The sequence below is a fragment of the Schistocerca serialis genome, chromosome 8 (genome assembly GCF_023864345.2).
Source record: "Schistocerca serialis cubense isolate TAMUIC-IGC-003099 chromosome 8, iqSchSeri2.2, whole genome shotgun sequence".
Taxonomy (NCBI): Eukaryota; Metazoa; Arthropoda; class Insecta; order Orthoptera; family Acrididae; genus Schistocerca; species Schistocerca serialis.
Window position 1 is genome coordinate 491,327,181 of NC_064645.1, and position 72,089 is coordinate 491,399,269.

The following is a 72,089-nucleotide window of genomic DNA, read 5'->3' on the forward strand; positions in this document are numbered from 1 at the left end:
CGCTACCCCTAGACCACGGGTGATGCCCCTACCCCTACACCTCGGGTCTACGCTAAATTATACGAAAAAAGGAAGACATACTGTTAATAGTGGCGTAATATAGCTCACTGGAAAGTTCCTAATAAAAGAGCTCAATCATGCCTGAATACATTATCAAAGTCGCCCTCTTGTGTAACCAGTTTTAAAAACTATTTTGTGTTTCACAGCACACACACTGAAACGTGTCGAGACGTAATTATGAATGAAGATTGCTTCCTGAAGAACTGGGTTTCGGCGAGTGATATCATTCAGAGTTGTAATGTCTCTGTCTGTGTATGAATATGTTTTTAAACGCTTCTGATTTGAAAGTGATAACACAGGTAGAGTGTTATTTGGTGCTGAGGTCGCATAGGACAAGACATATGTTCATTGTCGCACGCTGTTAGAGAGTTTGTTTACTATTTTTACCATAGCAACTTAGAGTTTTCAAACATTTTTGCTATCTCCTCAAAATAGAAACGAAAGAAGATGATTTCGATTGTTTTAGTTGGTGCGTAGCTGTTCCACAAATAGTTTAAATGGCTCTGAGCGCTATGGGACTTATCTTCTGAGTTCATCAGTCCCCTAGAACTTAAAACTACTTAAACCTAACCTAAGGTCATCACACACATCCATGCCCGAGGCAGGATTCGAACCCGCGACCGGAGCAGTCGCCCGGTTTCAGACTGAAACGCCTGGAACCGCTCTGCCTATTACTAGATTAGTTCTCTCAAATGAACTAGCGTGAGTTCAGTGTCCTCATTAAACTACTCACGGCCGAAAATATTTGTAACTGATGTGACAAGGTTGCCCAACAGTCCATTTATTGTCTTTGACCCGCGCATCTCCCCAAATATTTTAATAAAACGCAAAAGAATTAGGTTTGTCCGTAGTAATAAACCGTACCTCAACACTCAGTCTGTTTTCGTCGTCAGAGACGTAAAATTTCGTCAGAAGTCATCCGTCTACTTCTACAACTGCTTGTGCTCCCGTAAGACCCCTGCGGTCCTTATGCAAGATATATGTTGATGGTAGTAGGATCGTTCTACAGATTGTCGCAAATGCCACTTTTCAAAACTTTCCTAATGTGTTTCACGAAAAGAATGCCTTTTCTTCCTCTAGGGATCCCTAGCTGGAGATTTCCGTAACAGTCGCTTGTTAATCGATCCTACTGGTAACAAATCTAGCAGCACACCTCTGCACTGCTTCCATAACTTCCTTTAATGCGACCTGGCAGGGATCTCAAACAGATTCCTATCACAAGAGCAGTACGCGCAGAAGGCTCACTTTACGATAATTCCCCAATAAACCGAAGCCACCATTTGCCTTCTCTATAGCTGAAAGTACATGTTCCTTCTATTTCTTGACACTTTGCAACGTTACACCAAGAAATTTAGTCAACATGACTGTGTCAAGCAGCACACAACTAATAATATACGTAAATATTATAATTCGCAGGAGAGAAGAGAAGAAATTATCCGAGTGGGATGGAAATCGGTAGATGTCATGTACATGTAATGAAGAAATGAAATGATTACAATTCCAGATAAACTGAATGTTTATTCAAGAGAAAGAGTTTTACAAATTGAGCTAGTTAGTTATGCGGTTGTCCTCCTCTGGGCCATATGCAAACAGTTATTCGGCTTGGCATTGATTGATAGGGTTTCTGGATGTCTTCCTGAGAGTTGTGCTAAATTCTGTCCGAGAGGTTAGTCGGAATGTAGCGACAGTTGCAGGACCTAGCCCAGAACCATTCTCAACTGCGAAGAGATCCAGCGACTTTTCTGGCTAACGTAGGGTTTTGGCAACCACGACAACAAGCAGGAGAAACTCCCGCCATGTGGGGTGGAGGAAGGGGAGCATTACATTGCGGAAATCTAAGGACAGGATGGCTTACCACGAAGGAAAAGAAAACGAGGCGTAGAATATCGTCGATGTACAGCTATGCTATAAGGGCGCCGCGGATGACAAATAAAGGGTTTCTGCAATGAAAAGAAATGCCACACAAGTCCATCAGTCCTGGTTGTTGGGCCGTATGGTGGGCGACAGTCAGGATGATATCCCATCACTGTCCAGGGCGTCTCTAGGCACGTTTTTCTGCCTGAAATGTCACTTACTGGGGTAGAACTGACTTCAGTGATGAGCCCCACATCGAACTGAGCTCTGTTTAGGAACAAAGACGTTTCTGGAGACGCCCCAGAGTGTGGTGGAAAACCAACCTGGCTGTTGGCTCCCATACGGCGCGACAACCAGGTGCGACGGTCTGAGATGCCATTTCATTTCACAGCACTACAACTTTGGTTGTCATATACGGCACCCTTGTAGCACAGATGTAAGTTGAAGAGGTTCTACACCCGTTTAGTTGCCCTTCGTGTCAAGGCTAACATTTCAGCAAAATAATGCGCGCCAGCAAACGGAGAGAGTTTCTACAGATTGTCTTCGTCCTGGCCAAACCATACCATGGCCTGCAGGGCCGCCGGATCTCTCTCCTGTTGCGAATGTAAGGAGGATTATGGACAGAGCCCACTCAACCAGCTGAGATTTTGCCGATATTATTCGCCAATTGGAGAGACTTTGACACGATCTCCCTCAGGAGACATCAAAAACCAATGTCAATCAATGCCAAATCAAATAACTGCTTCCGTAAGTGCCAGAGGAGGATTAACGTGTTATTGAGTTGCTCACTGTGTGAAGCTTTTTCTCTTGAATAAATCACTCAATTCATCGGAAACTGTAACCCCTTGCTTGGCAAGATATGTACGCCGCATCTAACGAATGTCGTCCCATTTGGATAACTGCTTCGTGATTTTTTTGTCTTTGATTGTGATGAATAACTATTGTAATTATTTTTCGTACGCATCTGCATTAGTTTACATTTTTCCAAATTTATTTACACCAACTAGAAATTCTATCCAAAGAAGTCCAGTAGCAACCTAGAGTCACTTAAAGAGGATTTTGACCCGTATATTACAGCCTCATCAGCAGTCAGTAATAGACTGCTGCTCACCCTGTCCGTCTGATCATTAATGTACCTTCGGTCCTGTCACGTCTCCCTGGGGCGCTCCTGACGATATCTTTATGTCCTATGTACAATAGACGTCGGAGATAATATATTTTGTTCTATTTGTGGATGCCCATCCTATTGTATGGACGACGGACTTCAGGTGATTATATGTATGAGAGGAAGTACCACCAAAGCTGCATCCTGAGAATGTCTTTATTCCATCATGCAACTATTTTCAGCGGCAGATTACCACCATCCTTAGGCCCTGTTTACCAAATAACAATAACACAATGCCAATATCTGAAATCGAAACAACTGTAAAACAGCTGTTAAACTGTCCAGTTCCAACAGATAAATTAGAATTTCCAGTGCCACCTTAAAACCTAGAGGAAGATTCCCCACTAACAGAATTTGAAATTCATGTGGCCATCAAAACACTCAAAAACAAAAAAAACAAGTGGTGAAGACTCCATTACAGCAGAATTATTGAAGTGGTGAGAACCAAAAATCACAAAGGAACTACAGCTGCTTTTTGAGAATATTTGGAAAACTGAAAAGATTTCAGTTGAATGAAACACAGCATTAATCCACCGACTACATAAAGATGGAGACAAACAAAATGTCAATAATTACAGAGGAGTTTCACTTCTCCCAGTAGCATAAAAAATTCTCCTCAACAGAGTGGTACATACTTTAGACAAACAACTGGGAGAACATCATGGTGGTTTTCGAAAGAGATGATCTGGTGCAGAACCAATTTTTACCTTAAAGTCAACAATTCGCCATAGACTGTTAACCAGCAAACCAATTATAGTGTCATTTATTGATTTCAAGAAAGCATTTGATGTTATAGACAGAGAAACAATAGATAAGGTCATTAGAGAACTTGGTGATAAATCAAAATTAGCAAATATAATACGTTAAACACTAACAGGTACAATATCTAAAGTCAAATTTATGGGAGAAGTATCTCAGCCATTTGAAATAAAAACTGGTGTTATAAAAGGTGACGGTTCATCGCCTTTACTGTTAATTGTGTTCTAGAAAAAATTGTAAGGGTCTTGAATTCGGAGTTAAAAATTCACAAGATTTAACTAATATGTCTGGGAAGGAAAGCAAATGGATTAAGGTAAACTGCTTGGTATTTGAGGATGATTTTGCAATACTTTCAGAAAACCAGACAGAAGCAGTTCTTCAGATAAACCTTCTTGACAAAATGGGGAACAGAAGTGGTCTCAAAATTTCAGCTGAAAATACAAAATTCATGACAAATATAAAAACTGCACCAAAATTCATAGAAACACAAATAGGTTGGAGAAACTATGCAACACCATGGACTAAAAGAATTTGCAATAGATGTAACAATTAACAGAATGGAAATAGCGTATGGTTTGACCAAAATTATTTACAACAAGAAATTTATATCTAGGAAAACAAAACTAAAACACAACAAGACACCCCTACGACGATAATGTGTACATGCATATGAACAGTTACCGATGAACTACAAGATCGACAAACGAGAGGTATTAGAAAGAACGATTATTAGAAAAATAATGGGTAAAATAAAAACTGCAGATAGAAAATAAGAAGTAATGAGGACGTCTACAAAAATATAGAGAAAATATACGAAAAAATAGCCAAACGAAGATTAACCTTTTTCGGACACCTCCACCGAATGGTTGGAAATACACTAACAAAAAAACTCCTATATTTCTGGAAGAAGAGATCGACAATAACATGGATTACAGAAGTAAGGAAAGATCTAGAAAGAAACATCAAAGAATCCGAAATAGCAGAAAGAAACAGTTTTAAAAATAAAATTCTAAATCTAGGAGGCTTTCAAAACAGAAGAAATAAGAAATCAGTAACACCATGGACATAAGAAAGGAAGAGACTTCATGGGGAGAAAATAAGGGAATACTGGGAAAATAGGAAACAACAACAAAGGAAAAAAATTACAGGGCATATGTCAATGCTTCTATTTTCCTTCTTTGCTCTAGACCAGAAATGTATAAGCATATAAAACATTATCACAGAACGAACTTGAACCACAGTCACAAAACACATAGTTGTCGTCACAGGTGAAAAGAATGGACACCCAAAAAGGCAGCTTTCACGCCTTTCAAAACAAATAATTAAAACAACACAATGTACCATGGTATAAATTTTACAAAGGATTCCAGGTATCAGACATGGTTCAACTAAAAATGTTCATCAATGTTTAAAGACTTATGCCAAAAGCGTATCCGTCATGTAAGAACCTAATGGTGGAAGTGATACCAATCTGGTACAAGCCAACCACAGACTCATTGCAAATGTACATGAACCACATAGTTTTGCGACAACCTTTCTCCAAGAACTGAAAAGGCCATCCACTCAAAACTCTTGATAACAATGTACCTTCAAATAATCAATTACACCAGGCCTCAAATATTATGTTCACTATTACACCCTTGTGTGGTAAACATAAACACCTAAGGGCAAGAAACAAACCTACAATACCCACTTCAAACAGTATATTCCTCCATAATAAAATCCTCCTAGAAATGAAAGTTGGAACAAGAAAACGTATTTAAATATCTATTCATACAACCTAACTGCTACAACTTCATTGTAAGACAATCTTATACTCTTTGATCTCTAATCGTACACAGTACATAAATATGTAGGCCAGTACCCCGTTGGATAAAGTGTAACAACAATAAAACTGTGGTACAATCCATTCTGAAACACCCATTACTTATTACGAAAACTGTAAACCACAATATATGAAATGTCACAATATATGCAATTTATATGGCGACAAGGGAAAGGAAGAAATGCAAACTGGATCTCGACCTCCTTAATACCAAATCACAAAGTATCACAGCATAAGAAGTAGAATATTAGAAGATAAACTCATAATAAAAATCTTCAGCCCAAGTAGACATGAACAACTAAATAGGAGTTCCAACCCCTTATTTTAGTATCAGAGCTGCATGCCATGATAATAACTGCGAACTCTAAATACTCCTCTGTGAACTCTGGAACGCATAATGTGTTACAGAATGAGTATTCTTAGTAATCATTATACAATGACTAGTAAAATTCAAATCGCAGCTGAACTCATTATCAAAATTACACCGTGATGATAAGACAAGAGCCAGCAAAATGCCACATGACAGGTCGATAAAACACCCATAAACGTGGATCATCGTTCGTCCGACAAATAAGAACCGAATATCGGTCAGAACCAATTACAGCTGTCAGTAATATGACATAAATCAAGAAATTATGACAAATCAATCCTTCTTCAACATCACCCGGTACTTGCAAATGTTACTAAAATGCCTGACTACATATGAGGATAACAAAACTCCAAAAGAAAAACGCATCTAGAAAATCGGGTAGCAGGCTATATTAGCACAATCAGCAATAACGGTGGATAACACATCACTGATCACATCCACTAAAAACACGTGGCCCTATATATCAATAAGACAGGTCCTATCAGTATAGTAGGCCTCTATGAGGCACAGAGGCCAGTATGAATAAATTAGGCAAACCAATACATGCATCCGCCAAATGAGTATGTGGAAAACTAGAAACCTCAGGGCTGAAACAATATATAAAAACTAACAGTCTAAAACCAATGGAAATGTCATATAGTCGAAAACGCAGAGAAAGCTCATTAAGCAAATAATAACCCCACGACTGACGCATAGTTGTCCACATATGACGAAAAATAAACACAATATCGACAAACATATAAATACCACACCAGAGGCATACTAAAATCGTAGATCTGGATCACAATAAAGAATCCAAAATCTTAATCATCTTATGTACAGTCATTAGACTAAGTAACATCGGCTCACAAGCAAACAATGCTCTAGAATAAATAAGACCACACTAACATACTCATAATGCAAATGAATCACATTGATGAATCACCAGGACAACAGTCTTTTCATTTCCAAAACTAAAGACAAGAAGACAACAACCATACGAAGAAAGTAGGGAGAAGAAGTGATGCCTCATTATACTAACTTATGTAGTTACAAAAGCACGTTATGGTCCTACGTAACTTCCTGCCATGGTTGTTTCATTCTTGTAATCGTTCCCGCGTGTTTCTCGCACATATTATATATTCTTCGCCTTTCTGTATAGGTGACTCCTACTTTTCTCAGAAGGTGAAGCATCAAGCACCATTTTACATTGTCGAACGATTTTCCAGGTCGACAAATCATACGAACGTGTCTTGCTTCCAATATCAGCTGCCACTCTGGTGCCTTTACCTTTACATTACCTTGTCAGTAGCTTGGTTACACGAGTTGTTAAGTTTACTATACAATAATACTCGCCCTTGTGGGCTCTTCCTATCTTCGCAATTGTATGGATGATGTTCTTCCGAAAGTCAGATGGTTCAAAATGGTTCAAATGGCTCTGAGCACTATGGGACTTAACATCTATGGTCAAAAGTCAGATGGTACATCGCGATTCCCACAAGTTCTTCACACCAACGTGAATAGTCAGTCTGTTGCCACGTACCCCAATGACTAGAAATTTCGGTGGAGTGTTATCTATCCGTTCTGTCTTATTTGATCTTAAGTCGTCGAAGGCTCTTTTAAGTTTTAATACTTGCCGCACTGTCTCTTCTGTATCGGCTTTTATTTATTTTTCTATCACGTCATCACACTGTCCACATACCCACTATCTCTTCTACATTTAACAGTGGAATTCTCGTTACACTCTTAATGTAACGCCCATTCTTGTAATTTTACCGAATGTTGTTTTGAATTTCCTGTAGGTTGACCCAATTCTTCAGAGAATGATTGCTTTTTCCATTTCTTCAAATTTTTCTTGCAACCATTTCGCCTTAGTTTCCCTGGATTTCCTATTTATTTCATTCCTGCTTGATTTGTATCCCTGTATTCCCGAATTTCCCTGAACATTTTTGCGCTTCGTTCTTTCTACATCTACATCTACATCCATACTCCGCAAGCCACCTGACGGTGTGTGGCGGAGGGTACCCTGAGTACCTCTATCGGTTCTCCCTTCTATTCGAGTGTCATATTGCTCGTGGAAAGAAGGATTGTCGTTATGCTTCTGTGTGGGCCCTAATCTCTCTGATTTTATCCTCATGGTCTCTCCACGAGATATACGTAGGAGGGAGCAATATACTGCTTGACTCTTCGGTGAAGGTATGTTCTCGAAACTTTAAAAAGCCCGCACCGAGCTACAGAGCGTCTCTCCCGCAGAGTCTTCCACTGGAGGTTATCTATCATCTCCGTAACGCTTTCGCGATTACTAAATGATCCTGTAACGAAGCGCGCTGCTCTCCGTTGGATCTTCTCTATCTCTTCTATTAACCCTATCTGGTATGGATCCCACACTGCTGAGCAGTATTCAAGCAGTGAGCGAACAAGCGTACTGTAACCTGCTTCCTTTGTTTTCGGATTGCATTTCCTTAGGATTCTTCCAACGAATCTCAGTCTGGCATCTGCTTTACCGACTATCAACTTTATATGATCATTCCATTTTAAATCACTCCTAATGCGTACTCCAGGATAATTTATGGAATTAACTGCTTCCAGTTGCTGACCTGCTATTTTGTAGCTAAAGTATAAGGGATCTTTCTTTCTATGTATTCGCAGCACATTACACTTGTCTACATTGAGATTCAATTGCCATTCCCTGCACCAGGCGTCAATTCGCTGCAGATTCTCCTGCATTTCTGTACAATTTTCCATTGTTACAACCTCTCGATACACCACAGCATCATCTGCAAAAAGCCTCAGTGAACTTCCGATGTCATCCACAAGGTCATTTATGTATATTGTGAATAGCAACGGTCCTATGACACTCCTCTGCGGCACACCTGAAATCACTCTTACTTCGGAAGACTTCTTTTCATTGAGAATGACATGCTGCGTTCTGTTATCTAGGAACTCTTCAATCCAATCACACAATTAGTCTGATAGTCCATATGCTCTTAGTTTGTTCATTAAACGACTGTGGGGAACTGTACCGAACGCCTTGCGGAAGTCAAGAAACACGGCATCTACCTGTGAACCCGAGTCTATGGCCCTCTGAGTCTCGTGGACGAATAGCGCGAGCTGGGTTTCACACGACCTTCTCTTTCGAAACCCATGCTGATTCCTACAGAGTAGATTTCTAGTCTCCAGAAAAGTCGTTATACTCGAACATAATACGTGTTCCAAAATTCTACAACTGATCGACGTTAGAGATATAGGTCTACAGTTCTGCACAACTGTTCGACGTCCCTTCTTGAAAACGTGGATTACCTGTGCCCGTTTCCAATCCTTTGGAGCGCTACGCTCTTCTAGAGACCTACGGTACACAGCTGCAAGAAGGGGGGCAAGTTCCTTCGCGTACTCTGTAAAATCGAACTGGTATCCCATCAGGTCCAGCGGCCTTTCCTCTTTTGAGCGATTTTAATTGTTTCTCTATCCCTCTGTCGTCTATTTCGATATCTACCATTTTGTCATCTGTACGACAATCTAGAGAAGGAACTACAGAGCAGTCTTCCTCTGTGAAACAGCTTTGGATAAAGACATTTAGTATTTCGGCCTTTAGTCTGTCATCCTCTGTTTCAGTACCATTTTGGTCACAGAGTGTCTGGACATTTTGTTTTGATCCACCTACTGTTTTGACATAAGACCAAAATTACTTACGATTTTCTGCCAAGTCAGTACATAGAACTTTACTTTCGAATTCATTGAACGCCTCTCGCATAGCCCACCTCACACTATATTTCGCTTCGCGTAATTTTTGTTTGTCTGCAAGGCTTTGGATACGTTTATGTTTGTTGTGAAGTTCCCTTTGCTTCTGCAGCTGTTTTCTAATTCGGTTGTTGTACCACGGTGGCTCTTTTCCACCTCTTACGATCTTGTTTGGCACATACTCATCTAACGCATATTGTACGATGGTTTTGAACTTTGTCCACTGATCCTCGACACTATCTGCACTTGAGACAAAACTTTTGTGTTGAGCCGTCAGGTACTCTGTAATCTGCTTTTTGTCACTTTTGCTAAACAGAAAAATCTTCCTACCTTTTTTAATATTTCTATTTACTGCTGAAATCATCGATGCCGTAACCGCTTTATGATCGCTGATTCCCTGTTCTGCGTTAACTGTTTCAAATAGTTCGGGTCTGTTTGTTACCAGAAGGTCTAATATGTTATCGCCACGAGTCGGTTCTCTGTTTAACTGCTCAAGGTAGTTTTCAGATAAAGCAATTAAAAAAATGTCACTGGATTCTTTGTCCCTGCCACCCGTTATGAACGTTTGAGTCTCCCAGTTCATATCCGGCAAATTAAAATCTCCACCCAGAACTATAACATGGTGGGGAAATCTACTCGAAATATTTTCGAAATTATCCTTCAGGTGATCAGCCAAATCATTTCACATGTCGGATCTCCGTCAATTTCCTTCGATACTATTGTACTTCTTATCGCTATAAGCACGCTTCCCCCTTCACTGTCCAGCCTGTCTCTGCGGTATACATTCCAATCCGAGTTTAGGATTTCATTACTGTTTACGTCTGGTTTCAGCCAACTTTCTGTCCCTAGTACTATATGGGCGTTGTGACCGTTTATTAATGAGAGCAGTTCTGGGACCTCTCTATAGACGCTCCTGCAGTTTACTATTAGCACATTAATATTGTTATTCCCTGTCGCATTTTGCCTACTCCTACCTTGCCGGGTCTCAGGAGGCGTCTCTTCGGGCCTAGGGAGGGAATTCTCTACGTAAAAAACCCCCATGTGCACTCCACACGTACTCCACTACCCTTGTAGCCGCTTTCGGCGTGTAGTGCACGCCTGACCTATTCAGCGGGACCCTACATTTCTCCACCCGATAGCGGAGGTCGAGAAATTTGCACCCCAGATCTCCGCAGAATCGTTTGAGCCTCTGGTTTAAGCCTTCCATTCGGCTCCAAACCAGAGGACCGCGATCGGTTCTGGGATCGATACTACAAATAGTTAGCTCTGATTCCACCCAGTGAGCGAGGCTTTCCGCTCTCACCAATTCCACCAACCGCCTGTACGAACTGAGGATGACCTCTGAACCGACACGGCAGGAGTCATTGGTGCCAACATGAGCAACAATTGGCAGTCGGGTGCTCCCAGTGCTCTCTATCGCCGCCGGCAGGGCCTCCTCCACATCTCGGATGAGACCCCCCGGAAAGCAGACAGAGTGAACACTGGCCTTCTTCCCCGACCATTCCGCTATTTCCCTAAGGGAAATAACCAATAAACCCCTCTCCCCGTGTGCCTGCTCGAACCTTGCTGAAGGAGCAGCCACATGTCCACTCACAGGCAGTGCGGACGATGCAACACGGCCAGCCTCCACATTTACCCTCCGCCTCGTGCGTCGCGAACGCCGCTGAACCCGCCATTCCCCTTGGGGAGAGGGTGGCCCAACCGCGCCCGGTACCCGCGAAGATGTCTCGACAGCAGAGACAGCGGGTGAAGCATGTAGCACCTGGGGTGTACCATGCGACGCACCAGACTCCCCACTGCCGCTACACTCCGAGGCAGCAGCCTGAAGACGGCTGACCGCGGCCATCAACACGCTCAGCTGTTCGCGAACAGTGGCCAGCTCCTCCTGCGTCCGTACACAGCAGTCACACATTCTATCCATCCTAAGGAATCAATTTACTGTAGAGAGTTAATCAACTTTTAACTTGACTGCTAATTCACTAAAGGCGGCTGATTTATGACTAAACTGTGATTGCTAGCCACTTCTTGTCGAAAACAATGAAAATAGCACTACCTGTCTCTGGACTGTATTCAAAACAAACACTAACACTACTGGCACTGTGACTGACTAAAGGGACTCTAGCCGGCCGGAGTGGCCGTGCGGTTCTAGGCGCTACAGTCTGGAGCCGGGCGAGCGCTACGGTCGCAGGTTCGAATCCTGCCTCGGGCTTGGATGTGTGTGATGTCCTTAGGTTAGTTAGGTTTAATTAGTTCTAAGTTCTAGGCACCTAATGACCTCAGAAGTTAAGTCGCATAGTGCTCAGAGCCATTTGAACCAAAGGGACTCTCTCTGACTGTATTCAAAACAAACACGAAATCTATGGAACAATATTACTAGCACTCGACAATTAAAGCTTCCTAAAAGCAAAAAAACACGGAAGAAGAAGTGACAAGTAAGAAAAATACAGTTAATACTTAAATTAAGATAGCTCGCTGCACAGCAGAAGTGAAGCAGGTGGCAGTTACGACGACACTGACACTACTGACACTATGGCTGACTAAAGGGACTCTCTGACTTATTGAAAACAAACAGGAAATCTATGAAATACGGTTAATACTTAAATTAATGTAGCTCGCTGCACAGCAGACGTGAAGCAGGCGGCAGTTACGACGACACTGTCGTAGATAAGGTAAATTATTTCTTGTGCTAAGTATATTTCCTCGCAGTTTTCTTCCATGTATCTATATTTTTCTTTCCAACATTTGTGACTTTCTTTTTCGGACTTGTCAATTCCTCTTCAGCTGAACTGCCTACTGAGCTATTCATTATCACAGTATCTACAGTCCCAGACAACTTCAAGCGTATCTCTTCATCCCTAATTATTTCCGTGTCCCACTTCCTCGCACATTGTTTCTTTCTGAGTAGTCTCTTAAACTTCAGACTATTGTGCATCATTACTAAATTGTGATCTGAGTCTTTATATGCGCTGGGTACACCTTACAATCCATTATGTAATTTCGGAATCTGTGTCTGACCATGATGTAATCCAACTGAAATCTTCCAATATCTATTGGCCTTTTCCAAGTACACCTCCTCTCTTGTGATTCTTGAATATAGTATTCACTGTTAGTAGCTGAAATATATTGCATAACTCAGTTAGTTTTTCTCCTGTCTCATTCCTAATACCAAGTCCATATTCTACACTTTGCTCTACAACCGATTCGAATCCTCCAGGACTACTAGGTTTTCATCTCTTCTTGTCTACTGAATCACCCGATCAGTATCCTCACACAATTTCTTTATCTCTTTATCTTCTGTTTTCGACGTCGGTATGTGTGTCTTAATTATTATTGTCGGTGTTGGTTTGTTCTCGATTCTGATAAGAACAATCCTATCACTGAAGTATTCACAGCAACTCTCTCTCTGCCCTACATTCCCATTAAAAATTACCTCTACTTCCGTTATACACTTTTCTGTTGCTGTTGATATTATCCTACACTCATGAGACCAGAAATACTTATCTTATCTCAATTTCACTTCTCTGACACCCACTGTATCTAGACTGAGACTTGGAATTTCCCTGTTCAGATATTTTGGCTTCCTATGACATTCAAATTTCTGACATTCCACTCTCCGACTTGTAGGATATTTTCCTTTCCATGGTTATTCAGTCTTTTTCCGATGATCACCTCTCCCATGGTAGCGCCCTCTAAGAGATCCGAATAGGGGACTAGTCCGGAATCATCATCTCACTATTTTAGTTACATACCACGTTTCCTGTCGATACACATTACGTGTCCTTAATGCAGTGATTTCAATGGTCTTCTAGATCCTCGTAGTGTTAATCATTACTGATTCCTCCGTTTTTAGGGACAGATTCCCACCTCAAGGGTAAGAGAGGGTCTGCATCTCTGTTCACTCCTCCGCCCCCTTTGACAATGGCGATAGCAGAATGAGGTTGGATTCTTACGCAGGAAGCCTTCGGCGGCAACCAATGCTGCTTATTTTTACTCAAAATGCCAGCAGTGGCAGGGTTCGGACCCCATACTGAAATCGTTTTGATTACTTGTTGAAGACATTACCCCCGGAACACGTTCAGTTATTTCGGCTAAGTCACAACGCTTACAAAAGTGTGTGTTGAGTGACCGTGACAGACGTTAATTTCAGAGAATTGTTACAAAAAATAGAAGTAAGAGGAGAAAAGCCGCAAGTCACAGCAAAACTGAATCTCGCACTCTCAAAACGTTTCGGTTCCAAAACAACTTGAAGGAGGCTCCAGAAGTTGAGAAACGCAGGATGAACTAGAATTCCATAACAACGCATCAGTGATGAAAATGCGCGTAACAGGAGAAAGTGGTGCTCAAGTCGCAAAACCGGGATTATGGATCAATAAAAGAATGTAATTTGGTCGAATGAGTATTGTTGTACACTGTTCCCGACTTCTGATAGAGTTAACGTCGTAAGTGTGACACATGGATGGGTTAGTGATGATTTACACAGCCACATCGTGATATTCTGTAGGACCTATGAGTATCTTGCAATGTCGATAATATGTGTAAACCTTTGTGGTCCACTTTGTAGAGTAGTGTATGTGGCCACAATTCAGTTTCATGTTACCGGAACTATGGACTATTTTGCAGGAAGAACAGTACGAGATTCGCTTTAAAACCATAAAAATCATGTATTTGTCCGTTACGAGATAACTAGAAATTGGTTTGAACGCCATCGACTTTTCTAAACCGTATTAGGCATTATAATGTGGTGTATTTTTGTGTTCCTATAGTTTTAACCAGCTCACGTAAATTTACAGTAGAAACGAACTCTAAGACAAGAAAAAACAATGCAGACGAAAGAACTATCCGAAGGAGACAAATCGGTAGATGTGATGTACATGTACAGACAAACAAATCACTACAATATTAGAGAAATTTGACAACTTATTTAGGAGAAAGAGCTTCACAAATTGACCAAGTCAATAATGCGTTGGTCACCTGTGGCTCTTATGCGAGCAGTTATGCAGCTTGTCATTGATTGAGAACTTTTCTGGATGTCCTTCTCATGGATATCGTGCCAAATTCTGACCAATTGCTGGTTGCATCGACAAAATCCCGCTTTGGTTTGCCCCAAATGCTCCAGACATTCTGAACTGGAGAGAGATCCGGCGAAGTTTCTGTCCAAGGTTGGGTTTGACAAGTACGAAGACAAGCTGCAGAAAATCTCACAGTGATCGAGCTGGCGTTATGTTGCTGAAATGTGAGTCCACCATGGGTTGTCATGAAGTGCAACAAAACGAGGCATAGAAGATCATCGACGTACCGTTACGTTGTAAGGGTGTCGTGGATTACAACCAAAGGCGTCCTGCTAAGAAAGGAAATGTTACACCGAACCATCAGTCTTGACTGTACAACCGTACAGCGGGATGAGTCAGATTGATACTCCATCGCTGTTCGGGGCGTCTCCAAACACATCTCGTCTTCACTGGCCATCGGGGCTCAGTCAAAACCGGGACTCATTGCTGAAGACAGCTCTACTCAAGTCAACGAGATTCCAAGCTGAAGACATGTCTGGGTATGTCTCGGACAGCAGAGGGATACCAGCATGACTGTCTGTCACATACTGCACGACAAACAGGAATGATGATTTGGTGTACCACTTATTTCCATAGTGGAATACCATTGAAAGTCATCTGCGGCACCCTTGCAGCACAGAGGTACGTTGAAGACATTCTACATCCCATTTGGTTGCTCTTCATGGCAAACCAACCTGGGTGAAGATTTCAGCGAGATAATGTCCGCCCGCACACAATGAGAGTTTCTACTGCTTGTCTTCATGTTTTTCCAAGCTCTACATTGACTAATGAAAAAACTGATCTCTTCTAAACTGTGGAAATTGGAAGCATTAATCAATTTTAATAAACATTTTTGGAGCAGTGATCAAAAATTTTTAAAAAATTTTCTCTCAAAAATTCAGTCTTAATCATACCACGTATGCTTCAAGAACGTAAGTGACCGGTTTCGGTTATATCACATGACCATCATCAGACCTGTAATTTAACTTAGAAAGTAATAGAAACCTTACTAGATTGAAAATACAATATGACAAAATGCTAATAAGGATAAAATACAACAAGACTTGTTATATCCATGGCAATGTTCGAAGATGGTAGGTGGAGCACTCTTCTCAGCTGCTGTGATGTCAACTGGTGCCAGCAAGTGATGGGCATGTGCTTAAATACGAATATGCTCCACCTACCTCTTCTCCCTCTACCTCACGTCAACCAATCAGTGTAAAATGAGTTCAGATAATCGTCAAAACGTAAAAAAAACAAAGTACAACAATAACATAATAATAGTTATGTATAAAATATCTCTTTACATCCATGGAACTACTTAAATATTGTATGAAATATCAATTAAAAGCTTTGAAAATAACTTTACAGACGATGTATACTCCGTGTGCCCTCTATGGGCTAAGGTGGTACTACCACAATGGTTTCAAAGTCAACGATGTTGTGATGGTCTTTGGCATTGTGGCAGCATATCGATATGTGAGTTGTGACTTGACTGCAAGTATACACCAATGCTAGATTCAGTCTGTCTGTCTTATATTATCATTATTTGGCACTGGAGATATATGCAATAATGGAATGATCAGCTGCAGAGTGGTATGATATTACACACATTTTTTAAAAATATTTATTAAAAATGGAGTTATAGTTCGTAATATTTCTTGTTGGAAGTTGAAGACAGTGATATAAATATTTATGTACTGTTCTAAGGTACATTTCTGCCACGAACAGAATTGGGTCCTATGATTTTCTGAACACTAGAGTACATACGTGTTCATAGAATTTCGTCAAAGAGATCATAAAAATGTTTTTCACGAAAATCCAACTGTTCATTGAGAAGCACAGACGGTTCAGCTCTGAAATGGGTATATATCTCGATATCCTCCAAAATATTTAATAATAAGCATTTATTAACGTAATGAAAGACTTGAAAATTCTGTTGTACCGTCCCTTTGGCATGCTTATTAAAAGTTATGTGATGGCCGAAGACTGATTTAGTTCGAGCGGTACCTCATGTATGTTCTTTGTATCGTGTAGTAAAGCTGCGCCCTGTTTGGTCAATATACATCTTTCTACAATCACCACATTGGATCTTGTAAACACCTGATCTAAGAAATCTATCGTTACCGTTACCTATAGTATGGTTCAAATGGTTCAAACGGCCCTGAGCACTATGGGACTTAAATGCTGTGGTCATCAGTCCCATAGAAATTAGAACTACTTAAACCTAACTAACCTAAGGACATCACACCCATCCATGCCCGAGGCAGGATTCGAACCTGCGACCGTGGCGGTCGCTTGGTTCCAGCCTTTAGCGCCTAGAAAACAGCTTGGCCACCCCGGCCGGCCACCTACAGTATGTCTTAATATATTTTGCAAGGTATTGTTAGTTTCAATTGCTATTGTTATTTCAAAGTTCTTAAATAAATTACTGATCCGATCTGATATGTTTCCCATGTACGTCCTTTTTGTGTATTTATGTTGTGTATTTATAATGTTAATATAAGACAGACAGACTGAATCTAGCGTAGGTGTATACTTGCAGTCAAGTCACAACTCACATATCAATATGATGCCACAATGCCAAAGACCTTCACAACATCTTTGACTTTGAAACCATTGTGGTAGCATCACCTTAGCCCAGAGAGGGCACACGGAGTATACATAGTCTGTAAAGTTATTTTTAAAGCTTTTAATTGATATTTCATACAATATTTAAGTAGTTCCATGGATGTAAAGAGATATTTTATACATAACTATTATTATGTTATTGTTGTACTTTGTTTTTTTTTACGTTTTGACGATTATGTGAACCCGTTTTACACTGATTGGTTGACGTGAGGTAGAGGGAGAAGAGTTAGGCGGATCATCTTTTTATTTTAGCATATGCCCTTCACTTGCAGGCACCAGTTGACATCACAGCAGCTGAGAAGAGTGCTCCACCTACCATCTTCGAAGGTTGCCATGGATATAACAAGTCTTATTGTATTTTATCCTTATAAGCATTTTGTCATATTTTATTGTCAATCTAGTAAGGATTCTATTACTTTCTAAATTAAATTACAGGTCTGATGAAGGTCATGTGATATGACCGAAACCGGTCAACAGTGTTCTTGAAGCATACGTGGTGTGATGAAGACTGAATTTTTGAAAGAAAAATTTTTGAATCATTTATGGTAGGGCCCTCCAACCAGCTCGGGAGCTTTACGATCTAATGCGCCAATTGGATATAGTTTGGACTTCCAACAACTCTTTTAATCAATGAATAGCCGAATAACTACTTGAATAATGGCCAATGGTGGACCAACAAGCTATTGACTTGCTGAGTTTGTGAAGCTCTTTCTTGAATAAATCATCCAATTGTAATTATTTGTTTGCCGTACATGTGCGTCACATCCACTGACTTCCGTTCTATTCGGACAAATAATTCGTGATGCGTCGTTTCTTTTTCTTTTTATCTGAGTGTACGATTGAAAGTTTTAGGAATTTTTGAACATGATTCGAGACTGTAGCAGTCAAACCGCTGTTGAGCCGGTGCATAGGACCATTCGATTTTGCATGAAAGTAACATAACTGTGATTTTTGTCGGACTCCCCCAGTTAGTTATGACGCCGAGATAGACAGCACCGGCAGTATAAGGCCGCACCGGACCCTCTACCTGCACTGAGAGCTGGCTCCTTGGGCGGCTTCCGTAGCGGCAGAGGCTGCAGAAAGCGGTCGTAACTCCGCCACTCCCGCGCCGTTGGTGACATAACTGAAAGCATAAAGCGCCACGTCCTCACTGTCTGCGGGTTTAGGTGCGGCTGTAAGATGCTGGGACAGAGACGCTGTTTGCCACCAGCAGAAAATGGAATTGCGGTCGATATGGTGAAATCTAGCGTTTGTAGACTTAGAGAAACTTTTTGACAGTGTTGGCTGGAATACTCTCTTTCAGATTCTGAAGGTGGCAGGAGTAAAATACAGGGAGCGAATGGCTATTTACAATTTGTACAGAAACCAAATGGCAGTTATAAGAGTCGAGGGACATGAAAGGGAAGCAGTGGTTGGGAAGGGAGTGAGACAGGGTTGTAGCCTCTCCCCGATGTTATCTGTATATTGAACAAGCAGTGAAGGAAACAAAAGAAAAGTTCGGAGTAGGTATTAAAATCCATGGAGAAGAAATAAAAACTTTGAGGTTCGCCGATGACATTGTCATTCTGTCAGAGACAGCAAGGGACTTGGAAGAGCAGTTGAACGGAATGGACAGTGTCTTGAAAGGAGGATATAAGACGGACATCAACAAAATCAGAACGAGCATAATGGAATGTAAACGAATTAAGTCGGGTGATGCTGAGGGAATTAGATTAGGAAATGAGCCACTTGAAGTAGTAATGGAGTTTTGCTATTTGGGGAGCAAAATAACTGATGATGGTCGAAGTAGACAGGATATAAAACGTAGACTGGCAGTGGCAAGAAAAGCGTTTCTGAAGAAGAAACATTTGTTAACATCGAGTATAGATTTAAATGTCAAGAAGTCGTTTCTGAAAGTATATGTATGGAGTGTAGCCATGTATGGAAGTGAAACAGGGACAATAAATAGTTTTGACAAGAAGAGAATAGAAGCTTTCGAAATGTGGAGCTACAGAAGAATGTTGAAGATTAGGTGGGTAGATCATGTAACTAATGAGGAGGTATTGAATAGGATTGGGGAGAAGAGATGTTTCTGGCACAACTTGACTAGAAGAAGGGATCGGTTGGTAGGACATGTCCTGAGGCATCAAGGGATCACAAATTTAGAATTGGAGGGCAGCGTAGAGGGTAAAAATCGTAGAGGGAGACCAAGAGATGAATACACTAAGCAGATTTAGAAGGATGTAGGCTGCAGTAGGTACTGGGAGATGAAGAAGCTTGCACAGGATAGAGTAGCATGGAGAGCTGCATCAAACCAGTCTCAGGACTGAAGAGCATAACAACAACAATGGCGAAATCACTCACAGTACTGAAACAACCAATTTTGTGAATTACCTTTCCACATGCGGTCTGTGTACTTACGAGGCGTCAGCTAAATTTTCGTAGGAATTTCGTCAGTTTCGATTCTGCAGTGTGTCAGTGGCGCTATTGCAGAAAAGTACTGCACAACACGTGTCATGTTCAAAGGCCGGTGCCAAAGAAAAGAGTAGCTTTATTTGCGTTGCATTGAAAGTTAATGTGGGCATTCGATAGATCAGGGCCAAACAGTCTACTTCAGTATTCGATATAACTATATGTTTTAACATGGAGAGTACAACACGAAGAATAGGCAGTAGTCTAGCCAGCGGTTGAGTAGCGCTTATGCAAGGCGGGTCAGGGATACAGACGAGTTAGGGAGAGATGACGGGTTCAAATGTTCAAATGTGTGTGAAATCTTATGGGACTTAACTGCTAAGGTCATCAGTCTATAAGCTTACACACTACTTAACCAAAATTATCCTAAGGACAATCACACTCACCCATGCCCGAGGGAGGACTCGAACCTCAGCAGGGACCAGCCGCAGTATACGACTGCAGCGCTTTACACCGCTCGGCTAATCCTGTCCGGCGAGAAGGCGAGTACATGGGAGTGGGGGGAGTACAAAAGGGTATTGGAGCTGGCGTTTTGTTTGTGTACCTAAGCATAGTGAGGTGCTGGAAGTATTATTGCGTTAGATCGTTTTGCGGAAATGCCTGGGTAACTAGTACTGTCCCAGGTCGTTCTAGAACTGTGGCTGCGTTACTTATTCAGTACGTGATGCGGTGAATAAGAACAAATGGCATCGAAGATTCAGTAATCATTTATTCGTCACGTACTCCTTACCCGACGCTCGCTGTACCTAGCGACAACCTACTGCTACCCACATACAGCAGTAGTACTCAGTCGATGTTGGAGTACCACCCACATATTTGTTTAAGTGTCCCTATTAACACGTAATGTTAAATCTAATATCACCCTACATTACTTAATGTGCGATCTAAAACATACACTTAGTTTCCTTTGACAATGATCGTCACTACAAAAACGTGAGGAACAGTTTGTGTGCAGTGACTACATCTACACGTTCCATAACATAAATATTGCAAATGTGTGTCAAAACACCACACATAATATGGCGGATGTATGTCTCTCTCTCTCTCTCTCTCTCTCTCTCTATATATATATATATATATATATATATATATATATATATATATATATATATATATATATATATTCTTCGGTGAACAACCAGGTGCCAGGAACACAAACTGAATGAGCGCTAAGTGTCTGTAAGCAGCACTTAGCAAACGGCGTAACCAAAGGGTACCCATTTCGAACATCATTACTGCTAAGTTGGTATCGACATTTTGGTAAGCTAGCGACGATATCTTGCCTTGGGCTGTCTGGAGTTTCCTTGGCATGCCGCGAGAGGGCGCAGATTTCGCTTGAGCCAGTATTAAGACAATGTGCAGGACACTGAGCAGGCAACAATCTGCTAGCAGTGGAGCACTTCAAGATTGCCCTGGACAGTGACGAGTACCAACACGGAAAAGCAGAAGGTTTTCCTGTTTGGATGTGTTGGGGGCAACATATAAAGTCGTCGATTTCTTCGTGACATTTTCACTGTTGGTTTGGAGCATCTCCATGCGGTGTATCCTGGTTTTAATTCTGCCCCCATGATGCTTCTCCAAGGTGTATATCTTGCGATATTGTTTTGGCAGCCATTATCAGCACACCACGGAAGTTAATGGTGAGCTACCGTCTGCAGGACATCATCTTAACGGGCCTCTGTTTTGCCAAAGGCGAATGACATATTACTCGTGTGAATATATGCTGATAGTGCTCGCGGGAGCACTGCTGCCCCATCATTTATTTTTCTGTTCCTACGCTAGTGACTGAGAAATTACGTTTCAAACACTGCGATATAAGGTCACAGATTTTTATTTAAGATTTCAAAGGTAGTGCCAGCAATAGTTCCTCTGTGTTCCTGTAATTTAAGTTTATGCGTAAATATTGTCCCTCTTGGTGGTATATTGCCCGAAAGTACATTGTGTGGAACCACCTTGGTTTCAGTGTGACGAAGGGGCATGTAGTTAATTGAGTGCTGCAACGCAGATTTGATAAGTTCTTTTACGATACTGTGGAAAGGGAGCAAAACTGGTACTTTCTCTTAAATTATATGTGCTATATGTGCTATTTTAAGACTTTATAATCTGTGTGTTAATACTATGGTTCCTACTCTTTCAGAGCTCTATAAACAGATTGTTTTATTGTATCTCTCTCCGGCGTTCATACTAGCTTGGACATGTGCCGAATGTAAATATATTCATAGTAGCTTCTGAACGAAGTTTTTCAGGATGAAGTCTTGACTTTCTTCCTCTGTCAATGACTTCCCTTTTGCTCTGGTAAATAAACTGTGCATTAGGATTAACATTTTGTTATTCGAACTCTGTCAGTTGTTAAGTTCACTGATTTGCTCACCAGCTGCCTTAGTGCTTCGGTATTTATTTATTGCCACAAATAAATATATTTTCATATTGTGTTATGGGTGGCATTAAACTATCTTGGTTTTTGCTATCTCACAGTCACTGACCCATTGAAATAAGTGTTGGTTGCCTGCATTGGCGGAGCTGTCATTTGTATTCAGATTCATGTGCAAAGGTGTCGGAGGAGATTATGTACGCACGACGGGATTTAACAGATTTTGAACGCGGAATGCTCGTTGGAGCTAGACGCATGGGACATTCCATCTGGAAACCTTTACGAAATTCAGTACCGATATCCACAGCGTCAAGATCCACGGTGTCAATAGTGTACCGAAGATACCTCTCACCACGGACAGCGGGTTGGCTGACGAATTTCAGCTAACGATCGAGGGCAGCGGCGTTTGCGTACAGTTGTCAGTACCAAAAATAAACAAACAAAACTGCGTGAAAATACCGCAGAACTCAATGTTGGACGTACGAAGAACGTACCCCTTAGGACAGTGTGTCGAAATTTGGCTTTATTGAGTACGTGTCACTTCGAGCTGCTGCACTACACCTGTCTAAAGGAGATCCGACATGATTTTACGAGGTATCCCATAACATTTGCCGCCTCAATGTGTTTTCATATTGTAGTGTTTAGTTTATTGACCATTTGACAAAGTTTAATAATTTGAAATCCATGACAGGTCGTTAAAACAAATTAATTAAAAACTTGACACCTCTATTGAACAGCTTACTGAACAGATTGCAGCCGTTGCGGAGCAATGTAATGAAACTAAAAAACAATTACGTGAGGTAATTAAGGCGTGCGCCAGGAATAATAGTGAAAAGATACGCAATACACATGCTGCCACAACTAAATTGCTTAGAGACAAAATTAGTGCAGTCGCTAAACAATGTTCTGAAAACGCAACACAGTTATGCGACGAGTTTAAATTAATGTCATCAGAACTTTCACGCATACTGGATGCGAAAGTAGACACGAAATTTGACGAACAGAACAGCCAAATTAACGAACGTTTTAATCACCAACTACAGAACAGTGAAACGCGTTACCGTAAATTGATACAGGAACAGAATAAAGTAAAGAAACAAGTCATGGAAACAATTACTGTACAGACACAGGAAGATAAGCGTAAGTTATTTACGAAAGCAAAAACGTACGTAGACAACAACATTGTTACAGTATCAGACGAAATCAATACTATCAAACAGTTGAACACTGAATTGCATGGTGAAATATCCGATCTAAAAACAAAAACAGATACTAATATTCAGACTTTGGAAAATAAATATACAGTAGTCTTTCAGACAATGACCAACAGACTTGAACAGTTAGAATTAATACAGGATCCCGATGCCATTAAAGGAGACGTTAAGAAATTAAACAAAACCACACGTAAAATGCAGAAACAAATTAATACTTATGACACTAAAATCGGCGATCTGGTAAAAGCACTGACTGAAAAATTTGATGAATTGGCCAGTCATATTGACGTTATCGAAAATACCAATGACACCAAATCAGACGATACGTCACCAGTTTCGTTTAATCAGACACCTGAATTCCAAAACATACAGCAAACAATCAGTGAGATAGGTTCGTCCAATAATATGTTACGTCGAAAATTGTCATCTTTACAGCAAGAAATGACTGAAATCAAAAATGTTACAGCATTTAACACGTCACAGCATACGCCACTTTCCGAACATTTCTCACATTCACACAGCCAGTATAATTTAGGTAATTTACAGAGAGTACGTGACTTAGAATCTGAACAGACACAGACAAATAGATTCTCATACAATCCTGAACCTGTTCAGACATTCAGAGACGATAATTTTGATTACAAGCACTTTCTATCCGTGAGAAAATTTAAGGTATTTAAGAATGACAGAACACAGATTAACCCCTTGGATTAGATACAACAATTTAGCTTTGCTTTTCACCAACTTGGCCCGTAACACACAAACTGGAATTTATTTGCAGTTTTTTGGAAGGCGAACCGGCAACTCGTATGAGACCGATCGCGAGACAATGCTACTCGGTTGAGGAATTTCAGAATGCCGTTCTGTCAGCGTATTGGTCGAAGATGGCACAGCCAGCGCGGAATCAAGGATCATTTAATTAGCTTACCGACTTATGAGAACTCAAATTTTCCCACTGTCACGCAATTTTTTGAACACATGGTCCAACAAAACCAATACTTAAGTGAGCCATACAGTGAATCAGCACTTACCCAATTGTGTATTTCTAAATTACCACGATCATTAAAAGTATCTCTTTTAACAGGACAGCAGAAAGAAAATATTTCGGTATTTAGAGATCTGTTACAGCTTTTGGAAGTTCAGCAATCAGACTATTCTTTCATAAGCAAAAATTTTTCACATCATAACCAAGGCCGACAAGCATACGGCAATTACGATCAGCCACGGTATTTTAATAACAAAGGTGACAGACAGTCCAGGAATGACAACCACCAGAACTTTAATAAGACTCAAAATTTTAATTATCGGTATCCTCACAGTTATCAGCAACAGCAAAGACAGTTTGGCAACAATAGAGGCTTTTCCCCACAACATCAACAAAACCAGTCCGTTAGCATAGCTAACCAACAATGTAGTCTGCAAGGTCAGCCAAGCTTTAATGTTTCGCCGCCTACACGTATAGCGTCGGCTCCACCAAATAGTAACGCACAGCAACAAGGAAATCACTACGTACAGAAAACACACCATTTGAACTCATATCGCAATGCGCCGTATAGCAACGATTATTATGACAGACGTAAAAGTAATGAGCACAGTTTTCAGCGTAACAGTCGGTCTTACCAGCAGCAGAATCATCCGCAACAACAGATTATAATGAATGAACCAGACAGTGGGTATCATCTCGAACCTAATACGTCAGGAAGAAATAAAAGAACAGTACAAATAGTCGAGATGCCACAGCATCCTCCCGCAAACAACAGCACGTCAGAAAGAATTTGACTAGATACAGTACAGGTTGCATCTTCCAACAACGTAAGCACTACTTTTGACACGCAGAATATTATTCACGAGAATGTTATTACTTTTAACGACATCCGAGACATTCTTTTGCATGAAAAACGAGTTATTCAAAAAACCATTTCCCACCCTGTCACTGAAGTAAAGATCGGATCATCCACATTTTCAGCAGTAATCGAGTCTGGATCACCTATGTCAATGACGAAACCTTCAACGAATGCAACAAAGAGAATATTTATCCCACGTTACCATTAGGCAAAACTAAAGTAAAAGGAGCAGTATTTGGTAAAGGAGTAGATGCAAAATTACAGACACACTTATCATTTTGTATTGCAGGTGATATATTTGATCCTCTCGTGGTTTGCGTGGCTACTGCGGCATTAAATGATGAATTTCTAAGAGATTTTACTCGCAACGATTTATATCGCCTTAATGTTGATTCACCATCGCAATAATCCCCGGGATTCGACGGTATTCCAAACGAATTTTGTTCACATTTTTGACCTCTTATAGCTGATACCGTTACATCACTGGTAAATGAGATTACTCAATAGAGTTTGATTCCTGACGCCTTCGAGGTTGGTAAATCGTTCTACTTCCGAAGTCAACCGGACATCGAAACATTGATAAATTCCGCCCTATCACACTACTTAATTTCCTTTTTTCCCAGGCGGGTTAATAGCCAATTTTTGATACAACTAGAGAAAGTTCTTGCTGTTCACCAGAGATATGTGCTGAGAAGCACGATTCTGGCTTTTGTAGTCGGAGTCTGCGGCCACTTCTGTCTCTGGAACCTTGCTTTTTATTGATTTTAATAAAGCATTTGACCGGGTCAGTCACGGTTTCTTGATGCAGATGCTCAAAGCACTCGGTCTCAGTCATAATCCGTGTCAGGATTATCCAACATTTTTACTGGTATTCAAGCATATGAATGGACAACTTACTCCCCAGATCACCATATCACGGGGCTTACTACAGGGGAGAACCATCTCCATGTCGCTTTTGGTCTTGTCCTTAGAACCTCTGCTTCGCCGTATTGCTGATCAGTTAACGTGGCTATAAGATATTAAGAGGAGCCTTCTTCGTACGAGCGTACGCCGATGGTGTTATGGTAATGCTACGTCATATCGATGGCATACCCTTGCTCAAGACATTTATTGGATTCCCTTTGTTCTCTCTAAGCGTACTCATTAATGAATGGAAGGAAATATACCCTGTTACCATTGTGGGGTGTTCATCACGTTGTAATTCCACAAGCAACAATTATTGCACGCCACAAATCGTTGGGGTTTTCCGTGAAGCACTACCCAATGAATATGGCTGCACTCAGTGGGAGGGAGGTGATGTATCGAATTGAAGGGGCGATTCTGAACGTGAACGTCGTGCAGTTAGTCTTCTTCACAAAGTGCGGATCATAGATTCCTACATTTTCAGCAAAATTTGCTATTTTACACAAATAATCCCACTCCCCGCGATGATGGCGCGCAAATTGATGTCATCATCCGGTCGTTTCCTTTGTAAAAATCATATTTTTTGACTTCAGTATGAAGTGGTTGCGAGACTCCGTCCCCTTGGAGGATTGGGACTTCCATATTTCAAAGTGGAGGCTTCAACGTTATTTATATGGCATAACATTTTAACATGTACTCGAGCTACTCATTCTAGTACATCTCGTTTATTTGCGTGTCTTCGACCGGCCATTCTGACTCCCCCTGCCGAGGTTGGAAGGATCAACTCTAAATTGCGGCAGATACGTGAATTTTACACTATAATAAGTTTTCTGGGAGCCTACATTTCATCTACACTACATCTTTGCTTCCTCGTTGGGGCTACAACCATCTCCCTTCCCAGTTGGAACGGCCGTGCCATTAATATCCTGGAAAACAGGGTGCTTTCACATTAGTAGTCGCATCCTCCATGTGGAAGTCGCCTCATCGTGGTATAGAGCCATTCACAATCTGATACCGATCGACGAACGCCTCTATCTTATTAGTCTTAGTCGGACTGGTCTTTCCGACACATGTCATCAAGCTGACTGATTACCACATAGTCTCGTCTCTTATGCACGAGAACACATGCACTGGATTCGTTGACAACTGGATTTCCTTAAACGATCAACTGAAACTACTTTCTCGCTTAAACAGCTTCTGTGATCGGACTTTCCCCTTTTCCCGCGGAAGAAGAAAAATTCGACAATGTGACTCCTCGGACACTATGCCCACTGTGTAGTAGGTGTGACAACGACCTCTAATCCCGCGTTTTTTTTGTTTTTTTTTTGTCAATATGTGATGAACGCTCATTGGAAGTGAAGAAGCTTCAATGTTACCTAGCTACATTTGCAAATAAGTTACAGCTTTCTATAATCGACAAGGAATTGGATAGCTTTCTTTTTTTGTTTCTTTCTTTTCATTTTGTTGTTCTGGAGACTTCCCTCATTGTGTTCTTCCAAGAAAAAAATCTGTTTCCTTATGAGGCCCGTTATTTAGGTCTCAATTTCTTTTTCATAAGATATGAAAACGAATATAAAGAAAAAGTTAGAAAGGAATATAAAAATAAAGGAATGAAAGAAAAAACCAATCTGGTACCATGTGCATGTGTGGGACCAGCCCAGCGGCGGCGGGTGACATCGTGGCCAGGACACAAAATTTCGATCTTTGTCCACTTTCTCCCCACCCAGCCTGAAGCTAACTGTGTCCGTGTACAGTATTTGATTTGCAATCAAAGAGTATTCGGTCACGTGTTCGAATCACGCCACTGCCTACATTTTGAATAAAAATTACCAGCCATCGCTGCCGAAGACATCCTGCATAAGAAGTATCCTCGTGCTGCCAAAGGCCTTGTGAAAATGGCGGAGGAGCGGCAGAGGTTCAGGGCACTGTCTTGCCCTTATCGTGCTAAACTGTTCCTAATGGCTGTAGAATCAGCAATGATCAACGGGATGAAGGTGCAGAAGGCATGGAAACCACTGCAATAAAGGCACATTATCTGTAACCACAAGACTATTGCCCCGTAATTGAAAAAAACGCGTCCTGACGACCTCTTCGTTGGCTAAAGGTTTCGGACTAGTTCCACATTAGGGTCTCTTGGGTGCGACTGCTAATGAAATGTAATTAAATTAAATAATATGAAACAGTATATAGATATATTCAGCTTCAGAGTGAGGAAGCCAGAGGTAATCGTACTGTCACGGATTAGGAATGAGTTACGAGTAGTCATTGAAATAAGATAGGTCTATCGCTGAACTGAGCTCTTCTTGTTGTGGTTGTTGAGCCCAGGCAGATGTTACAAAGTGTCAGTCGTGAGTTGTAAGTGAGCGGGACAGTAAGGAGATTCGAGGCAATGTCGCCTAGTACTATGCATAATTGCAATTGTGCGTTCTGTTCTGAAATTAATGTTAAAAGTATATACTTCCATGAAGTGAAATAATAAGTGAGTTACAGAAGGAAAAAATGAATATCAGAAATTGTTTAAAAAAAATTGGTTCAAATGGCTCTGAACACTATGGGACTTAACATCTGAGGTCATCAGTACCCTTACACCTAACTAACCAAAGGACATCACCCATAGCCATGCCCGAGGCAGGAGTCGAACCTGCGACCGTAGCGGTCGCGCGGTTCCAGACTGAAGCGTCTAGAACCGTTGTGCCACACCGCCCAGCAATTGTTTCAAGCTGTGCCTCAAAAACGTCTTACCGAAAAACAATTCTGCAACAAAGAAATGAAGTCCATATAACTTCACTGCCCACTTCTACACTGGATCCAACGAACAATTCATACGTCATCGCCTCTTAGACAAAGTAAGAGCTACAATATACTGTTATAAGATTCGAAAACTTACAAAAATAGAGAACAGCTCTGTATAGAAAAATACTCTGTAGGAAGTCTATTTGATTACACTGCGACTGGGAACCAAATGATGGTTTTGTAGGACGTATCCATTGGTATTAAAACTTCCAAATCAATAAATTTTGATGTCACTTATACTCTCATTTACATAACTATGTAACATCTCATTATTACTGATTTTTTTTTACTTTAATTTCTTTCTTTGTATTAGATTCTGCTACAACGTGTTTTCACCATGGTTTCGCCACACGTTGGAGACATTCAGCACAGCATTTTAGCCGACCGGTCGAGCAGTTTTTGAAATGCTCGTGTCGAGCCTCCGGGCCATCAAAATCTCCCCTCGGGCAGAGACAGGTTGATTGCGCTCATTCCCCATACTACACACGGACAGCGCACCCATTGACACTATACGCACAGCGCTTGTGTCTGACTAGCAGTCATTACTCGCCACGTTACGCTGCTATAGCCGGACTGGTTTATATGATATTAATTCGCTGGCCAAATGTTCTGACTGATCGGCGTAGAAGATATTGAGGAACCAGCATTACAATCAGAATTTAAAAGAGCTTAAGAGATCAAATGAGGCAGGAGTGATAGACAGCGATCCACCTCAATTTCTAAAATCACTGGAAAAGTAATAACAGAGCGACTGTTCAAGTACATTTTCAGAATGTATGAATGTGGCGATGCACCATTTTACTTACGGAGAAACATCAACCTTACAACTACGAAGACTGCGAGAGCTGACAAATGTGATAATCATCCCACATTCAGAGTAAAAACACATGCATCCAAGATGCTGACAATAATGATATATAGATGAATCAGAAAAGACTGAGGATGCGTTAGGCGAGGTTTAGTTTGGCTTTATGGAAGGTAAAGGCACCAGAGAGGTCTTTCTGATGTTGCGGTTAATGCCGGAACCGAGATTAAAGAAAAATCAAGACATTTCGTGGGATTCGTTGACCTGGAAAATGCGTTCGACATTGTCAAGTGGTGTAAGAGCGAAATTCCAAAAAAGAGGTTAAGCAATAGGAAAAGACGGTAATTAATAATATGTACAAGAGCCAAGAGGGAAGAGAGGAATGGAAGACCAAGAACGAAGTGCTAGGATTTAAAAGGATGTGAGACGAGGATGTAGTTTCTCATCCCTACTGTTCAATCCACACATCGAAGAAACAATTGTGCAAGTAGAAGATACGTTCAAGTGTGGGGCTAAAATTCAGTGTAAGAGTATATCAATGATAAGATTCGCTGATGACATTGCTGCCCTCAGTGGAAGTGAAGAATAATTAGAGGATGTCTTGAATAGAATGAGCCATCTATCATATCAGTGCAGAATATGGACTGAGAGTAAATCGAAGGGAGACGAAAGGAATGAGATGTATCAGAATGAGAACAGCGAGAAACTTAACATTGGGATTGTTAATCACGAAATAGATGTTACTTATGCAGTGAAATAACTCATTATGGACGAAGAAAGGGAGACACAAAAAGCAGACTATCACTGGCAAAAGGATATTCCTGGCCCGGAGAGATCTATTAATATCAAACCTATGCCTTAATCTGAGGAAGAAATTTCTGAGAATGTTGATTTGGAGCACAGATTTGTGTGGTAGAGAAACCTGGACTGCGGGAAACCGGAAAAGGAGGGAGTCGAAGCATTTGAGGTGTGGTTGTACAGAAAAATATTGAAAATCAGGTGGAGTAGTAAGTTAAGGAACGAGGAAGTTCTGGGAGGAATGGGTGAGGAAATGGACATGTGGAAAACACTGACAAGGAGAAAGGACGGGACGACAGGATATCTGTTAAGACATCAGGGATTGAGTTATATGGTATTAGAGAGAGCGGTAGAGGTTAAAAGCTGCAGCGGAAGACAGAGGTTGTAATACATCCAGTAAATAATTGAAGACGTAGGTTCCAAGTGCTACTCTGAAATAAAGAAGCTGGCATAGGAAAGGAATTCGGGGCGGACCGTATGAAGTCAGTCAGAAGTCCGATGATTCAAGAAAAAAAGAAAAGAAGAAAAGTGTTGACATGTATGTTCTAATAACACTCCTTGTTGTACTCATATTTTATGACTTTGCAACGAAACTTGGACGGCTAATGGTTTTGAATTTGCCATCTGTATACACAGAAACATAATATGTCTAGTCTACTGCATTTACGCAGTTGTGGAGATGTTTACATGTTGTTTAAAGTGATTTCTAGTCCTGTACTTTCTAATTCGTATACACTCCTGGAAATTGGAATAAGAACACCGTGAATTCATTGTCCCAGGAAGGGGAAACTTTATTGACACATTCCTGGGGTCAGATACATCACATGATCACACTGAGAGAACCACAGGCACTAGTACAGTGTATATCCACCTTTCGCAGCAATGCAGGCTGCTATTCTCCCATGGAGACGATCGTAGAGATGCTGGATGTAGTCCTGTGGAACGGCTTGCCATGCCATTTCCACCTGGCGCCTCAGTTGGACCAGCGTTCGTGTTGGACGTGCAGACCGCGTGAGACGACGCTTCATCCAGTCCCAAACATGCTCAATGGGGGGACAGATCCAGAGATCTTGCTGGCCAGGGTAGTTGACTTACACCTTCTAGAGCACGTTGGGTAGCACGGGATACATGCGGACGTGCATTGTCCTGTTGGAACAGCAAGTTCCCTTGCCGGTCTAGGAATGGTAGAACGATGGGTTCGATGACGGTTTGGATGTACCGTGCACTATTCAGTGTTCCCTCGACGATCACCAGTGGTGTACGGCCAGTGTAGGAGATCGCTCCCCACACCATGATGCCGGGTGTTGGCCCTGTGTGCCTCGGTCGTATGCAGTTCTGATTGTGGCGCTCACCTGCACGGCGCCAAACACGCATACGACCATCATTGGCACCAAGGCAGAAGCGACTCTCATCGCTGAGGACGACACGTCTCCATTCGTCCCTCCATTCACGCCTGTCGCGACACCACTGGAGGCGGGCTGCACGATGTTGGGGCGTGAGCGGAAGACGGCCTAACGGTGTGCGGGACCGAAGCGCAGCTTCATGGAGACGGTTGCGAATGGTCCTCGCCGATACCCCAGGAGCAACAGTGTCCCTAATTTGCTGGGAAGAGGCGGTGCGGTCCCCTACGGCACTGCGTAGGATCCTACGGTCTTGGCGTGCATCCGTGCGTCGCTGCGGGTCCGGTCCCAGGTCGACGGGCACGTGCACCTTCCGCCGACCACTGGCGACAACATCGATGTACTGTGGAGACCTCACGCCCCACGTGTTGAGCAATTCGGCGGTACGTCCACCCGGCCTCCCGCATGCCCACTATACGCCCTCGCTCAAAGTCCGTCAACTGCACATGCGGTTCACGTCCACGCTGTCGCGGCATGCTACCAGTGTTAAAGACTGCGATGGAGCTCCGTATGCCACGGCAAACTGGCTGACACTGACGGCGGCGGTGCACAAATGCTGCGCAGCTAGCGCCATTCGACGGCCAACACCGCGGTTCCTGGTGTGTCCGCTGTGCCGTGCGTGTGATCATTGCTTGTACAGCCCTCTCGCAGTGTCCGGAGCAAGTATGGTGGGTCTGACACACCGGTGTCAATGTGTTCCTTTTTCCATTTCCAGGAGTGTATTTAAAATTTCTTGTCTTGTTGAAGAAGAACCGTGGCAGATGTGTACGTTGAGTCACACTCCCACATACAGAACAGTTATACTTGTGCTTTGGTTTAGTAGGTTTTATAGTTGCTGGGGACTTAATTAATTAATTGCGTTAACGAAAAATTTCATTTCATTCTTTGTTGTTGTTCTTTGCAGTCAGCGTAATAATACTAGTCAGGGCCAACCGATTACGAAACAGCGTAATCGGACATACAGCTACGAAAAACGAGTGTATATGTGTAACAGAAAGGTATCTCTGTATGTACGTTTCTTAGCTATGAAGATTATAATCATAGACTGTAATTAACAACCTGATTTATAAATATTTGTGGTGCAATACTGAAATTAACCCAAAATAATTGTTTCCTAGGTCGCTGGAAAATTTTACAGTGGGTACGTTGCAACTTGTGAAAAAAAATTGTAGTAGATATTGGTTGTAGTAATTACGTGGCAGTAAAACAGATCGCATAATAAAGGAGAAAATAGAGTACAACATATAAGCAGTTGAAGGAAAAATGACTAACGTTTCAAGACGGCTCTTGATAGTGTTAATTTGATCACACAGTGAAGAAATTATATTGAAGTAATAGTAATGGTGACTTGGTCGAAAAACTTGCTGTAAGGTAGCGAGATGACCAAATTTGTCAAGAAAAATGCAGTCTCTTGTTGTTTTGCTTATTAAGGCATTCTGGTAATTTCTACAGGTAAGAGAGTAGGACCATCTGTCCAGCGCTAGAGAAGAGAGATTATTTCCAGGGAAACGAGAAACCGGAGAAACGACTATGGCTCGAAATATCGAGTCCTAAATTACGAATTATTAGTGCAGTCAGCAGTCTGAGGTAATAAGAAGTTGACGCTTAGGAGAGATGTATATTGTGTGGATTTGTGAAATATCATTTTGCATCAATGGGAAGGGCTTGACCTGTGTTGGGAGGATCTGGGAGACGCCGATTTCTTCAATTCAGAATAATGCAGCTGGAGTGACGCAGACGCCAGTCCACTAAAGCTTATGTCCAGGACCACACAATTAGCTGCAGTTTTAAGGAAAATGGATGTACCCTAAGTGCTCCACAAGACTGACTACATACAGCCGAGGATGAGTAAAAATTTCCATGGGACACTTAGATATTTAGATAATCTAATGCAATTAAATATTCCTAAAATATTTTTGCATCACATGGTGATAAACTTATTTAAACTGGCAGTGAGCGAATGCTTACTCTGCCTCACGGTACGAAAGTATTGTCGTAACTGGTCGGTAAGTGTCCTGAACATCTTGCAGTTGGCACTATGCTCTGCTAGGAAGATTGATTTGCTGCTCTGACATGAAAGGCGGAGGGATTTACTTCAGTAGATTCTAGACAGTAAGTCCTTGTGGCGACAGTCTTATGTGCTGTTTAATCAGTTTGTGTTATATTGCAGAGGTATCAGTCGCCTTGCACGATTTAGCAAAGGAATTAAAGGAATTAGGGCACTAACCGAGTACTGGAGTTTGTACTGACAAAACAATACATAACCAACCCCAAAACTGCACGTAATCCCATAATATGTTTCCATTTTATAGTATTTCAGTCTCACCAAACAGTGGAACATTTAGCTTTTCTTAACAGAAATTGGCCTTTTTATTTGTAAGATTTATGCACTGTTCTGCCGGTGCTGCACACATTGCAGAAGTGACAATGAATTAAAAATAAGAGAAATAAGAACAAAGAAGTTTCCCAAACGACCATTAACATATCAAAGTTCAATAAATCATCACAGGCGACAAACTTCCAAACAACTCCATTGAACAGTGATTTCGAAACGGATAGATATCATACGCTCAAACTCTCCTAAACGAGCTAGCATATTTGCACACATGCATTCACGCAGAACGCAACCCCTGCAACACAGTAAACACATGCAACAGCGTATTAAGTTCAACTGAAATTGACGAGGCAGAGTGGCCTAATGTTACTTTGCTGTAATTAAATATCAGATCACGAGGCTATCTCTTCTAATAACGCAATGCGCCATGATGGTGCAATGTGGCAAACGGTGGATAAACCAAAACTGCACTCAACATTAATAACTGCGGTATTTCGATGAACAGTTGCGCTTAATCACGAACTACATTGGCAGTCAAGGCCTTGCAGAAAGCTTAGCAGCTCATTATGATTTAAGCTCGGTTACACTGAATGATAATTATTTTCTGCATGTTAACTATAAATAGCAATGAGACCCATTTCAGGATAGTTATATGCAAGACACGAATGCTTGCAACTACCTTGCCCACCTTCGAAACATTTTTCTGTAGCAAAATATCCCATAAATTCACTAATGGCGTAATCTGCATCAGATTATTAATGAAAATATTTACCTTCTGCTCGATAGCGTTTGTCTTAGCTATGCTGCAAGGTCTATTGCTGATTGTTTGTAAGATTACTCTGTTACTGGATCTTATTCCACTACCGTACGGAAACAATGTGAGTTTCATTTCAGTTCACTTTTTAATTAGAATCCAACAAGGGCTCCAGCATACTGCTAACCCAAAATAGCATCTTCATATGACGATACTAAGTCACATAAACGGTTTGTACGAGAGTACAGGAATGGCTACGACTTCTAACTCGAGTGGTTTTTTACAATTAGAGCTGTCTACGTCATTAATCAAGTCAAAAGGGGTTCCAAATGATATAATTTTCTGTCAGATAGCATATTCAGATACAATCCAATAGTGTACAAATCTAAAAGTTGACAGTTCGATTAATTTGGAATAATGATTCTTAAGTGTTTGCTTGAACTCGATTTGAGAGGTGAAGGAATTATCGATGACGCTTCGAAATAAAAATTAACAACCGCTCACCTAAGACATAGAATTACAAGAATAAATTATTGATCCATATCATGATTTTGCATCTCGAGCTTAAAAACCGTTCGAGACATTAAAAGCTTTCTCTGTTGCATATATAAGAGAGATATGATAATTTAGTGTGTTCACATATGTCAATGATTTCCTACACCGCAGAAGCTCTTCGCGATACAACATATCATTTGGGTTGCCTACATTACAGGGGCAAGCGGCGTGACAACTTACAGTTAAAGCGGTGGTTCCGATCTGGCTGCTGAGGGTGACAATTTTGCCGTCCTACTTTGCATCGCCTGTTACGTGGGGTGAAACAGAGCTTTATTTGATATCTTTTCGCCCACCCGGTATTTTTGTTGGCTGCACTGCCCAGCAAGAACAGTCGACTGGAGTGTCAATTGGTGAGTGGACTTGCCGAGCCGACTATCAGCTTAATAGAGACGATGAGTGCCAGCTGACAACAGCCTGCAACCAGGCTTTCAAGGCGCAGTTCTTACACCAGTACACTCATACGCGATTGGACTTACAAGGGGACCATGTGACAATGGGATTTTTGTATTCTTTGTATTTCTGGTACGTGAAGTTCGGAACTCAAACCTCAATCACAAAAGCAGTATGTTACAACTCTTAAAAATTTTCAAGAAAATCTGCTTTGATGTTTTACCACAGTTTTTAGTATGCTAGTTTCATTTAACAGGTCATATATCTGTTGAATCACAGACCTGCCAAAATTTTAAACAGCGGGATGTGTTCTGTAAACATTTCCATGAAGCTTAAAATATATGAGGATGAAAAAGAACTTAATTTGTCATTTTTTTTCTTTCAATTTAGACACCAATTTGCATTTGCAACGAGAACTGGACTTTTGTGTGTAACATGTAATTATCAATAAGAAAACGTGAAATTATTCGTAGAAATATCATTACTTTCTTAAGTTTAAATTTAAATTAACGTAGGTATTCGAACTCAACGACAAAAAAGAAGAATATTAGCCGAAACGAGACACGAGCAACCAAGCGCTACAGACCGTTTTCCATCTTTATCCACTTTAAACTTCATGGAATTGATAAGAGACCACGCACCTCTTTCGAAAAATTTCCATCAGCTCGGAATCGAAGCGAAAACGCCGATGAGGCAGGTGAGCATTCTACCACAAACCCACCTGGCATATCGAAACAACTCGATCTCACTTTAGAGTATTAAAGAAGGTCGCAGATCATTAAAATCACTTTTGTCGAGAATTTTTTATATTTACATCGAAGTTAGAGATTGATACTTTGGCGAGGCAAGACGTTATGATCACTGACTACCACGAGATTAAATGTTGTCTCGTGTCGCTGAATTTTTCGCTCGGCGGCGGAGTGTGCACTGACGTGGAACTTCGTGGCAAATTAAAACTTTGTGCTGGAACGAGACATTAACTCGGAAACTTTGCCTTTCGCGGCAGAGTGCTCTATGACCCAAGTTCATTAAACATGACCTCCTCACATCTTTACTTCGGCCACTGCCTCATCACCAACCTTCCCAACTTCATACAATTTTAATCTGCCATGAAGTTTCACATCAGCGCACACTCCGCTGCAGAGTGAGAATTTCATTCTGGAAACATCCCATAGGTGGTGTCTCCGCAATATCTTTCTTCCAGGAGTGTTAGTTCTCCACGTATTGCAGGAGAACTTCGGTGAGGTGTGGAATTTAGGAGATGAGTTTACTTTGGAAAAACAGCTATGAAAATGGGTCGCGAGTCGTGCTTGGCCGAGGTCGACGAGAAAGGGAGGCTGTGGTGCCTACGTCACAGCACACGATACTACAGGTCTTACGATTACCAGCAGTCACGTCCAACGGAGAGCGAGTAACTGTTTCAGACGATTTTAATAATTCTTAAATAAATGGAATCCGTCGGTAACACAAAACACGCAGTTAAGATCTTTAGTGGGTACCTTCACATTAACATGTTGAATTCCTGTAGGTCCCCTTCGGAACATACCATTCACGAAGTACGGCGAAAAAGGGCACTGGTTTGTCATCACGAGTCCGTTTCGGAGTTCATATTTCTTGTGGGGTACGTGCTTGGTTTTGTATCTCGCCTGGAAGGCAGCGCGTGGGTAGGAGCAGGAGCAGGAAAAGGTACTAATCTCTCGGTACTGCAAATACAGTTAAAGCACCTTAACTAGTTGATAAACAAACGCAAACATATTACGTAACTTGCAAGATGGTGCGAAGCTGAGGCGAAGTGTCCTGGCTGTCTGCATCTGATGAAATGGGCAAGACTGTAGCGATGCTCTTAGAGCTCTCCAGCGCCGGCTAGAGGGCGCTGTCGTCTGTGTCTGTCGTAGTGCCAACCTAAGCTGTGGCATCGTAGCTATCGATGCCACACTTGGGTATCTCAGTCAATAGAATCCTCGTCTAGAGTTCGAGTCTCCGTCCGGCACAAAGACTGAATCGGCGACACAGTTCCTTATCAGCACATATTCCGCTTTAGAATGAAGAATTCCTTCTGGGCTTCTTATCAAATTGCTATGCGACTGGATTCGTGATTTTGTGTCATAGTGTTATACTGGTGTTAACGTTATAGGCCCACCGCTGTTCTTATGGTACAATGACACAAAAAACGCAGCGTTAAGAAGTAGTTGCGCGACATAAATGAAAGTTGGTAGCCGTGTTTCTACGTCGGAAAGATAATATCCATCCAGATCTCGTACCAGTCGCATAAGAATGGTGCTTATAGTATCACTATGCAGAGGAGAACCAGGTTTCATGTAAATGCACTTGGTAGCAATCATGAGCTTTAGATACAATTGAGGTTGGACGTACTGAGTTGATGTAAGTCAAGAACGCCTTTAAGGGGACAAGAAAGCCATTATCGGCACATCACTGAATTTGATCGAGGTCGTTTAATAGGACTACAAGAAGTTGGATGCTCCTAGTTTGGAAAGGCTTGGCTGGAATGTAGCCTCTGTACATGTTTGCTGGCAGGATCTTCGGTCGGAGGAAGACCGGACTCCGGACATCCATATGGTATTACCGGAGGGAAGACGATCGTGTTCGACATATGGCTCCGGCACGTCGTATCGCATCTACAGCAGCAATTTGAGCAGCAGTTGGCTCCATAGTGACACAACGGTTACTTCAAGAACAGCTCCAAGAGAGATGCCCTGCAGCGTATATTCAACTGACACCAAACCACAGCCGTTTGCGACTTCAGTGGTACCAAGAGCGAGCTGATCGCAGGGTGAAGTGCTGGTGAGTTGTGTGTCCTGATCTGGTTCTGTTTCGGTGCCAGTGATGACCGTGTGTTGTTTAGGAGGACGCCAGTTGGGGGCCTACAACCATCATGTCTTCGTGCTAGACGCAATGGTCGTACACCTGGAACTGTAGTCTGGAGTGCGATTTCGTATGACAGCAGGAGCAGTCTGGTGGTTAATCCACGCACCCTGACTGTATATTTGTTCGTCAGTCTTGTGATTCGAACTACTGTGCTGCCAATCATGAACAGGAGTCCAGAGGTGCTTTCTAAGAGGATAATCTCGCCCACATACCGCTGTTCCAATATGCTCTACAGGCTGTCGACATGTTGCATTTGCCTCCTTCACCTCCAGATCTGCCTCCAATCGATCGCGTATGAGACATCATCGAACGACAAGTGCAACATCATCAACTTGTAAGTATGTTTACGTTTTTATGTTGGTAACGCCACGTAGCGCTCTATATGAAAATCACTGGCTGTGCTGTGTGAAGTCTGTGGCTGGTTTGCATTGTTGGAATATTTGCTATTGTAGTGTTGAACAGTTGGATGTGAACAGCGCGTAGCGTTGCGCAGTTGGAGGTGAGCCGCCAGCAGTGGTGGATGTGGGAAGAGAGATGGCGGAGTTTTGAGAGCGGATGATCTGGACGTGTGTCCATCAGAGACAGTAAATTTGTATGACTGGATGTCATGAAATTATATATATATATATATATATATATATATATATATATATATAGCACTTCCTTTCACGCCGATCACCTGCCACCGCACCTAAAACCTCTTTCCTCATTACCTTAGCCAGCTTCATCCTGACCCACAACTTCTTCACTTTTCAAGGCCAGACATACCAACAATTAAGGGGAACAGCCATGGATACCAGGATGGCCCCCTCGTACGCCAACCTATTCATGGGTCGCTTAGAGGAAGCCTTCTTGGTTATCCAGGCCTGAAAACCCAAAGTTTGGTACAGATTTATTGATGACATATTAATGATCTGGACTCACAGTGAAGAAGAACTCCAGAATATCCTCTCCAACCTCAACTCCTTTGGATCCATCAGATTCACCTCCTACTCTAAATCCCATGCCACTTTCCTTGACGTTGACCTCCATCTGTCCAATGGCCAGCTTCACACGTCCATCCACATCAAACCCACCAACAAGCAACAGTACCTCCATTATGACAGCTGCCACCCATTCCACATCAAACGGTCCCTTCCCTACAGCCTAGGTCTTCGTGGCAAACGAATCTGCTCCAGTCCGGAATCCCTGAACCATTACACCAACAACCTGAAAACAGCTTTTGCATCCCGCAAATACCCTCCCGACCTGGTACAGAAGCAAATAACCAGAGCCACTTCCTCATCCCTTCAAACCCAGAACCTCCCACAGAAGAACCCCAAAAGTGCCCCACTTGTGATAGGATACTTTCCGGGACTGGATCAGACTCTGAATGTGGCTCTCCAGCAGGGATACGACTTCCTCAAATCCTGCCCTGAAATGAGATCCATCCTTCATGAAATCCTTCCCACTCCACCAAGAGTGTCTTTCCGCCGTCCACCTAACCTTCATAACCTCTTAGTTCATCCCTATGAAATCCCCAAACCAACTTCCCTACCCTCTGGCTCCTACCCTTGTAACCGCCCCCGGTGTAAAACCTGTCCCATGCACCCTCCCACCACCCCCTACTCCAGTCCTGTAAACCGGAAGGTGTACATGATCAAAGGCAGAACCACTTGTGAAAGCACCCACGTGATTTACCAACTGACCTGCCTACACTGTAAAACTTTCTATGTGGGGATGACCAGCAACAAACTGTCCATTCGCATGAATGGACACAGGCAGACAGTGTTTGTTGGTAATGGGGATCACCCTGTGGCTAAACATGCCTTGGTGCACGGCCAGCACATCTTGGCACAGTGTTACACTGTCCGTGTTATCTGGATACTTCCCACTAGCACCAACCTGTCAGAACTCCGTAGATGGGAACTTGTCCTTCAGTATATCCTCTCTTCTCGTTATCCGTCAGGCCTCAACCTCCGCTAATTTCAAGTTGCCGCCACTCATACCTCACCTGTCTTTCAACAACACCTTTGCCTCTTTACTTCCGCCTCGACTGACATCTCTGCCCAAACTCTTTGCCCTTACAAATGTCTGCTTGTGTCGGTGTATGTGTGGATGGGTATGTGTGTGTGTGTGTGAGTGTATACCTGTCCTTATTTCCCCCTAAGGTAAGTCTTTCCGCTCCTGGGATTGGAATGACTCCTTACCCTCTCCCTTAAAACCCACATCCTTTCGTCTTTCCCTCTCCTTCCCTCTTCCCTGATGAAGCAACCGTTTGTTGCGAAAGCTTGATTTTTGTGTGTATGTTTGTGTTTGTTTGTGTGTCTATCGACCTGCCAGCGCTTTCGTTTGGTAAGTCTCAGCATCTTTGTTTTTAGATATAAGATATATTTTTCCCACGTGGAATGTTTCCCTCTATTATATATATATATATATATATATATATATATATATATATATATATATATATATATATAAAATTGCTTTTGAACATTATTAAGGTAAATACATTGTTTGTTCTCTATCAAAATCTTTCATTTGCTAAGTATGCCTAACAGTAGTTACTGCCTTCAGTAGTTTGAATCTTATATTTAGCCGGCAGTATTGGCGCTCGGTCTATTGAAGTAGTTCGAGTAACGACGATTTTTGTGAGGTAAGTAACTCATGAGAGGTATACGTTATTGTTAGTCAGGGCTATTCTTTTGTAGAGATTATTGAAAGTCAGATTGCGTTGCGCTAAAAATATTGTGTGTCAGTTTAGCCGGTCGGAGTGGCCAAGCGGCTCTAGGCGCTTCAGTCTGGAGCCGCGCGACCGCTACGGTCGCAGTTTCGATTCCTGCCTCGGGCATGGATGTTTGTGATGTCCTTAGTTTAGTTAGGTTTAAGTAGTTCTAAGTTCTAGCGGACTGATGACCTCAGATGTTAAGTGCCATAGTGCTCAGAGCCATTTGAACCATTTTTGTGTTAGTTTAGTGTTGATCAGAATAAGTAAAGAGAGAAATGTCTGAGTACGTTCAGTTCTGCTCAGCTGTTTGAAAATCAGATAACGTAAGAGGTTTATCAGCATAGTAATTAACTAATTTTTCTAAGGGGATGTTTCAAACTAACAGCATTAACTGTCCCCTTATTGACCAACCCAGTCCAAGAGGCATGGAACTGCATACCACAAACTGTCATCTAGCACTTGTACGACATGAAGCATGCATGTTTGCATGCTTGCATTCAACATTCTGGCAGCTACACATGTTGTTAATATACCAGCATTTCACATTTGCAATGGATTATCTGACACATTAAACTGTGATCTTGCAACGTTAATCATTTAAATATGCTACCTATACAAATGTATTCTAGAAATTTCATTACTCCACATTAATTGCATTTTGTTGTTGCGATTTTCGCCCGTCAGTGTATAGAGTAGGCTTAGAAGACTATCTGAGAGGCCCCCTTTAGTATGTGCGGATGATACATTTGTTTACCATCCAGTGATGTGGTGATAAGATTGAAACGAATTACAAAATGATTAGTACAAGATTTATACAATGCACAGAATGTGATAACTGAATCTGAACACTGAGAAGTGGTAATATCCCACATGAGTCCGAAACAAATTGAGATTGGACGATAAATAACACACTATAAAAGCTGTCGATTCATCGAAATATCTAGGGATTATAATTACAGACAATTTAGGTTCGAACAATCATACAGCAAAAATTTTGAGTAAGGGAACCCAAGATGTTGTTGGCAGACCACGTACAAGATGCAACAGATTTACTACCGATACGGCCTACGTGACGCTTCTCCGTACTATTCACGAGTGTTACATATGATCCTTACCAGACTGAACTGATACAGTGAAACAAAAAAGTTTAAAGAAAGGCAATTCGTTTTGTAATAGTGCCGTTTTGTAGTATTGTCATTAAAATAAGGGCATTTTTTGTGGCAGAGACATCTTTTGACGTCGTCCCAATCACCAACTTCATCACTGAGTGGCAAAATATTTAGTTAACTCTCGCTTACACAAGGACAAATGACCTTGGTGATAAAATAAGAAAAGTTAAACCCTACACGGAAAGACTTCGGTGATTATTTATCCTTGGTACTATTCTAAAGCGGAATGTGGTGTGATCTGTCAGGTTTGTTCGGTGTGGCTGCTTAACTGTGTGATTCTGGTTGTCAGGCCGAGTTGTCGTTCTGTGTTTTCTACACAATACTTCGACGATCTATCCAGCAGCACCTGAAGCGGACTACTGGATCGTTCAATTGTTCATTGTACAAAAACTGGAATCAATAAATCGGATGGACACAAGGAAGCACACCATTAGCCTGAAAGTTGATGATTTTTTCCCTTTTATATTATTTCGACGATGAGTTGTGTTACACAAGACGGAAAATTTTAGACGTTGTGGGACGTGAGAATGGCCTGAATCTGAAATCTAGATAACGAAATATACACATTACATACAGTCAAATGGCGGATATATTTTTTCTACAAAGCCTGAAAGTCGTTCAGGAAACTCCCTGTCAAACACCTAAGTAAGAACAGCAGAGTAAGCATGTCGATGCAGCTGTAGCATGTGGATAAATAGTAAGTTATCAACCTCTTATACCTCATACGTACAACAGACGGTATTGAGAATGACTTTAGACATATGGAATTCTACCGTAAGTTTCAGTTGAGATTAGTACTAATTTAGGCTTTCCTGCTATCATGAGTAGCAGTGCAGTCATTAGCTTGAAGTTGTCATAGGCGATTGTGTAGCCGCTGGTATAATCTGTCTGTTATAATCTGTCCCACGCTCAGCCCACAGATGGTACGAAACACAATAATAGCTGCCCATTCTCTTGCCGCTCGATGTTTCGAGGAGTATCCTCGCTCCAATTCGTCACAATAGGTCCCTCCATTACCCTGCTCAGACTCGACCGCTGCACTTGTGATCGCTGCATGGCGCACGTCCAGTTTCGAACAATGGGCTTTATGTATAAAAACGCCCAACTCAGATCCTTACACAAGTACAATATTTTACCCACATCACAAAAAGTATTGGAATATAGCTATTTTACATGTCACAACAAACAAGATAGTTACTAAAATAATGCTATATAATAGCTAGCAAATTTTCGTATAGAAAGCGGTAGCAGTGACTTTCAAATATTGCTTGCGCCAAGGATATTAGTAGAAAGTAGTACTGTCTATACAATGAGCATTCGGATGCGCAGAACAGAAATTTTTTCCACACCGTACATTCTCTTCTCCCCTCCCCGCCAGATCACATAATTTTGGGGCAGTGCGTGTTTTCTCCTAAAGTGCTCTACAAATTTCATGTCAGAACATCGTTAGTAAAGATAATGTTCAGAAATAACCATGGATTTTGTATATAAGTTTCAGAAGCACCCCATCGACTTCCATTTGATATCTAGAATAACTTGACTCGAATACGTAGTATGACGAGAAACCATTAAGGCCATATCGTCAAGACAACTGAAGTTAAAAAATAATATACATTACGTTCTTCTGCAGAAAGTCTCTTAAAGTCTGCACAGATGTTTTAATATGATGTTGCTGAATATAGTTTAGTCCTGCATGTCATATGTTTAGTGAAATTCACCTAAAACCGTAACATAAGAGATTCTCTAAGAAATTAGACTCTATCTGATACATTATCATGTAATGCACGTTAGTTATTTGCTGAATGTATATCGGTCTCTGTTCTACAGATCCCTAAGTAACGTAGGTGTCATTTCTTGCTAGCTCAACAAATTTCCACCAGTCTTTATTGTAGTCTGTGTTTCCCTCACTGATTCTATGTACTGCTGATTCTTATTTCACCAATCCATTGCCAGCATGCTTCTGGAATACCACACTAATAAATACTTCCACTCTCTCCTTTTCCGATTCAGCTCATCATTCACTTCCACATAGTTCTGCCCTCCAGATGTACATTTTCATAAATTCCTTCGTCAGTATTAAGGACTATGTTTCGCACTAATAGGTTCCCTTTAGCGACGAATGTCGTCTCTAACAGCATTACTCTACATTCTCTATCCTCCTTGGTAAGTGGCCTTGTTGCCTTACTTCCAACGAAGCAAAAGCCCTTCACTTCTTTCAAAATTTCCTCAATTATTTGCTGAATCTATTCAAATCTCTGTCTTCTCCTGCCGATTTTGCTTTCTACTGTTCCATCTAGTAACATGGATGTTATCTTCTGTTGCCTTAACACGTATCCTGTCATCCGGTCCCCTTTTTCCATCTGTGTTTTTCTTGTACTCCCTTTTCGCTGTTTCTGTGGAGAATCTCCTCATTCCGCATCTTATCAAGTACCATGATTTTCAACATTCTTGGACCATGCAGCATCTCAGCTCTATTTTCCCAGAGTCCATGGTTTATAACCAAACAATGCTGTGCTCCAAACGTACGTTCCCAGAAACGTCTTTTCTAAATAATTAAGGACTATGTTTGAAACTAATAGACCTCTTTCTGACCAGGAGTGCCATCTTTGCCTATGTCAGTCTTATTTTTATGTCGTCCCTACTTAGCCCGTCATCAGTTACTTTGCTTCAAAGGCGGCTGTATCCACTTACTATTTCTACGTCCTGGACATCAGTTTTGATGTTAATCTTCAAGCTACTCTCATTTCTGCTACTCCTCATTACTTTTTCCTTTCTTCGTTTTATTCTCAATCCATATTGTGTACCCGTTGAACTGTTCATTCCAGTCAACAAAAAAAATGGCTCTGAGCACTATGGGACTCAACTGCTGTGGTCATAAGTCCCCTAGAACTTAGAACTACTTAAACCTAACTAACCTAAGGACAGCACACAACACCCAGCCATCACGAGGCAGAGAAAATCCCTGACCCCGCCGGGAATCGAACCCGGGAACCCGGGCGTGGGAAGCGAGAACGCTACCGCACGACCACGAGATGCGGGCATTCCAGTCAACAGATCCTGTAATTGTTTTTGACTTTCATGTCATCAGCGAACCTTATCATCGATATCTTTTAACCCTGAATTTTAATCCTTTGAACCTTTCTTCTATTTCCGTCTTTGCTACTTCCATGTATGCAGGGTGTCTCAGGAGGACTGGTCAATACTCAGCGATATGACAGGAACGATCATTAGAAGGACGAAAACTTGATACTGCGAAACGAATCCCTTCTACTGCAAGTTCTCTGCCTTTCATATTTTAGGAGAAGATAATATTGACCAAACGAGAAAGCGTTATCTAGTAAAAATTACCTCTAAATTGCATACCCTACGAGCTATGAGCACTTGGTCTATAGAAAAGATGTTGCATTTTGGAGCCATTGTTTACAGTCGGCCATGGTGGCCGAGCGGTTCTAGGCGCTACAATCTGGAACCGCGCGACCACTAAGGTCACAGGTTCGAATCCTGCCTCGTTAGTTAGGTTTAAGTAGTTCTAAGTTCTAGGGGACTGATGACCTCAGAAGTTAAGTCACATAGTGCTCAGAGCCATTTGAACCATTGTTTACCAAGCGTTTTTGCTATGAATGATCGTTCCCGTCGTATTCTTGAATATTGACTTTTCGTCCTGGGACACCCTGTATACTGATCAGTAAGGCCGAAAGACTGCATCCTTGTCTTACACTTTTTTATCTCTGTCTTACGCCCTACTTCTTTCCAGGTTTCTCTGGTCCGCTGTTGTTTTCTGTCTACGTAAATGATCTTTTGAATAGGGTGGATAGCAATGTGTGGCCGTTTGCTGATGATCTTGTGGTGTACGCGAAGGTGTCGGTGATGAGTGACTGTAGGAGGATACAAGATGACTTGGACAGGATTTGTGATTGGTGTACAGAATGGCAGCTAACTCTAAATATAGATAAATGTAACTTAATGCAGATGAATAGGAAAAAGACTCCCGTATTGTTTGAATACTCCATTAGTAGTGTAGCGCTTGACACAGTCACGTGGATTAAATATTTGGGCGTAACATTGCAGAGCGATATGAAGTGGGACAAGCATGTAATAACAGTTGTGGGCAAGGCGGAAAGTCGTCTTCGGTTCATCGGTAGAATTTTGGGAAGATGTGGTTCATCTGTAAAGGAGACCGCTTATAAAACACTAATACGACCTATTCTTGAGTACTGCTCGAGCGTTTGGGATCCTTATGAGGTCGGATTGAGTGAGGACATAGAAGCAATTCAGAGGCGGACTGCTAGATTTGTTACTGGTAGGTTTGATCATCACGCGAGTGTTACGGAAATACTTCAGGAACTTGGGTGGGAGTCCATAGAGGAAAGGAGGCGTTCTTTTCGTGAATCGCTACTGAGGAAATTTAGAGAACCAGCATCTGAGGCTGACTGCAGTACAATTTTACTGCCGCCAACTTACATTTCGTGGAAAGACCACAAAGATAAGATAAGAGAGATTAGGGCTCGTACAGAGGCATATAGGAAGTCATTTTTCCCTCGTCCAGTTTGGGAGTGGAACAGGGAGAGAAGATGGTAGTTGTGGTACGAGATACCCTCCGCCACGCACCGTATGGTGGACTGCGGAGTATGTATGTAGAAGTAGATGTAGGTGGTCTTCCATTCTTATTGCTCCATTTTGGTTCTTGTACATATTACATCTAAACCGTGTGTACCTAAACTTTACACCAATTTTTCTAAGAATTTCATATATTTTGTACCATTTTCCTACGTCCAACTCTTTTTCTAAGATGACGTATCTGACGAAGATTTGTTGATTTGCGTCCATAGCCAAGGGCAACATCCGATCTTCTCTTCTGAGTGAATACATCTGCTGTCAGGGAGAATGCTGTGATACTTCTCTCATTTATCGGGTTTTGCTATGTTTCTTCCGAAACTCTGACGGTATATCTCCATTCTCATAGATTTTGCACATTAATTTGCATCATCGTTATGGTAACAGTAACTTCATATGATAATTCCGCAATGATTTGAAAAGTTAGGAAGAAATGTTCTCATTAATTTCTGCCTTGTTTGATCGTATATAATCCCAATCTCTGTCAAATCCGGACTCTAATGCAATAACCCTATTACCTTCAAATGGATACCTATATCTTCATCTTCTTTGTCCACCTATCCACTCTCTGCCCTCTGTTTCACAGTGGAATTCCTGTTGTATCGTTAATGGTCAGTGTCTTTGCTTTAATATGACCAAGGATTATTTGCCTTTTCTGTTTGTTGAATCTGTCCTAATGACCATTCCCATTTCTGGTTTATGACATTTTTCACGGAGTCATTTCGCTTTACCTTCCATACACATACTATTGATTTCGTTCCTACGTCTCATGTTGGTGTATTCTTTTCTTTTTCTTAACATTGTAGTATTTCCGTCTGTCATAGAACATGTGAAGTTACTCAACGATTCTTTGCCGTTGTCTGTTTTATGTATCTACTGATCTGACCCCTTTTTAGAGGTGCCTGTACCTCTTCAACTGAGTTACCTACTGTGATATCTACTGTCGCAATACCTACGGCCTCAGAGAATCTCAAACGCACATCATCATACCCTAATACTGCACACTTCGTACATTAATTATTCTTGGCGATTCCTCTAACTCCAACCTACTCTTCATTATTACAAAATTGCGATCTGAGTCCATTTATACTGTTGGCTCGCATTACAATGCATTATAAAATTTTGTGATCTTTGTCTCACAATGATGTATTCTAGCTGGTATCTCCCTGTGCTCGAGATGATTTCCAAGTATATCCCCGCCTCTTGTGATTACTGAACAGTATACTTAGCATTGTTAGGTGAAATTTATTGAATATTTCCAGGAAGTTTCTTTCTCTTGTTGCCACAATCAAATTCGCATACCTCCAGAAAGCAACTTGATAAAGGGTGTTTATAAATTAGTTGAACAAAAATAGCGCTCAGTTGTAAAAGGGGTAAATATCTTAGAGAAATGCTTGACACAGCACTGAATGCAGTATATCTTCAAGTTTTATTCCCCCTAAACAGTGTGAGTTCCCAATGTTCCCCAAGGTGGCGTGTGTGAATGAGTTATTTCAACAGCCATCATCGACTCATATAACAGTGCAGAGTGTGGGCAGTGTTGTTTATGGTTTCATGGATCCAAATCCCCTACTGCAGTTCAGAGACAATTCAGGACTAAATATCTCAGGCCAAAACCTCAAAAACAAACTGTTATTAACTGGTACAATCGTTTCACCGAAACTGGCCGTGTATCACATAGGACACGGGATCAGGGACGGCCAGCTGTCTGTGACACAGCAATTTAACGAGTTCGGCAGTCTTACATTTTTAATCCGGGTAAATCAACGAAACGTACAGCCTTAGAACATTTAAGGTATTACGGAGACACCTGTGATTGAAACCTTACAAATTGCAACTGTTGGAAGCTTTAAGAGAAAGTGACAAAGGTAAAATGACGTACATTTTCTGTAGAAACACTAAAGAAAATTCAGACTGAATATGAAATTGTGTTCAATGACGAATCAACCTTCCATACTTGAGGAACGTCAATCGGCATAATGTTCTGATATGGGCTGAACTGAAACAATGTCACGTAATGGAAAATGCGCGGGACTCACCTAAGCGAAACACTTTTTGCCCTGTAAACTGTAACAACATTTACGATACCGTATGTTTGTCGAGTGGATTGTGACTGGCATATCGTACATGAATATGCATGATAATTATGCCTCAGTTACAACAGGATATGGCTACAGAATTTATTTTCCAGCAAGAGGGCGCGCCACCACATTATGATCGTGAAGTTGTCGCGTATCTTCGTAGGAATGAGCCTACTGGGATGGGACGAGGTGGAATAATTTCCCGGCCACCACGATCACCTGATTTAACCCCAATGGGTTTCTGTGTATGACGCTACATTAACGTTTGTTCCTACTCTTCAGGAAAACATCGATCTGCTGCGACAATGGATAACACAAGCAGTTGCCACCATGCAAGAAGACTTGCTTTATAGGACTTGGTGGGAAACTGATCACAGATGGGATATTTGTCATGTTGCAAAAGATAGCTCAATGTACGTTTGTAATTAAACTTGAAGGTATACTTCACTCAGTACTGTATCAAATATTTCTGTAAGTTATTTAACTTTTAGAGATTACTTTTGTATAATTAATTTACTCATATCAAAAAAATGTTTTGTATCACCTTGGTTCCTAGGGTTCCGGGTCCTTAAAAGAAAATTCGAATACAGATCAACATAAACATCTTTTCCACCATTTTTATTGCTCATGAATACCACACATTGCATATTGTACCGCCATACAGCGAGACCTCCATAGGTGATGGTGCAGATTGATGTACACACCGGTACCTCTAATAGCCAGCAGCACGTCCTCTAGCGTTGATGAATTCCTGTAATCGTCGTGGCATACTATCCACCCGTTCATCAAGGCACATTGGTCCAGATTGTCCCACTCCTCTACGGCGATTCGGCGTGGATCCCTCAGAGTGATTGGCGCATCACGTCGTCCGTAAACAGCCCTTTTCAATCTATCCAAGGCATGTTCGATAGGGTTCATGTCTGGAGAACGTGGTGGCCACTCTAGTCGAGTGATGTCGTTATCCTGAAGGAAGTCATTCACAAGATGTGCACGATGGGGGCTCGAATTGTCGACCATGAAGCCGAATTCGTTGCCAATATACTGCCGATATGGTTGCACTATCGGTCGGAGGATGGCATTCACGTATCGTACAGCCATCACGGCGCCTTCCATGACCACCAGCGCCGTACGTCGGCCCCACATAATGCTACCCGAAAACAGCAAGGAATCTCCACCTTGCTGCACTCGATGGACAGTGTGTCTAAGGCGTTCAGCATCATGGGGTTGCCTCGAAACACGTTTCCGAAGACTGTCGGGTTGAAGGCATATGCGGCACTCATCGGTGAAGAGAATGTGATGCCAATCCTGAGCTGTCCATTCGGCATGATGTTGGCCCCATCTGTACCGCGCTGCATGGTGTCGTGGTTGCAAAGAAGTACCTCGCCATGGGTGTCGGCACCCATCATGCACCCTATTGCGCACAGTTTGAGTCGTAACACGACGTCCTGTGGCTGCACGAAAATCATATTCAACGTGGTGGCGGTGATGTCCGGGTTCCTCCGAGCCATAATCCGTAGGTAGCAGTCATCGGCTGCCGTGGTAGCCCTTGGGTGGCCTGAGCTAGGCATGTCATCGACTGTTTCTGTCTCTCTATATCTCCTCTATATCAGAACAACATCGCTTTGTATCACTCCGAGACACCTGGACACTTCCCTTGTTGAGAGCCCTTCTTGGCACTAAGTAACAATGCGGACGCTATCAACCTTGGTAGGCATGGTTAAACTACAGACAACACGAGCCATGTACAGCTTACCTGGTGGAATGACTGGAACTGATTGGCTACCGGAACCCCCCCCCCCCCCGTGTAATAGGTTCTGCTCGTGCGTGATCGTTTACATCTTTGAGCGGTTTCAGTGAGATCTCTGAACAATCAACGGGACTGTGTCTGTGATACAGTATGCACAGTCAACGTCTGTCTTCAGGATTTCTGGGAACAGGGGTTACGCACACCTTTCTTTGATATGTGTATAAACATCCTGTATTTTCCTCCCTACAGTGACATACCAATCCGTCATGGGTACTGGATTTTTATCTTTATTTATTCATAGTAAGGCAGTTATACATGCCACCCAAAACCGCAGTGAGAAAAGAGAACGAACTGCTATTTTAGCTACGCTATAGTGGACCACGTAGTCCATTTTGTGACACAAACATATACTTTTTATCTTTTATAGCTTTTCTAGGACGAATTGTATCCTATTTATATGACACTGTAAACAGGTTTTGAAGAATAGTCTAAGAGCACAAATGTGTCGAACTTGATAAAATTGTAACAAGGCCGCGCGGGATTAGTAGAGCGGTCTTGGGCGCTGCAGTCATTGTTTCAATATGAACTAGGACATGATACCAGGAACCCACACCATGAACCACCGTATTCTTTGTTTCAATATGAAGAATACGGTGGTTCATGGTGTGGGTTCCTGGTATCATGTTCTAGTTCATGAACCACGGGCAACGTATGAGTGGCCAAGTAAGTGGTCCTGACAGTCGGGATACCAGTTACTTTGGAATATGGCTGGGCATCTCGGACATATTCTGAGTCGTGGCCACCTTTGTGCTTAGACTGCAAAGACTACCAAATCCACCGGTTAGTCCCTCAACCGTTAGGGGTAAAACTCAATGAGACCTGGAGCAACTACGGTAGCAACCTGCTTCCCTGGTACTATAAATATGATGCTGGCAACAATCAGAGCAAAATGCCTCGGACCTTTGGAGGTGACGAAGTCCCACCTCTAATTGACAAACCAGGGACTCCTAAGATACAACTCGGCAAACGAATGGTAACGAGATGGGAAGCTATTAATATCAATGGGGGCTACTCTGGGAAGAAGGTAGAGCTGACAGAGGCTGCAAGTAAGATGGGGTTGGACGTTTTAGCTGTTAGTGACATTCGGGTAAGGGGTGAGAAAGAAGAGGATGTGGGAGAATACAAGGTGTATCTGTCAGGTGTCAAAGCAGGAATAGCACAATGGGGTGTAGGGCTTTTCATCAGGATAGAAATGGAACCCAGCGTAGTTGCAATAAGGTATGTCAATGAACGACTGATGTGGATAGATTTGACAGTGTCTAGCAAGACAATTAGGATTGCGTCAGTTTATTCGCATTGTGAAGGGACAGATCAAGATAAGATGGATAGTTTTTATGACACACTGAGTGATGTTGTTGTTAGAGTAAAGGACAAGGACAGTGTTCTGCTCATGGGTGATTTTAATGCCAGGATTGGAAATCGAACAGAAGGGTATGAAAAGATTATGGGTAAATTTGGAGAGGATATGGAGGCCAACAGGAACAGGAAACAACTCTTGGATTTCTGTGCCAGTACGGGCTTCGTAATCACAAACTCCTTTTTTAAACATAAGAACATTCACCGGTATACTTGGGAAGGCGGGGGAACCAGATCTGTCATTGACTATATAATAACAGATCAGGAATTCAGGAAGGCTGTGAGGGACACACGTGTATTCAGGGGATTCTTTGATGACACTGGTCACTATTTAATCTGGAGTGAAATTGGTATTGTGAGGCCGAAAGTGCAGGAGGTCAGGTCAATGTGTAGGAGGATAAGAGTGGAGAAACTTCAGGATAAGGAAATCAGACACAAGTACATAACAGTGATCTCAGACAGGTACCAGTTAGTTGAATGTAGTCAACTGCAGTCACTGGAAAAGGAATGGACAAGGTACAGGGACACAATACCAGAAGTGGCCAAAGAATGTCTTGGAACAGTAGTGTGTAAAAGTAGGATGAAGCAAACAGCTTGGTGGAATGACAAGTCAAGGCAGCCTATAAAAGGAAAAAGAAGGCGTATCAAAAATGGCTACATACTAGAACTCAGGTAGACAGAGAAAGTTATGTTGAAGAAAGAAACAAAGCCAAACAGATAATTGCAGCATCCAAGATGAAATCTTGGGAAGACTTTGGAAACAGGTTGGAGACCTTGGGTCAAGCTGCTGGAAAACCATTCTTGAGTGTAATTAGCAGTCTTCGAAAGGGAGGTAAGAAGGAAATGACAAGTAGTTTCGACAGGTCAGGAAAACTGCTGGGGAATCATGTTGATGCCTTGGGCAGACGGATGGAATATTTTCAAGAGTTGCTCAATGTAGGTGAAAACATGATCAGTAATGTTTCAGATTTCAATGTACAATGGGACAGGAATGATGATGGAAATAGGATCACACTTGAGGAACTGGAGAAAATGGTCAACAAATTGCAGTGCAATAAAGCAGCTGGAGTGGATGAAATTAAGTCGTAACTCATCAAATACAGTGGAATGTCTGGTCTTAAATGGCTACACAGGATAACTGAAATGGGGTGGGAGTCGGGACAGGTTCCATCAGACTGGACGAAGGCAGTAATCACACCAATCTTTAAACATGGAAACAGAAAAGATTGTAACAACTACAGAGGTATCTCTTTGATCAGCGTTGTGGGTAAAATTTTCTCAGGTATTGTTGAAAGGAAAGTGCGAGTATTAGTTGAGGACAAACTGGATGACAATCAGTGTGGGTTTAGGTCTCTTAGAGGTTGTCAGGACCAGATCTTTAGCTTATGGCAAATAATGGAGAAGTGTTACGAGTGGAACAGGGAAATGTATCTATGTTTTATAGATCTAGAAAAGGAATGTGACCGGGTTCCTAGGAGGAAGTTATTGTCTGTGCTACGTGATTATGGAATAGGAGGCAATCTTTTGCAAGCAATTAAAGGTCTTTACATAGATAGTCAGGTAGCAGTTAGAGTTGATGGTAAATTGAGTTCATGGTTCAGAGTAGTTTCAGGGGTAAGACAAGACTGCAACCTGTCTCCACTGTTATTCATATTATTTATGGATCATACGTTGAAAACAATAAACTGGCTGGGTGAGATTAAGATAGGTGAACACAAAATAAGCAGTCTCGCATATGCGGATGACTAAGTTGTGATGGCAGATTCAATTGAAAGTTTGCAAAGTAATATTTCAGAGCTAGATCAGAAATGTAAGGACTATGGTATGAAGATTAGCATCTCCAAAACAAAAGCAATGTCAGTGGGAAAGAGATATAAACGGATTGAGTGCCAAATAGGAGGAACAAAGTTAGAACAGGTTTCAAGTACTTAGGATGCATATTCTCACAGAATGGCAACATAGTGAAAGAACTGGAAGCGGGGTGTAGCAATGCTAATGCAGTGATCGCTAAGCTACGATCTACTCTCTTCTGCAAGAAGGAAGTCAGTACCAAGATTAAGTTATCTGTGCACCGTTCAATCTTTCGACCAACTTTGTTTTATGGGAGCGAAAGCTGGGTGGATTCAGGTTACCTTATCAGTAAGGTTGAGGTTACGGATTTGAAAGTAGCTAGGATGATTACAGGTACTAGTAGATGGGAACAATGGCAGGAGGGTGTGCACAGTGAGGAAATCAAAGAAAAACTGGGAATGAACTCTATAGATGTATCAGTCAGAGCGAACAGGCTTAGATGGTGGGGTCATGTTACACCCATGGGAGAAGCAAGGTTACCCAAGATACTCATGGGTTCAGCAGTAAAGGGTAGGAGGAGTTGGGGTAGACCAAGGAGAAGGTACCTGGATGATTTTTAAGTAATATGCTTAACATCAGAAGAGGCACCAATGTTAGCACTGAATAGGGGATCATGGACGAATTTTATAAGGGGGACTATGCTCTAGACTGAACGCTGAAAGGCATAATCAGTCTTAAATGATGATGATGATGATGATGATGATGATGAAGAATACAGCGGCTGAGTCTCATCGAATGCTCTGACGTACGTATGGTAAGGACACTATTATTGAATGAACGTGTCGTGAGTGGTTTCAACGCTTCAAGAACGGTGATTTTAACGTCGTAGACCGGCATAGTGGTGGGAGAGAGAATGTTTTCGAAGATGCAGAACTGTAGACATTTCTGAGTGAAGACTCGCGTCAAACTCAAGAAGAATTGGCACGATTAGTGGGAGTGACACAGAAAGCCATTTCAAAACGTCTCAGGGCTATGGGCGTGAATCAGAAAGTAGGAACTTTGGTGCCGTGAGAGCTGAAACCAACAGACGTAGAATGGCTTTTGCGTGTTTGTGAACAGTGGCTTCAGAGGCAAAAACGGAAGGGATTTCTGCATCGCATTGTGACCGCGGACAAAAAATGGGTTCATTAAGGTAACCTTAAACGCAAAAAATCATGGGGATATCCCGGCCATGCTTCCACGTCGACGGCCAAACCGAATATTCACGGATCCAAGATCATGCTCTGCATTTGGTGGGACCGACTCGGTGCCCTGTACTATGAGGTGTTGAAACCAAGTGAAACAATCACAGTTAATGCATTTGAACAGTGAGTTAAAAGACAAACGGCCGCAATACAACGAGATGCATGATAAAGTGATTTTGCAGCACGGCAACGCTCGATCCCACGTTCCACAGGAGGTCAAAAAGTACGTGGAAACGTTAAAATAGGAAGTCCTACTCCACCCGCAGTATTCTTCAGACATTGCTCCCTCTGACTATCACCTGTTTAGATCAATGGCGCATGACCTGGCTGACCAACACTTCCGATCTCATGAAGAAGTCACAAATTGGATCGATTCGTGGATCGCTTCAAAAGATGAACAATTTTTTCGACTCGGGATTCGTACACCGCCCGAAAGATGGGAGAAAGCAGCGGCCTGCGATAGAATATACTTTGAATGATACATGTGTAACCAATTTGTTTAATTAAAGCCTCAAACGTTAGGGAAAAAACGGCCGAAGCAAAGTTGTACACCTTGTACATTTGACAGATGATGTCTATTCAGATATCGCGCCAGCCGCGTAAGAGTGGCGCTAGTAGTGCCCTTATGAAGATGCACATTAACTTTGCTTTAAATACATGCTGTAAAAGTCGTGAGCGCTAGTTACTTTTCAGGCTGAACGAGGTGAGTTGTTAGTCAAGAATGCCTTTCAGGTGACGAAGAAGCCGTTATCAACACCTCATTGGGTTTGAACGAGGTCGTGTAATACGGCTACGGGAACCTGGATTTTTCTTCTGCTATATTGAGGAAAGACTCGACAGGAATGTAGTCACAGCACGTGATTGCTGGCAGTAGTGGCCACCAGAATGTGCGGTCGCAAGGAGACCTGGCTCCTGACGGGCGTGTAGCTCTACCGAGAGGGAATCCCATCGTGTTCGGTGTATGGTTCTGGCGCATCGCACTGCATGTGCAGCAGCAATATGAGCAGCCGTTGGGGCCACAGTGACACAACGAGCTGTTACAGATCGGTTACTTCGAACAGCTCGAGACAGACGCCCTGCAGCGTGCAATCCACTGACACTAAACCGCCGCCATTTGCAACCTCAGTGGTATTCAGCGAGATATCATTGGAGGCAAGGCGGAGGTGTGTCTGTTTTCTGATGAAACCTACGAGGGTCAAAAAAATTTAAATGTGTGTGAAATCTTATGGGACTTAACTGCTAAGGTCATCAGTCCCTAAGCTTACACACTAATTAACCTAAATTATCCTAAGGACAAACGCACACACACATGCCCAAGGGAGGACTCGGACCTCCGCCGGGACCAGCCGCACTGCCCATGACTGCAGCGCCTTAGAGCGCTCGGCTACTACGAGGGTCACTCCAAAAGAAACGCACTCTACTTTTTTTAAATCCATCTTTTATTCTATATATTTAAAAGTTTTCCAGTGAGTAAATACATCCTTTAGGAACAATATTTTCATTTCTCCAGATAATTTCCATCACTCTCAACTGCCTTACGCCATCTTGGAACCAGCGCCTGTATAACCGCACGGTAAAATTCTGGACCAACTTGTTGGAGCCACTGTTTGGCAGCGTGCACAAGGGAGTCCTCATCTTCAAACCTTGTTCCACGAAGAGAGTCTTTCAGTTTCCCAAAGAGATGATAGTCACATGGAACCGAGTCAGGACTGTAAGGCGGGTGTTTCAGTGTTGTCCATCCGAGTTTTGTGATCGCTTCCACTGTTTTTGACTGACATGTGGCCGTGCAACAGCGAAATATCCTGCTTTAGCCGATGTGGTCGAACACGACTCAGTCGAGCTTGAAGTTTCTTCAGTGTCGTCACATATGCATCAGAATTTATGGTCGTTCCACTTCGCATCATGTCCACAAGCAAGAGTCTTTCGGAACTGAAAAACACCGTAGTCATAATTTTTCCAGCAGAGGGTGTGGTTTTGAAGTTTTTTCTTGGGTGAATTTGCATGATGCCACTCCATTCGCTGTCTCTTCGACTCTCGTGAAAAATGATGGAACCATGTTTCATCACCTGTCACAATTCGTCGAAGAAATTCATCTCCACCATTCTCGTCTGTTCCAAAAGTACGCTGCATCCCGTTTTTCTTTTTCCTTTGTGAGCCACTGTCAACATCCTGAGAACCCACCTGGCACAAACCTTTTTAAACGCCAACACTTTCAGTATTCTGCAAATACTTCCTTCCCCTATCCCAACCGAGAGTGACAATTCGTACACTGCGATGCGTCTGTCAGCGGTCACAAATTCGTTAACTCTCTGCACATTGTCTCGAGTGTGTGCAGTATGAGGCCTGCCGCTGAGAGGACAATCCTCAATATTGCCGTGGCCGCTTTCATCAAGTTACCTGCTTGCCCACCGACTAACTGTACTGCGATCGACAGCAGCACCTCCATACACCTTTTTCAACCTCTTGTGGATGTTCCCTACTGTCTCGTTTTCCGCAGCACGCGAATTCTATGGCAGCACGTTGCTTCTGACGAACGTCAAGTGTAGCAGCCACCTTGAAGACATGCTGTGATGGCGCCAGTCACGGGAACAGGTTGAACTAAGTTTGAAAACAAGCAGGAAGGATGTATCTACACAATGTAAAACTTTCACACATGCATAACGAAAACTGTAGTTTTACAAAAATAGTGTGCATTTCTTTTGGAGTGACTTCGTAGTTCTGTCTCTGTGCCAGTGATGGTTAGAAGGGGGCCATTGAGAGCCCTCAATGAGTCTGTCTACGTGCAAGGCGTATTAGAGCTACACATGGAATTATGGTCTGGGCATGACAGGAACATTCTAGTGGCTGTCCCACACACCACTCCTTTAAATTAGTACACTAGTCCCATGATTCAACTCGTTGTGCTGCCATTCATGAACAGCATTCCAAGGGTTGTTTTGCAGCATACCACTGTTGTAACCCAACATGCTCTACAGAGTGTCCACATGTGGCCTTGGCCTGCTCGATCACCAGATCTGCCTCCAGTCGATCACATACGAGGCATCATTGGACAACTTCAGCATCAGCCCAAGCAGCATTAAACTTCCCTGTATTGACCGACCAAGTGCAACAGTTGTGGAAATTCATCCCACAATCTGACATCCGGCACAACAAAATGCATGCACGTATGCACGCTTGCATTCACCATTCTGGCGGCTGCACAGTTTATTAATCTACCAGCATTTCACATTTCCAATGGCTTATCTCGTGCTTACATGAACCTTTGATTCTGTTATGTTAATCACTTCAATATGTTACCTAGACGAACGTATTCCGGAAATTTTATTACTCGACGTACCAACTGTTTGATGCTGCGATTTTTTTCGTCAGGGTAGTTCAGTACGTCATCCTCTAAATGCTGTCGTCTTGCTAGTGAGGTAGGGTGATTCGTCGATGGGAAGAGGACTGGGTGGACGTGACAAACAATGAATAACGTAAGTAAAGTCCTCAACGCGGCCGCGGCGAACGTCCTTCCAACAGCAACAACGTGATGAGGTCCAGATTACGTATATTTTCACGGCGTAACAGCTGCTGATGCTCTTTACAGTTATGCATCCAGATTTCATCCTAATTCTTTCTCTTCGCTTAACGCACAGGTCCTGGTGCATTTCTTCTTTCTTCGGCAAGAAGACTCTTCAGCGTGTGGTGCCTGTGACGTGCGGATTACGGTGCGCCACGTTTTAGTGGACTGTATTTCATATTGACCATTTTAATGCTCTTTTACAGGATCTGAGCTGGTCTGATTGTGTTCGGGATCATGGGTAGGATTGGCAGAAAATGAGTGCAATTTTTTCCATATTGTTTCTTACTCCTTTTATCCAATTTTCTCTGTCTTACAAGATTCTCTTTAACTAAGTTTTGCCTGGGCACCAATAACTACTTCGTTGAGCTCCTCTTAATCTCGAACGCAGACACACACTCACACATTGACATTCCAAAATCGCCCGTCATTCATGTCAGTCACCGTGGAAGTTCAGCTGCGTACATTGTGAATATTAGTGTATAACGATTCGTAAACGATGCTACATAGGGAAACGAAATATGACACAGAACCGTCGGATGGTATTACACTTATCACAAACAACATACCCGTTGTTGCCATAGAGCTGTTGCTGCTGCGATGTGTGAAATGAATAAAATACGCTGTAACGCAGTATTCGCAGAACTTACAGCGATATCACCCTTGTATATTTAAGCTCTATCGTGATGACATACGAAATGTGTGTTATCACGACTAATATATCAGAAGCATTTCCCTTACCAGTCAGTGTTCTTTTTCCTTGGTATACTCTGTTCTTCACACATACATTTCTTTGAAATACTTTCTGTAATGTTTGCAAAGACACATAGTAAAAACTTGGCACTATGAGGGTGTACTTCAGCATAGAACCTCAGTGCTGATCGAACTATTTGTTAATATTCGCCGTAAACGAGAAGCATGTCCGTTATTTCAACTGTCGTATATGTTGTGAAACTTTGACAGCTTCAATTGCAAGTTTTCCGATCGCTACAACTGCAGAGCACAGACGGTGGGCTTCAAGTGGACAGACAAACACAACTGTCACAGTTTTGTGTTTGCTTACATTTGGTACAGCATAGCAGTCATTTGTTCGATCTCTTCTCCTGAGTGTAGAACAGTGATTTGTGGCGGTTTTATCTTCTTAACAATTCATCAAGTCCCACACATGTTATGGGGTTGAAGTCTTGTTCAAAGGCTCCTCCTTTCAGTGCCACAAAAAACAATGGTTCATTTCATTTAAGAAAAAGAAACTGATGTCTTTATTCGGCAGCTACTATAATTAAATCTTACTTGCATGCTACAGATAACTGGGAACATTGTCCACTACATATTACTGAAAAAGCACGACACTACAGGGTGAAACAGAGCTCCGTCTACAAACTTCAACTCGTTGTCGAGAAATATCTTGTCAATATTTCGCCTCTTTACAGAGTCATCATCATCTCCTCCTTCCAAGGTTTAGGTGTTGTCGTCACCTGTTCCGGTCTCTTAGCATCCGCCCATCCACCCACCTTTTACTAGGTCTATCTTCCCGGGCGGCCGATAATTCACTATCTTTTCGGCAATCTGTTTTCCAGCATTCTGTAAATATGAACCTCCTATTTCATAAGATTGTCTTCTGTCTTGTCAATAATAGAAAAAAATTCATAATCTGATTTTATTGTTTAATTCCTTATTTATCGATTTTATTACAACCTCTTACATATCTCATTAACCTCTGATTTATCTTTTTTTGTTGCCGTCCACGATTCAGAACCTTGTGTAAAAGCACAACAAGAACATTATAGAATTTTAATTTTATATCTATTTTTGTCTTTCTTCACAAACTTCTCCCAATTTTTCCGCACATAGCTTGATGTTTATAAACTTTCTTCTCAATGTCTTTCCCATAATTAAAGCTAAATTCACACGCTAGATAACTGAAGTAGGGTAACTGTCCTAAAATTTTCTCACTTATTATTGTTTTCGACTTCATTATCTTGTCTTTCCTACAGATATGGTAGAGTTGTAATACATCGTGTTTTGACTCAGTCTATATACTGCACATAGTAAATTATTGTCAGTGCAGATATCTTGTCATCGGCATACATGCGGTTCATTGGCAGAACACTCGGAAAATTAAATAGGTCTACTAAAGAGACGGCTTACATTGCTCTTATCCACCCTCTTCTGGAGTATTGCTGCGCGATGTAAGATCCGAATCAGACAAGATTGACGGAGGACCTTGAAACAGTTCAAAGAAGAATAACTCGTTTTGTGCTATCACGAAATGAGGGAGACAGAGAACTGGGTGTGATACCAAAATTGGGGTGGCAATCATTAAAACAAAGACGTTTTCCGCAGTGACAGGACCTTCTCATGAAATTAAATCACTATCTTCCTCCTCAGAGACCGAGCGAGGTGGCGCAGTGGTTAGTACACTGGACTCTCATTCGCGAGGACGACGGTTCAATCCCGTCTCCGGCCATCCTGATTTAGGTTTTCCGTGATTTCCCTAAATCGTTTCAGGCAAATGCCGGGATGGTTCCTTTGAACGGTCACGGACGATTTCCTTCCCAATCCTTCCCTAACCCGAGCTTGCGCTCCGTCTCTAATGACCTCGTTGTCGACGGGACGTTAAACACTAACCACCACCACCATCCTCCTCAGAGTGTGTAAATATTTTATTGGCTCCCACCTACGTAGGACGAAATGATCATCATAATAAAACAAGGGAAGTCCGTGCTTGCATGGAGCGACTTAAGTGTTCGTTGTTCTTGCGCGCTGCTCGAGATTGGGACAGTAAAGAAGTAGTTTGAAGGTGGTTCGTTGAATCCTCTGCCAGGCACTTAATTGTGAACTGCAGAGTAATTATGTAGATTTTGATGTAATCAAAGACAGTTTGATGTAGATGTAACTGACTATTTAATGGTGCGCTAGGGTCTTTCATCTTTCCACTGCATAATTAGGTTGTCAATATATAAATTAAATAAAGTGGGTGATAGACTGCACCATTGGCAAACACCTTGATTTGTTAAAATTTCATCTTACATTTTCGAAACTCATAATTTCTTTTGTGTTTACGTCTAGACTCCTTACAGTATTAATTAAATTTCTATCAAAATATCTTATTACCAATATTTTCCACAAAAGGTTTTTTTTTACCTTATCGAAAGCTTCCTCATAATCAATAAATAATGAATGCGTTTCTGTGCCACATTCCCGATATGTTTCAGTAAGTTTCTCTATTGTAAGCATATTATCAGTACTCGAACGTCCCTTTCTGAAGCCTTATAATTTCCCTGAGATTACTGCATCGGGATAGTTTGTAATCTTTGATTAAGAATTTCCCAATAAATTTTACATCCTGCATTTAGTAAACTAATCCCCCTATAATAATTTCCTGTGTCTTTCCTATTGTATTTTTAAAATATATAAAAAACTTAGCTGTGTTCCATTATCCAGGTACAGAACAATTTTTGCAGTACATGTTTAAAAAATAGGGTAAACCTAATTCTAAAATGGTTCCTCTGTGTTTGATTAATTCAGCATTAATGCCATCTAGGCCACCAGATTTTCTATTTTCTGTTACATTTATGACTGGTTTTAATTTTTATACGTCTATTTGATCTACAGTGTTATTAACAATTTTTATAGGTAAAATTTCTTCACTATCTGCATCGTACCACATATTTCTGTAATGCTGTATCAACTGAGTTTCTGTTATTATATTATGGTCTGCATTATCTTTCTCATTTTTATTCATAAGTTGATAAGTTTAAACGCTATATTCCATATTCTGTGAGCGTCTTGTCCAATATTAGCAATGAATTTTTCCCAAGATTTACTATGGTGCCTTTTTAATAATTTTTTTTGTTTTATTTCTTTTCTGTTTATATATTACCAGACTTCATTTGTTCATGTTTGTAAGTATGCGTTATAAGAAATTTGTTTTTGTTCAATATTGTTAGCTATTTTTGTATTCCATATTTTCAGACCCCTTTTCTGGTGTGATACTTCACTTTTCTCTAGTATCTCATTAGCTATTTTCAACATTGCAGTTTTTAATCTTTTCCTTTCTTCTTCAATATTACCTTTGGTTTCATCCATTTGAAATTACTATATGAGTTTTTGTTGATATATGTTCCCTATGATTTCTTCTGTAGGAGATGTAGTACATATTTCAAGTTTTAGTTTTGGGTTTAGTTTACAATTGTTTGTTTCCTCCATCTTGCCCATATTTCAAGCCTAGAAGTAACTAGGAAGTGATGTCTAAATATATAGTATCTCGAATGTGAGAGTTTATTCTTTTATCACCTATTCCATAGCCAATTATTGAGCCTCAACCTTTGGTGTGCCCATGTATTTATTAATGCCTTTCTCTCTGAAGAAGGTGTTTGTAGATTTTCACTGATTAAATGTAGTAAAATCCCTTAATGTCTTGCAATTTTCATTTAAAGTTACTTCAACCAAATATTCTTACTGTATCTCGTGTTGGTACTTTTCTAGTCCTTCCATTTAAGTCTCCTAATACTAAAGAATGGTCATCATTATTGAATTTATTTTCTTGTTTTTGCAACTCTTCATAAAATGTTTCATAGTGTTCGTGTTCTCCTCCTTCAGGTGCTTATACTCCTGTGGCACATATATGTCCTTCATCAATTTTGAATCTAGCAGTTACTAACCTTTCACTCATGTAGTAATAAAAAACATTCATTTCCATTTTTTTCATCTATACAAATACCTACTACACTCATTGTTCGTTTCGTTTGTTCGCTTACAACTTAAATTAATGTGTAATTATTTAATTCTTTTGTTCTCCTCAGTTTCCTCTTTGTTTCTGTTATTACAGCAATGTTTAAATTTCTTTGTTCCAAGTTTTATATTAGTTCTAATTCCTCTTACATTCCGAGTACCTACCCCTTTTGCATTATCGTGACCTTGTCGTCAGCTTCGAGAAGTATCCGTGTAATTCATGAATTCATGAATTATTTTTTTTTATATGGATGAGTAACCAGCTCGTCGTTACAGAGTAATAATATAACTGCGACGTATTCAGTGTGTTACCACCCAATTACCTTCGTTTCTGCGCAAATACCGTACAGTAACGAAGAAGACTGTACTTTATAATTACCAAAACCTACAACACCAACCCTCTCTCGTTGAAGCCTAAGCACAGATGCAAAAGGGCTATGACTTCGTTGTCGTCACTGCGGGAACGGCTCAGCGTAGGTGTTGCTGCATCTTTCGTATTGCCTTGCCATTAGAGAGCTCATTACGACATTTTTCTGTATACAACTGTACATACACTGTAATTTTAATCTAGCTGCTTCTATTGCCTTCTGCATCCTCATGCCGTTGAGCATCACTGATTCTTCCGCCCTTAGGGCCGGTTTCCCACTCAATTGACGAAAAGGTATGCTGAGGCTATATTCATATTCCTGTGGTCGTTAACGGAATAAGGGCGACTGTTTTTTTTAGTATTTCAGCTTCACATTGTTAAAACTTTGTAATAAATTTAATCGTTTTCAAATTAAAGAAATAAATTATTAAGATTGTGGTGTGGAAATGTTATCTACAGATTAACACTACTCAATATATGTAAGCATTCAACATACTGACTTGCAGCATACTCCTACACACCTAAATTTACCTGCCCCTTCTCCCGTAAGTACATAGTCATAAAATCACAAAAGGAATGGCAAATATATATATGCACTGATTACAATATTATATTTTTCACATATATGAAACGTTTCCTGTTACTATTATAATTCTAATCAGACTTTAAATGCACTTTGCTATGAAAAGTAACTGGTACTCGTTCACAAATTTCTCTTTACATTCGTAACAGCTAGAATAATTCAGAATTGGATACAACTATAAGCGAATTTATAAAATTGAACCAAAAGCATACTAAGTCAAAAAAAGATGGATCACTAAAGAGTTATGCAAAACTGTCACACACTGATAAACACATAGGAATCGCCGAAAAGAGTAAAATTTTAAACTTGTGTGGGGGATGGATGAATGTCTGACGCTGCAGCGAAATTTCACGGACCAGCTGACAAGAACAGTAAACTGGGTCATGTCCATACCAGTTCTTAAAGTCTTCATTACTTTCATTCCTGTATCCAGTTGGACAGTAACTATGCCTCGTAGAGAGGCACATGGACGACATAGGCATATGTCGGAATTTGAGAAATGGCATGTAGCTGGGCTCAAAGAGACAGATTGGACAAAACGGCGAATTCCTCAGCGCGGCCCTCGCGCAGACTGCCGTTGACCTCTGTACACCAACAAGCCTGTCTGCAACGTAGCGTCGGGCACTCTCGACGTGGGATCTCACTGACTGGAGTAGAGTTGTCTCCAGTGATGTGTGCCGTTTCGAACTGAGCTACGACACCCTGGCAGCGGTGGGATGCCACACTGAATGTCCCCCGCTATACGACCCGACAATCAAGACTTCAAAGCCGAGGTGCTGTTTTACTTCATATCAGGACCCCGTCGATTGTCAACACAGCGGTACATCGACGACATTCTACGACTCGTTCTGTTGCCCTTCGTGGTAAGTCATCCAGGCTTTACATTACGCCACACTATGAGAGTTCTTACTGTTTGTCTTCTTCCTTGACAAATTCTGCTCTGACAAGCAAGCTCGCCGCACCTCTCCCCAATTGAGAACGTTTGGACCGTTATGGGCAGGACCCTCCAATCAACTCGGGATTTTGACGATCTGTCGCTCCATCCGGACAGAATATGGCACTATTTGACCTCATGATAACATGTATCAGGATTATCATTATTATCATTAAGGACTATTCCGAATTACTGCTTGCATAAGGGCGAGAGTTGGATCAACGCATTATTGATTTGTTCAATTTGTGTTTCCTCTGAATAAATAACATAACATTTCTGAAATTATAATCATTTGTATGCCTATCGGCACAGGTGCATCACATCTACTGATTTCCATCCGATTCGTATAATTCGTTCATTGTGTGTCGTTTTCTTTCTTCCCTCTTTCTTCTTTTTTTCCTTTATTGTGTATGTGCAACACAAGGCGTAAACAAAGAGAGCTACATTGAAGCCACACAACAGTCTCATCTTGAGGTTGAGAACAGCGCAGTAGAAATGTACACTATATACAGTGAATGGTACACAGAGAAAAAGAAACCAATATAAGTAGAGGTAGGGAGCAATAAATTTACTGGACACGGCCGATATCCTTTCCTATCTCTCTCCTATCTAAGATTGAACCCAGTCTATAAAGAAGAATCTCGCATTCAACACGATGGTACACAGCAATCTCCTTCGTCTAGTTATTTATTTTAATCATTCTGCTCTCGTGTGCTGTTTCTTTTGTACTCCCCAGTCCGAGGACTGCTCTGATGCAGCTCTTATCTTTTCCACATTTACCCACACATCGACTCCAACTACGATGACCGGCTCACTGGTATATTATGTGTGAATGGCTTTCGAAGTATCTCTGCATATATCCTTATTTCGGAATGCCAGATTTTCATGCATTTTAATAATGTGTACTTTATTTACGCGCACTGAATTTCGTTTCTGTAGGTGCATGATACATAACCGAACGCTTATCATAGGCAACCATGAGGCAGATGGAGAGCAAAAAAATTGTTTGTTGTTACATTTCTGACACGTAGGAAATACTGCTTTTATTAAAGGCTTCACTTTCTCTGTGTCTGATAATACGGGCTGTATGTTTACAATACGGAAATTGAGATCTCGCAAGAGTCATTCATAATTTTATTTTAGTGAGAATTCCCACATTTTCATTGGATCTTATTTCCGATGTTAATTAGGAGCGTTTAGTGGGAGTAGCAGAAGGTTCAGATACGTGAAGAACATGACAATGATTCCGATTACGAGCAAGATCTCTTACCCAGATACACCAGGGGTGGTGGTGTACAATTTAACTCCTCGCACTACTGTTTCAAACGATAAAATATGTTTCGAAGCATTAATGGAGAAATATATCTACGACACCATTATGAGTGTTTTAAAATTCAACCTTACTGTTGTTGTTGCTGTGGTCTTCGGTCCAGAGACTGGTTTGATGCAGCTCTCCATGCTGCTCTATCCGGTGCAAGGCCCTTCATCTCCTAGTACCTACTGCAACCTACATCCTTCTTAATCTGTTTAGTGTATTCATCTCTTGGTCTCCCTCTACCATTTTTACCCCCCACGCTGCCCTCCAATACTAAACTGGTGATCCCTTGATGCCTCAGAATATGTCCTACCAACCGATCCGTTCTTCTAGTCAAGTTGTGCCACAAATTTCTCCTCTCTCCAGTTCTATTCAATACCTCCTCATAAGTTATGTGATCTACCCATCTAATCTTCAGCATTCTTCTGTAGCACCACATTTCGAAAGCTTCTATTCTCTTGTTGTCTAAACTATTTATCGTCCACGTTTCACTTCCATATATGGCTACACTCCATACAAATAAATTCATAAACGACTTCCTGATACTTAAATCTATATTCGATGTTAACAAATTTCTCTTCTTCAGACATGCTTTCCTTTCCACTGCCAGCCTAAGTTTTATAACCCATCTACTTCGACCATCATCAGTTATTTTGCTCCCCAAATAGCAGAACTCATTTACTACTTTATGCGTCTCATTTCCTAATCTAATTACTACAGCATCACCCGACTTAATTCGACTACATTCCATTATTCTAGTTTTGCTTTTGTTGATGTTCATATTATATATTCCTTTCAATACTCTGTCTATACCGTTCAGCTGCTCTTCCAAGTCCTTTGCTGTCTCGACGAACCTCAAAGTTTTTATTTCTTCTTCATGGTTTTTAACTCCTATTCCAAATTTTTCTTTTGTTTCCTTTACTGCGTGCTCAATATACAAATTGAATAACATCGGGGAGATGCTACAACCCTGCCTCACTAATTTCCCAACCACAGCTTCCCTTTCATGTCCATCGATTATTATAACTGCCATCTGGTTTCTGTACAAATTGTAAATAGCCTTTCACTCCCTGTATTTTACCAATGCCACCTTCAGAATTTGAAAGAGAGTATGCCAGTCAACATTGTGAAAAGCTTTCTCTAAGTCTACAAATAATAGAAACGTAGGTTTGCCTTTCCTTAATCTATTTTCTAAGATAAGTCGTAGGGTCACTATTGCCTCACATATCCGACATTTCTACGGAATCCAAACTGATCTTCCCCGAGGTCGGCTTCGACCTGTTTTTCCATTCATCTATAAAGAATTCGTGTTAGTATAATTCAGCACGGGCCTATTAAACTGACAGTTCGGTAATTTTCACATCTGTCAACACCTGCTTTCTTTGGGATAGGGAATTATTACGAGGGTCGGTCAAAAAGTAATGCCTCCCATTTTTTTTCTACTTAAAGAAATTAAGTTAAGTGAAAAATTTGAATTTGGCGCCATTCCTCAAACCTTCTTCTGCAATCCACTGCAGTAGTAACTTTCTGTGTCAACAGGTGGCAGCACAGCAGAAGTTTGTAAGATGGCCGACATCGATGTTCGTTTGAGACAGCGTTGTGTGATTGAATTCTTGAATGCAGAAGGTGAAACGCCCATACGCATTCATGAAAGACTGAAGAAGGTGTATGGTGTTGTGACAGTGGATGTCAGCACTGTTAGACGATGGGTTCGTCGTTGTAAGGAAGCTGAAGGGCAAACACCGTTGACTGACGAAAAGCGGAGCGGCAGGCCGGTGAGTGCAGTGACTCCACACAACATTCAGCAAGTTGATGACATCATTCGTGGTGACCGTCGGGTGACTGCAGATGAAGTGTGTCGCATTATTTCTCTTAGTAAAGGCAGTGTGATCACGATTATTAAACAATTGGGGTACTCAAAAGTTTGTGCACGGTGGGTTCCAAGAATGTTAACCGATCAGAATAAAGAGGCAAGGAAAACAATAGCCTCCCAACACTTGCAGCGCTTCCGTTTGGAGGGAGATGAGTTTCTGAAAAAAATTGTGACCGGGGACGAAACATGGGTGCATTTTTTTGAACCCGAATCAAAGAGGCAGTCAATGGAGTGGCGTCACACAAGCTCGCCGAGGAAGAAAAAATTCAAAACTGTGCGATCGGCAGGGAAAGTTATGGCAACAGTTTTCTGGGATACAGAGGGTGTGATTCTGGTTGATTTTTTGGAGCAGGGATGCACAATAAATTCTATTCAATACGTCACAACCCTCAATAAACTTAAAGCACGTCTTCAGCGAGTTCGCCCAACAAAATCAATGGCAGATGTTCTTCTTTTGCATGACAATGCAAGACCACACACCAGTCGTCACACCTCTGACGAGATTGTCAAAATTGGATGGGAAGTTTTGCCTCATCCCCCATACAGCCCTGACCTGGCACCATCAGACTTCCATCTGTTCGGGCCACTAAAAGAAGCTCATCGTGGGATTCATTTTGAAGATGAGGAGGCCGTCAAAACATCCGTGCGTCAATGTCTTAGGAAGCAGAGCTGTGATTTTTACCGTGCTGGGATACATGCCCTTGTTCAAAGATGGACCAAAACTGTAGAGATGGGCGGAGATTACATTGAAAAATGACAAAATGATCCTCAATGTTGTGGTTTTCAACCTATGTAATTGCATTTAAATTTCCTGACAATTAAACGTAGAAAAAAAAAATAGGAGGCATTACTTTTTGACTGACCCTCGTATATTCTTCTTGAAGTCTAAAGGTATTTCGCATGTCTCATACATCTTGCTCACCAGATGGTAGAGTTTTTATAGGCTTGGCTCTCCCAAGGCTCTCAGTGGTTCTAATGGAATACTGTCTACTCCCGGGGCGTTGTTTCGACTTAGGTCTTTCAGTGCTCTGTCAAACTATTCACACAGTATCATATCTCCTATTTCATCTTCACCCACACTCTCTTCCATGTCTGTAATATTGTCCTCAAGAACATCGCCCTTGTATAGACCCTTTATATACTCCTTCCACCTTTCTGCTTCCCCGTCTTTGCTTAGAACTGGGTTTCCATCTGAGCTCTTGATATTCATGCAAGTGGTTCTCTTTTCTCCAAAGGTCTCTTTAATTTTCCTGTAGGTAGTATCTATCTTACCCCTAGTGATATGTGTCTCTACATACTTACATTTATCCTCTAGCCATTTCTTCCCCCAAATCCATATTCACTTACATCATTTCCTTGTCTCCCTTTTCTTACTATCGAATTCCAGTCACCGATGACTATTAAATTTTCACCTCCCTCCACTATCTGTATAATTTCTTTTATCTCATCATACATTTCATCAATCTGTTCATCATCTGCGGAGCTAGTTGGCGTATAAACTTGTAGTACTGTGGTAGGCGTCGGCTTCGTATCTATCTTGGCCACAACAATGCGTTCACTATGTTGTTCGTAGTAGCTTGGTTCAAATGCCTCTGAGCACTATGCGACTTAGCTTCTGAGGTAATCAGTCGCCTAGAACTTAGAACTAATTAAACCTAAATAACCTAAGGACATTACACACATCCATGCCCGAGGCAGGATTTGAACCTGCGACCGTAGCGGTCTCTCGGCTCCAGACTGCAGCGCCTAGAACCACACGGCCACTCCGGCCGGCTTGTAGTAGCTTACTCGCATCCCTGTTTTCCTATTCATTATTAAACCTACTCCTGCATTACCCCTATTTGATTTTGTATTTCTAACCCTGTATTCACCTGACCAGAAGTCATGTTCTTCCTGCCATCGAACTTCACTAATTCCCACTATATCTATCCATTTCTCTTTTTAAATTTTCTAACCTACCTGCCCGATTAAGGGATCTGACATTCCACGCTCCGACCCATAGAACGCCAGTTTCCTTTCTCCTGATAACAACGTCCTCCTGAGTAGTCCCCACCCAGAGATTCTAATGGGGGACTATTTTAATCCCAGATTATTTTACCCAAAAGGACACCATCATCATTTAACTATAGAGTAAAGCTGCATGCCCTCTGGAAAAATTACGGCTGTTGTTTCCCCTTGCTTTCAGGCATTGGCAATACCAGCACAGCAAGGCCGTTTTGGTTTGTGTTACAAGGCCAGATCAGTCAATCATCCAGACTGTTGCTCCTGCAACTCTTCTTCAGAATCCACACGTTTGTGTGACCAGTCAACAGATACCCCTCCGTTGTGATTGCACTTATCGTACGGCTATCTGTATCGCTGAGGCACGCAAGCCTCCCCACCAACTACAAGGTCCATGGTTCAGGGGGGGGGACGTTACTAAGTTTTTAGAGCTGCCTTGTTATGTATATTTCAATACACTCACCTGCTTCATCACGTTGTTATATTTACTTCACAAAATTAATTGGCATGTAATGATTTGTCATGATGCCATCTTCAAGTGCCTCGATGCCAATATTACATCTTTCTTTTTTTTTTTTTTTTTTTTTTTTTTTTTTTTCATCAGTCTACTGACTGGTTTGATGCGGCCCGTCACAAATTCCTTTCCTGTGCTAACCTCTTCATCTCAGAGTAGCACTTGCAACCTACGTCCTCAATTATTTGCTTGACGTATTCCAATCTCTGTCTTCCTCTACAGTTTCTGCCCTCTACAGCTCCCTCTAGTACCATGTAAGTCATTCCCTCATGTCTTAGCAGATGTCCTATCATACTGTCCCTTCTCCTTGTCAGTGTTTTCCACATATTCCTTTCCTCTCCGATTCTACATAGAACCTCCTCATTCCTTACCTTATCAGCCCACCTAATTTTCAACATTCGTCTATAGCACCACATCTCAAATGCTTCGATTCTCTTCTGTTCCGGTTTTCCCACAGTCCATGTTTCACTACCATACAATGCTGTACTCCAGACGTACATCCTCAGAAATTT